At 45.3% G+C, this 72,089-nt stretch overlaps 1 protein-coding gene across 3 annotated transcripts; it reads right to left on the bottom strand.

The window, feature by feature from the left end:
* Positions 1–10,906: 10,906 nt before the first annotated feature.
* On the bottom strand, positions 10,907–60,022 carry LOC138663019 (zinc finger protein OZF-like). Of its 3 annotated transcripts, none has more exons than XM_069749068.1 (5): positions 59,966–60,022; positions 21,205–21,328; positions 21,024–21,121; positions 20,735–20,825; positions 10,907–12,308 (listed from the first exon to the last, which is right to left on the bottom strand). In XM_069749068.1, the coding sequence occupies exons 1-5, from the start codon at positions 59,990–59,992 to the stop codon at positions 11,290–11,292; spliced, it is 1,359 nt and encodes a 452-aa protein (XP_069605169.1). In that variant the 5' UTR covers positions 59,993–60,022; the 3' UTR covers positions 10,907–11,289. The 3 variants fall into 3 exon arrangements, with proteins under 3 accessions (XP_069605169.1, XP_069605170.1, XP_069605172.1); XM_069749069.1 differs by having other exon boundaries at positions 10,907–12,305; positions 59,966–60,003; XM_069749071.1 differs by lacking the exon at positions 59,966–60,022 and having other exon boundaries at positions 21,205–21,631.
* Between the last annotated feature and the right edge of the window lie 12,067 nt (positions 60,023–72,089).

Below are 72,089 nucleotides of genomic sequence, written 5' to 3' on the forward strand. Positions count from 1 at the left end.
ATGTGCTCGGTACAGAATAAAAATAAGAATAATTAATATTTAACACCTGGTTATGCCATTCGGGCTTTCTAATGCTCCATCTGTGTTTCAGTCCTTTATGCATCACATCTTCCGAGAGTACCTGGATAGATTCATGATTGTATATTTGGATGACATTTTGGTCTTTTCGGATGATTGGGAGTCTCATGTGAAGCAGGTCAGAATGGTGTTCCAGGTCCTTCGTGCAAATTCCTTGTTTGTGAAGGGGTCAAAGTGTCTCTTTGGAGTTCAGAAGGTTTCATTTTTGGGTTTCATTTTTTCCCCTTCTACTATCGAGATGGACCCTGTTAAAGTTCAGGCCATTTATGATTGGACTCAGCCGACATCTGTGAAGAGCTTGCAGAAGTTTCTGGGCTTTGCTAATTTTTATCGTCGCTTCATTGCTAATTTTTCCAGTATTGCTAAACCATTGACTGATTTGACTAAGAAAGGTGCTGATGTGGTCAATTGGTCCTCTGCGGCTGTAGAGGCTTTTCAGGAGTTGAAGCGACGTTTTGCTTCTGCCCCTGTGTTGTGCCAGCCAGATGTTTCACTCCCTTTTCAGGTTGAGGTTGATGCTTCTGCAATTGGAGCAGGAGCTGTGTTGTCGCAAAGAAGTTCTGATGGCTCGGTGATGAAACCCTGTGCCTTCTTTTCTAGAAAATTCTCGCCTGCTGAGCGCAATTATGATGTGGGCAATCGGGAGTTGTTGGCCATGACGTGGGCATTCGAGGAGTGGCGACATTGGCTTGAAGGAGCTAAACATCGCGTGGTGGTCTTGACTGATCACAAGAATTTAACTTATCTCGAGTCTGCCAAACGGTTGAATCCTAGACAGGCTCGATGGTCGCTCTTTTTCTCCCGTTTTGATTTTGTGGTTTCATACCTTCCGGGATCTAAGAATGTGAAGGCTGACGCCCTGTCAAGGAGTTTTGTGCCTGACTCTCCGGGTGTTCCGGAGCCGACGGGTATTCTTAAAGAAGGGATAATTTTGTCTGCCATTTCCCCTAATTTGCGGCGTGTGCTGCAAAAGTTTCAGGCTGATGGACCGGACCGTTGTCCTACGGAGAAACTGTTTGTCCCTGACAGATGGACTAGTAGAGTTATCTCTGAGATTCATTGTTCTGTGTTGGCTGGTCATCCTGGAATCTTTGGTACCAGAGATTTGGTGGCTAGATCCTTTTGGTGGCCTTCTTTGTCATGGGATGTGCGTTCTTTTGTGCAGTCCTGTGGGACTTGTGCTTGGGCTAAGCCCTGCTGTTCTCGTGCCAGTGGGTTGCTTTTGCCCTTGCCGATCCCGAAGAGGCCCTGGACGCATATTTCCATGGATTTTATTTCTGATCTCCCTGTTTCTCAAAGGATGTCGGTCATTTGGGTGGTTTGTGATCGCTTCTCTAAGATGGTCCATTTGGTACCCTTGCCTAAATTGCCTTCCTCCTCTGATTTGGTGCCATTGTTTTTCCAGCATGTGGTTCGTTTGCATGGCATTCCAGAGAACATCGTCTCGGACAGGGGTTCCCAGTTTGTTTCGAGGTTTTGGCGGTCCTTTTGCGCTAAGATGGGCATTGATTTGTCTTTTTCTTCGGCTTTCCATCCTCAGACTAATGGCCAAACCGAACGAACTAATCAGACTTTGGAGACATATCTGAGATGCTTTGTCTCTGCTGATCAGGAAGATTGGGTGTCCTTCTTGCCTTTGGCTGAGTTCGCCCTTAATAATCGGGCCAGCTCGGCTACTTTAGTTTCTCCGTTTTTCTGTAATTCTGGTTTCCATCCTCGTTTCTCTTCAGGGCAGGTTGAGCCTTCGGACTGTCCTGGTGTGGATGCGGTGGTGGACAGGTTGCAGCAGATTTGGACTCATGTGGTGGACAATTTGACATTGTCCCAGGAGAAGGCTCAACGTTTCGCTAATCGCCGGCGTTGTGTTGGTCCCCGACTTTGGGTTGGGGATTTGGTTTGGTTGTCATCTCGTCACGTTCCTATGAAGGTTTCCTCTCCTAAGTTTAAGCCTCGGTTCATTGGGCCATATAAGATTTCGGAAGTTCTTAATCCTGTGTCATTTTGTTTGGACCTTCCGACTTCTTTTGCCATCCATAATGTGTTCCATAGGTCGTTGTTGCAGAGATACGTTGCGCCTATGGTTCCCTCCGTTGATCCTCCTGCCCCGGTGTTGGTTGAGGGGGAGTTGGAGTATGTGGTGGAGAAGATTTTGGATTCTCGTGTTTCGAGACGGAAACTCCAGTACCTGGTCAAGTGGAAGGGTTATGGTCAGGAAGATAATTCCTGGGTTTTTGCCTCTGATGTTCATGCTGCCGATCTTGTTCGTGGCTTTCATTTGGTTCATCCTGGTCGGCCTGGGGGCTCTGGTGAGGGTTCGGTGACCCCTCCTCAAGGGGGGGGTACTGTTGTGAATTCTGTTGTCAAGCTCCCTCCTGTGGTCGTGAATGGTACTTCGGCGAGTTCCGTCTATGGGCTCCCTCTGGTGGCTATGAGTGAAGCTGCGGCTTCTGAGGTTCCTTTCACAGGTGACGTGGTTTATCCTTTAATTGGCTGTTCTATTTAACTCCTCTCAGATCGTTACTCTAGGCCAGCTGTCAATGTTTTTGCATTCGTTCAGTTCGCTCCTGGATCTCTCTGGTGACCTGCCTTCTCCTGCAGAAGCTAAGTTCCTTATAGTCTTATTTTGTTCTCTGTTTTCTTGTCCAGCTGGTTTTCATGATTTTGTCTTGCTAGCTGGAAGCTCTGGGATGCAGGGTGGCCCCTCCGCACCGTGAGTCGGTGCGGAGGTCTTTTTTGCACACTCTGCGTGGTCTTTGTTGGTTTTTGTGCTGATCGCAAAGTTACCTTTCCTATCCTCTGTCTATTTAGTTAGTCTGGCCTCCCTTTGCTGAAAACCTGTTTTCATTTCTGCGTTTGTGACTTTCATCTTTACTCACAGTCAATATATGTGGGGGGCTTCCTTTGCCTTTGGGGAATTTCTCTGAGGCAAGGTAGGCTTTATTTTCCTTCTCTAGGGCTAGATAGCCCTTAGGCTGTGACGAGGCGCCTAGGGAGCGTCAGGAGCGCTCCACGGCTATTTCTAGTGTGTGTGATAGGATTAGGGCTTGCGGTCAGCAGAGTTCCCACATCCCAGAGTTCGTCCTGTATGTGGTTTAACTATCAGGTCATTCCGGGTGCTCCTAACCACCAGGTCATAACAGTGTGCACACAGCCTTAGTCCTATCCTGTGCCCCCCACTCATTATAAATCCTGACCGTGTGCACACAGCCTAAAGGTACCGTCACAATGAACGATATCGCTAGCGATCCGTGACGTTGCAGCGTCCTGGCTAGCGATATCATTGAGTTTGACATGCAGCAGCGATCTGGATCCTGCTGTGACAAGGCCGTGCTTAGTAACCCGATGTTTTCCCTGGTTACCAGCGTAAACGTAAAAAAAACAAACACTACATACTTACATTCCGTGTCTGTCCCCCGGCGCTGTGCTTCTCTGCACTGGCTGTGAGCGCCGGCCAGCCGGAAAGCACAGCAGTGACGTCACCGCTGACAGCTCTCCAGCGACCACACAGCGACGCTGCAGCGATCGACATCATTGTCGGTATCGCTGCAGTGTCGCTTAGTGTGACGGTACCCTTAGTCCTGTCCTGTGCCCCCACTCATTATAATTCCTGAACGTGTGCACACAGCCTTAGTCCTGTCCTGTGCCCCCCACTCATTATAAATCCTGAACGTGTGCACACAGCCTTAGTCCTGTCCTGTGTCCCCCCCACTCATAAGTCCTGAATGTGTGCCCTCCCACTCATTACAAGTCCTTGATAGCATCATAATGAATTAGGGGGTAGAATACGTTATCAGGTACTGAGCATCCTCCGCCACCTCCCAGTTCATGACAAGTCCCTGACAGCATCTTCTCCCACCTTTCAGTTCATTATAAGGGGTCCTATGCCCCTTACCACCTTCTCTTCCACTCACCAATAAATTTTAAGTCCCCATTAGCATCACACATCCTTCTTTATTATTCAAAACACTCTTTACCGGTGATTCCTTGGCATCTCCGTTCATACTGCACCCACACACTCAAATGATACACCATTTGAAAGGTAAACTTGCCCCCTTCAGCAAGAAAATAGCCAAACAAACCACACATCCATGATGTGATCACAAAGTACATTTTAAACATTAATTTTCATAAAACTGCAGTAAGGAAAAATGACCTGCAGGTGGCACCACACTACCCCAAAACATAATACCACAAAGCTGAAGCGAACTCCTTGCCCAGCCAATTTCAGGCAGGTACATATGAAATATTTGCTACTTATGTGGAATTAAAATAAAAGTTGAACTTTACCTGTTTAAAACTTCAGCTTTAAAACTGAAGATATAAATGAATGCAGCCTAAAAGGGACCGGACAGGTTCTTAACCATCAGATTTTCTGTATTATTGGACAGTCATTGAAAAGTCTATCTTCCTTCTATGGTTGCAGCTTATTGGTGATCTGGAGTCACCTCCAGTTCCAAGTAAAAAAACTGCATCATTGACATATCTCAGACTGTACATTGTTTCCTGATGGGAGAGATTGGAGGAAACATCTTTGCAAAAATTGAAAAAATTAATCCAACCATAGGGAAAAAGAGGTAAAATAATCTGCAGATATCACTTTTTTTTAAAAGGATATTCTCAATTATTATACAATGGTGTAAATACGCTCAGTTATTGGGTCAATTCTCCTTCATCATTTTTACTGTGAAAGTGGCACTGCAGTACAGGGAGCTGCTCCGTTCACATACATAGGGCTGTGTTGCACTTCCTTATGCTGCAGATAGATGGCAGTGCTGCTGTGGAAGGGAAAAATCCTGCCCTGTAATTTTGCAAGATCCTCACACTCAGACCCCTTCTGATCAGTAAGTAAAATACCATTATGCTTAATGTTGGGAGATCTCCTTTAGGCTGGAGTCACACACAATGTGTATATATATATATATACAGTGGGGCAAAAAAGTATTTAGTCAGTCAGCAATAGTGCAAGTTCCACCACTTAAAAAGATGAGAGGCGTCTGTAATTTACATCATAGGTAGACCTCAACTATGGGAGACAAACTGAGAAAAAAAAATCCAGAAAATCACATTGTCTGTTTTTTTAACATTTTATTTGCATATTATGGTGGAAAATAAGTATTTGGTCAGAAACAAACAATCAAGATTTCTGGCTCTCACAGACCTGTAACTTCTTCTTTAAGAGTCTCCTCTTTCCTCCACTCATTACCTGTAGTAATGGCACCTGTTTAAACTTGTTATCAGTATAAAAAGACACCTGTGCACACCCTCAAACAGTCTGACTCCAAACTCCACTATGGTGAAGACCAAAGAGCTGTCAAAGGACACCAGAAACAAAATTGTAGCCCTGCACCAGGCTGGGAAGACTGAATCTGCAATAGCCAACCAGCTTGGAGTGAAGAAATCAACAGTGGGAGCAATAATTAGAAAATGGAAGACATACAAGACCACTGATAATCTCCCTCGATCTGGGGCTCCACGCAAAATCCCACCCCGTGGGGTCAGAATGATCACAAGAACGGTGAGCAAAAATCCCAGAACCACGCGGGGGGACCTAGTGAATGAACTGCAGAGAGCTGGGACCAATGTAACAAGGCCTACCATAAGTAACACACTACGCCACCATGGACTCAGATCCTGCAGTGCCAGACGTGTCCCACTGCTTAAGCCAGTACATGTCCGGGCCCGTCTGAAGTTTGCTAGAGAGCATTTGGATGATCCAGAGGAGTTTTGGGAGAATGTCCTATGGTCTGATGAAACCAAACTGGAACTGTTTGGTAGAAACACAACTTGTCGTGTTTGGAGGAAAAAGAATACTGAGTTGCATCCATCAAACACCATACCGACTGTAAAGCATGGTGGTGGAAACATCATGCTTTGGGGCTGTTTCTCTGCAAAGGGGCCAGGACGACTGATCCGGGTACATGAAAGAATGAATGGGGCCATGTATCGTGAGATTTTGAGTGCAAACCTCCTTCCATCAGCAAGGGCATTGAAGATGAAACGTGGCTGGGTCTTTCAACATGACAATGATACAAAGCACACCGCCAGGGCAACGAAGGAGTGGCTTCGTAAGAAGCATTTCAAGGTCCTGGAGTGGCCTAGCCAGTCTCCAGATCTCAACCCTATAGAAAACCTTTGGAGGGAGTTGAAAGTCCGTGTTGCCAAGCGAAAAGATAAAAACATCACTGCTCTAGAGGAGATCTGCATGGAGGAATGGGCCAACATACCAACAACAGTGTGTGGCAACCTTGTGAAGACTTACAGAAAACGTTTGACCTCTGTCATTGCCAACAAAGGATATATTACAAAGTATTGAGATGAAATTTTGTTTCTGACCAAATACTTATTTTCCACCATAATATACAAATAAAATGTTAAAAAAACAGACAATGTGATTTTCTGAATTTTTTTTTCTCAGTTTGTCTCCCATAGTTGAGGTCTACCTATGATGTAAATTACAGACGCCTCTCATCTTTTTAAGTGGTGGAACTTGCACTATTGCTGACTGACTAAATACTTTTTTGCCCCACTGTATATATATATATATATATATATATATATATATATACATACATATATATATTAGCTATTGAACCCGTTCTACGCCCGGGTGGCGAGCATTTGTAGTGGTAAAAGGTTCTACATCCTGGTATGTGCTGCTTCCATCCTGTGTCCTAACTTTATGTGCTGCTACCATCTTGCACCTCTATCCTGTCATATGCTGCTATTATCCTGCGCCCATTTCCTGTCACGTGCAACCCCTAGGCTGTGCTCTTGTCCTGTTTTGTGCATCTGCATGTTGTCATTCTGTCATGTGCTGCTGCTATCCTGCGCCATCATCCTGTCATATGCTGCTCCCATCCTGTGCCCCATTCTGTCATGTGCTGCTCCCATCCCGCGCTCCCATCCTGTCATGTGTTGCTCCCATCCTACATCCCCATTCTGTCATGTGCTGCTCCTATCCTGCGCCCCCATCCTGTCATGTGTTGCTCCCATCCTGCACCCCCATTCTGTCATGTGCTGCTCCCATCCTGTCATGTGCTGCTCCCATCCTGCGCCCCATCCTGTCATGTGCTGCTCCCATCCTGCGCTCCCATCCTGCACCACCGTTCTGTCAGGTGCTGCTCCCATGCTGTGCCCCATCCTGTCATGTGTTGCTCCTATCCTGCACCCCCGTTCTGTCATGTGCTGCTCCCATCCTGTCATGTGCTGCTCCGATCCTGCGACCCCATCCTGTCATGTGCTGCTCCAATCCTGCACCCCCGTTCTGTCATGTGCTGCTCCCATCCTGCGCCCCCATTCTGTCATGTGCTGCTCTCATCCTGTCATGTGCTGCTCCCATCCTGTGCCCCCGTTCTGTTATGTGCTGCTCCCATCCTGTGCCCCCCTTCTGTCATGTGCTCCTCCCATCCTATGCCCCTATTCTGTCATGTGCTCCCATCCTGCACCCCCGTTCTGTCATGTGCTGCACCCATCCTGCACCCCCGTTCTGTCATGTGCTGCTCCCATCCTGCGCCCCCCTTCTGTCATGGGCTCCTCCCATCCTACGCCCCCGTTCTGTCATGTGCTGCTCCCATCCTGTGCCCCCATTCTGTCATGTGCTGCTCCCATCCTGCGCCCCCATTCTGTCATGTGCTCCTCCCATCCTACGCCCCCATTCTGTCATGTGCTGCTGCTATCCTGCGCCCCCTTCTGTCATGTGCTCCTCCCATCCTACTCCCCCTTTCTGTCATGTGCTCTCATCCTGCGCCCCCGTTCTGTCATGTGCTCCCATCCTGCGCCCCTATTCTGTCATGTGCTGCTCCCATCCTGCACCCCCGTTCTGTCATGTGCTGCTCCCATCCTGTGCCCCCGTTCTGTCATGTGCTGCTCCCATCCTGCGCCCCCATTCTGTCTTGTGCTGCTCCCATCCTGCGCCTCCGTTCTGTCATGTGCTCCTCCCATCCTACACCCCCGTTCTGTCATGTGCTGCTCCCATCCTGCGCCCCCTTCTGTCATGTGTTCCTCCCATCCTATGCCCCCATTCTGTCATGTGCTCCCATCCTGCACCCCCGTTCTGTCATGTGCTTCTCCCATCCTGCACCCTCGTTCTGTCATGTGCTGCTCCCATCCTGCGCCCCCCTTCTGTCATGTGCTCCTCCCATCCTACGCCCCCGTTCTGACATGTGCTCCCATCCTGCGCCCTCGTTCTGTCATGTGCTGCTCCCATCCTGTGCCCCCATTGTGTCATGTGTTACTCCCATCCTGCGCTCCCAACCTGTCATGTGTTGCTCCCATCCTGCGCCCCTATTCTGTCATGTGCTGCTCCCATCCTGCGCCCCCATTCTGTCATGTGCTCTCATCCTGCGCTCCCATTCTGTCATGTGCTCTCATCCTGCACCCCCGTTCTGTCATGTGCTCCCATCAGGCGCCCCATTCTGTCATGTGCTGCTCCCATCCTGCGCCCCCATTCTGTCATGTACTCTCATCCTGCGCTCCCATTCTGTCATGTGCTCGCATCCTGCACCCCCGTTCTGTCATGTGCTGCTCCCATCCTGTCATGTGCTGCTCCCATCCTGCGCCCCCATCCTGTCATGTGGTGCTCCCTTCCTGCTCCCCCATTCTGTCATGTGCTGCTCCAGTCCTGCGCCCCATTCTGTCATGTGCTGCTCCCATCCTGCACCCCCATCCTGTCATGTGCTGCTCCCATCCTGCGCCCCCATTCTGTCAGGTGCTCCTCCCATCCTGCACCCCCGTTCTGTCATGTGCTCCCATCCTGCGCCCCGCTCTGTCATGTGCTCCCATCCTGCGCCCCTATTCTGTAATGTGCTGCTTGCATCCATATGCCCTGTAGGCTGCTCTATAAAGGTTGATGGCCCCCATAACATGCTCCATAGTGTTATATGCACCGTATGCTGCTGCGATAAAAAAAAAAGACATACTCACCTATCATCTCTGGGCACTGAGTGCCACAGTGTCTCTTCACGAAAATGGCCCCGGAAAGCACGGACTGCGCAGGTGCCGATTGCCGCAACTTCATGAGGGGGCGGGATTGTGACACGGCACTCGGCGCCTGCGCTTTCCGGTGCCATTTTCTTGAAGACACACTGTAACAAAATGGCACCGAAAAGCGCGGACTGCGCAGGCGCTGATTGCCGTAGGGTCTCTTCAAGAAAACGGCGCCGGAAAGCGCAGATTCCAGGAGCAGTAGGACATTCAGCGGAATCAGGGAGCGTGGGGACACTGTGGCGGTGGACTTCATCATTAGGTGAGATCATGATGCCGACATCGGTACCAGTGCGGTCCGTGCTTTCCAGTTTTTCTTTAAGACGGACACTGTGGCTATAATATAACGTGGGTGCAGCTGTGCAGGCACTTGCTCAGTATATAAAGTGGTGGGACAGTGACGCTCCCAGCGTTATATTATAGAGATATAATCAGTGAGACCCATACCTCTTTGTGTTCATCATCTCATTAAATACATTTACATTTGACCAGCTTAATTTTCCTGAAATTGTCTGCACCCCCGACACCCAATGTACGAAAGTTTCGCACGGGCCAACTAAATATATATATACATACATGCATATATACACACACACACACACACACGGTGGAACAAAAGTAGGTGGACAGAAAATAACATTTACCGTATATAATTGAGTATAAGCCGAGATTTTCAACCCATTTTTTTAGGCTGAAAGTTCCCCTCTCGGCTTATACTCGAGTCATTGTCGGCGGGGGGAGTGGAGCGGCGGCTGTCATATACTCACCTGCTCATTAAAGTAATTAATATGAACTCCACTTCCATAGGCGTGGAGTCGCATATTCATTACTGTAATGAGCGGTACCAGTGACCGCTGAACACCGGAAGAGCTGCGGGCGTCCGGAGACCATCGGACATGCAGGGACCGCATTGGGAGCAGATGAGTATAACAGGGGAGGGTGACATTTCATATTCACCTTTCCACCGCCGGGCGCCTCTCCGTCTTCCGCCACTTCTGGCTGTGACTGTTCAGGTCAGAGTGCGTGATGACGTGTTAGTGTGCGCGCTGCCCTCTGCCTGAACAGTCACTGCGGAGAGACGGGACGCTGAAGAGCAGTGGGCAGCGATGAGAGGTGAGTATGTCATTTTTTTTATTGCAGCAGCATTACATGTGGCACATTTTTATATGGAGCATCTTATGGGGCCATAATGAACTTTAATGCAGCATTATATGGGGCATATTTTAATATGGAGCATCTTATGGGGCCCATCATAAACTGTATGGAGCATCATATGGGGCTGCTGACTCAATATGGATATTCAAAAACACTTACCCTACTGATGTCTCAATTAATTTTACTTTTATTGGTATCTATTTTTACTTTTGACATTTACCGGTAGCTGCTGCATTTTCCACCCTAGGCTTATACTCGAGTCATTAAGTTTTCCCAGTTTTTTGTAGCAAAATTAGGGGTCTTGGCTTATACTCTGGTCGGCGTATATACGGTAGTTTGAGGTCTGGGATCTGCCAATATGTGGCTGGTTTTCTGACTGTTTCGGATAACATGATACATGATTTTAGTTTTTTTTTTGTCTAGTCTCGCTTGAATATAGGTCAATATTAAATAGTCTCCTGATGAGTCACCTTTGGTGAGGACGATGAAACCCGTAGAAACGAGAGGCTTGGAGAGTGAGTGTGTATACGTCACCTCACCCTATATACTGAACTGTAGGGTACATGTTTTTTCTATTATTCACCTACTCACTAATCTTCAGGGGCTGAATTATGGGTATAGTTTTACATTTGGAATGAATAAAGTTTATTTTTATCCTTTTGTCAGCAAACATGAGGAATGACAAGAGACAACCCGTTTAAGAAGATTTCATTTTGGTTACAAGTATTCCAATATTATGAACATAAAAAAGTCTACTCCCCTATGTGACATTTCTCATGTTTATTAACAGTTGATTTACAAGTAAAATATTTCCCACATTAAGAAAATGAAAAAGACTTCTCTGTGTGACGGCTCTGATGTCTAACAAGAAGCGCTTTCTGGTTAAAACATTTCCCACATTCTGAACAGGAAAAAGGCTTCTCCCCTGTGTGAGTTCTATGGTGTCTAACAAAGATGCTCTTTATAGGTAAAATATTTCCCACATTGTGAACATGAAAAAGGCTTCTCTCCTGTGTGAGTTATTTGGTGTGTAACAAGATTCCCTTTATGGTTAAAACATTTCCCACATTCTGATCAGGAAAAAGGCTTCTTGCCCATGTGAGTTCTATGATGATTAACCAAATCTGATTTCCTGTTAAAACATTTTCTACATTCTGAACATGAAAAAGGCTTCTCCCCTGTGTGAGTTCTATGGTGACTAACAAGATTCCCTCTATAGTTAAAACATTTCCCACATTCTGAACATGAAAAAGGCTTCTCCCCTGTGTGAGTTCTATGGTGAATAACAAGCATTGATTTATGTGCAAAACATTTCCCACATTCTGAACAGGAAAAAGGCTTCTCCCCTGTGTGAGTTCTCTGGTGACTAACAAGATTCACTCTATAGTTAAAACATTTCCCACATTCTGAACATGAAAAAGGCTTCTCCCCTGTATGAGTTCTAAGGTGTTTAACCACATCTGATTTCAGGTTAAAACATTTCCCACATTCTGAACATGAAAAAGGCTTCTCCCCTGTGTGAGTCCTCTGGTGACTAACAAGACTCCCTTTAAGGCTAAAACATTTCCCACAATCTGAACATGAAAAAGGCTTCTCCCCTGTGTGAGTCGTCTGGTGAGTAACAAGATTCCCTTTAAGGCTAAAACATTTCCCACATTCTGAACATGAAAAAGGCTTCTCCCCTGTGTGAGTCGTCTGGTGCCTAACAAGATTCCGTTTCTGGTTAAAACTTTTCCCACATTCTGAACATGAAAAAGTCTTCTCCCCTGTGTGAGTTATCTGGTGATTAACAAGATGCCATTTTTTTGTAAAACATTTCCCACATTCTGAACATGAAAAGGACTTCTTTGCTTTAGGAGCAGTTTGCTTTTTAATGCCTCTTTTGTGACTTTGATTTTCCTTAGTAGTCAGTAATGAATCAGAAGATGGGACCTGTTTCATAGGATCAGATGATAGATCTTTGCTGTGAATGGATGATGATCTATCTGGAGTAACAGCAATCACTTCAGTTGTATCTTGTAGGATCTCAAGATCATCAGATTTTAAAATTGAAGATGTCAGCTGTCCCTCTGATCTCCTGGTACAGTCATCTGCTAAGATACAAAACATTTTTTTTTAAATAAAATGTCCTCGAGTTTTATATTTTTGAACATTTCTACTTAAACTGTCCATAAAAATGGCAAGCTATGTAAAAAAACTTTAATTATTTACCAAGACAATGACAGTTCACAGTCTAATAGAAAACCTTGTTGGATGAACCAGTAGTGTGTGGTGTTCAACTGTTTGTTCATTCTGCCTCCCAAGTATCGAATAAAAAGAAACCAATCAATGCTATGTAGACAAAAATAATACCAATACTCATCTCACAAAAAACAAGTCCCCACTCAGGTCCATCATCTGTCAATGGAAAAACAGAGGTTCCCACACTATTAGTGGCTCAAAGGCTGATGAAAAGCAACAGAGTTCCTATAAACCAATCCAGCAAAATCCGCTCTCACTTCTGAGTCTTGCAGTGTGCTCAAACAACATTTAGGATCTCTGTATTAAGCAATATTATAGTGAGAAGAATCCACTTAATTTGTGGTGTATGTCTCCTGGAGCACAATCTGGGCACTATGTGCTGGGTAATAAAATGGCAAATGTCTAATTTTCATCCACTGCATGTTAATTTCCAGAAAGTGGCTGTGGAGTCAAAATATTCACACCTCCTACACATGTGGTCAAAATTGTTGGTACCCCTCATTTAATGACAGAAAAACCCACAATGGTGACAGAAATAACTTGAATCTGACAAAACTAATAAATCAAAAATGTATGAAAATGAACAAATGAAAGTCAAACATTGCTTTTCATCCATGCTTCCACAGAATAAAAAAAAACAAAAACTCATGAAATAGGTCTGGAAAGAAATGACCGTACCCTTAACTGCTTTGTGACCGCCAACGGTAGATAAACGTAGGCGTTAGCAGGGCTTTGTGCAGTGCCGACGTTTGTCTACGGTCAGTGGTTTTGTGATCATCAGGACCCCACATACCTTATAACGAGGTGTACAACGCATCCTGTGACCCCCGACCTCATCGAGACCTAATTGGTTCAGGTCCTGATGACGTCAGCATCACACCAGCCAATGAGCCAAATCACTAGGAAAGTGTATGGTAGCAACAAACTTTCTCGGGCGATCTGCCTCATAAAAATGCTATTTCTCCTCAGATCTCCTGTCAGTGAGAGATTAGAGGAGAAACAGTGTTAGAAGTGCTGCTGGCAACAGCTGTGTCAGTCAGTGATCGTTTTAAAAAGAAGAAAAAACAGATAAGGCGGGTTAGGATTAGTGCTATAGTTAGGGTTAGTGTTGGGGCTAAAGTTAGGGTTACTGTTAGGCTAAAGTTAGGGTTAGTATTTATTCTAAAGTTAGGGATAGGCTAAAGAATTAGGCTTTTCTCATTTATCTCGCCAATAATTTGGTCACGTCTGAGTTTTCTATTAGCTTGCTAGAGCATATTTTCCTACAAACAAATTTATATACATCCCAATTCATCAGTCAGAATCCATGATCCTATCATGCTAGGTCAAATTTATGGGCACCAACTAATGTCCTAGAAATGAAAACATTTTTAGGACTTACATTCGCTATGGGGCTTGTTAAAAAAACGAGCATTCGGTCCTATTGGTCCATTCGCCCTGTTCAAGCCTCCCCATTGTTTTCTGCAGTTCTTCCTAGGACCCGTTATGAAATGCTCATGTGATTTTGGCATTTTAACGACAATAGTCAATGCCTAACCAGAAATGACCCAGGACAGGACAGAAAATTCAAAATCAGACCAATCATCGAAGACTTGACAGAAAAGTACTTAAAGCTCTACACCCCAACAGAAAACATTTCCATTGATGAGTCCCTTGTAAAATTCAAAGGAAGACTGTACCTCAAGCAATTTATTCCTTCTAAGAGGGCAAGGTTTGGAATAAAGCTCTCTAAAACGTGCGAGAGTTCAACCGGATACACATTAGCTTTTCACATTTATGAAGGAAAGATAGTCAAGTAAACCCACCAGGATGCCCTACTTATCTGGGGACATCTGGAAAAATCGTTTGGAGCGGATAACTCCATTATTACAATAAGGCTACAACCTGTATGCTGATAACTACTACACCACTATACCCGCATTTAAAAGTCTGGTTGAACGTAACATGGGGGATTGTGGGACCGTTCGCAAAAACTGTCAGGGGTTTCCACAATTATTGGTCAATGCAAAGATCCGAAAGGGGCAGTCAGGGGCTTTACACAATGGAGAGCTGCTTGCCCTTAAGTAGAAGGATAAAAAAGATATTTTTATCCGGAGCTCGATCCACACAGATGCCACAAAGGCTACTGCAGACCAACAGGGATCCACTAATCCAAAACCTGTGTCTGTCATTGACTACAACAAATACATGAGGGGTGCGGACCTTGCAGATCACGTTCTACAGCCATACCAGGTATCAAGAAAATCATATACCTGGTATAAGAAGTTAGTCTTTAATTTGTTTCAGGTAGCCGCATATAATTATTTTGTGTCATACACAAAAGCCAGAAATGCAAACACTTTCCTTGATTATCAGGAAAAGTTCATTGAAAATCTTGTTTTTGGAAATTTTGTCCCCGCCAATCCTTTAGAATCTGAAGATATCAGAAGACTCACTGAGGGACATTTTATTGCACTCATTCCAGCAACTGAAACAAGAAAGAACCCCCAGAGAAGATGTCGTGTATGTTCCAAGAGAGGAATGAGGTATGATATCCGCTAATATTATTGCCCACAATGCCCATCATTGCCGGCCTTATGCCTCCATGACTGATTTAAAATCTTCCACATTCAAGCATTTGGTTTATTTAGCGACAGACACATTTGAGTAGAGCTGACTTAACAATTTCCGGGGGTAGGTGGGGGGATGTCACCAGAGACACAAGCTGGGCACAATATATTGGGCACTACAATGACATTTTTGCTCTAAAACTTCCACTAAGTGTTTCTGGAAATCATCCGTATAGGGAAAATGGTCACTATATCCATAGATGAATTCCCAGAGGTGTGTCATTTCCAAAATGGGGTCACTTCAGGAGGGATTCTGTGCAAAGTGCCATAACAGCAGAATCCCCCCTGAAGTGACCCCATTTTGGAAATGACACCCCTCTGGGAATTCAAAATGACATCCCTCTGCGAATTCATCTATGGGTGTACTGACCATTTACCTATCTACCTATTTTCCAATGTAAAATTTGGGGTTAAACAACATTTTAGTGGTAAAAATGTAATAAATTTTTCTTCACTGCCCAATGGTATAATTTTCTATGGAACAGCTGTGGTGTCAGTATGCTCACTGCACCACTAGAAGAATTCATTCAGGGAAGTATTTTGTAAAATGCAGTCACTTTTGGGGGCTTATGCTGTTCTGGCACCTCAGGGGCTCTGACAATGTGACATGTCACTCACAAACAATTCCAGCAAAATCTGCTTCCCAATATGGCGCTCCTTCCCTTCCGAGCTCTGCCATGCGCCCAAACAGTGGTTTACCCCCGCACATGGGATGTCGGCATAATCAGGGCAAATTGCACAACTTTTGGGATCCAATTTCTGCTATTACCCTTTGAAAAAAAATTAGGGTGAAAAGATCATTTTTTTGTGCAAAAATTATGATTTTTTATTTTCACAGCTCTATGTAATCAACTTCTGTGAAGCCCTTGAGGGTTAAAAGTGCCCACCACACATCTACATAAGTTGCTTGGGGGGGGTCTAGTTTCCAAAATGGGGTCACTTGTTGGGGGTTTCCACTGTTTAGACAAGGGCTAGCCAAACGTGACATGTCAACCGCTAATTATTTCAGCAAAATCTGCTCTCCAATATGGTGCTCCTTCCCTTCCGAGCTTTGTCATTTGCCCAAACAGTGGTTCACCCCCACATACGGGGTATCGGTGTGCTCAGGAGAAATTGGAAAACAAAAGGTATTATCCATTTTCTCCTGTAAAACTTGCGAAAGTAAAAAAATTAGGTCTAAATGACAATTTTTGTGTAAGAAAAGTATATTTCTATTTTTTCCTTCCACATTCCATTCATTCCTGTGAAGCACCTGAAGGGTTAATAAACTTCCTGAATGAGGTTTTGAGCACCTTGAGGGGTGAAAATTTTAGAATGGTGTCACACAATTTATATCAGAGAAATTTTACCACTATCATAAAGAAAAATATGTCAAAAGAAAACATTCTCAGAATCATCAGGATTCGTTGAAGCGTTTTAGAGTTATGACCTCATAAATAAACACTGGTCAGAATTGAAAAAATTGGCCCGGTCACAAAGGCAAAAACAGGTTCTTGCACGAAAGGGTTAATATTTTGCTGCACAACCTTTTGAGGCAATTACTGCAATCAAATGATTCCTGTAACTGTCAATGAGACTTCTGCACCTCTCGACAGGTATTTTGATCCACTCCTCAAGAGCAAACTGCTCCAGTTGTCTCGTGACTGAAGGTTGCCTTTTCAAGACGGCATGTTTCAGCTCTTTCCAAAGATGCTCAATAGGATTTAAGTCAGGGCTCATAGAAGGCCACTTCAGAATAGTCTGTTTCCCTCTTCGCCATTCTTGGGTGTTTTTAGCTGTGTGTTTTGGGTCATTATCCTGTTGCAAGACCCATGACCTGCGACTGAGACCAAGCTTTCTGACACTGGGCAGCACATTTCACCCCAAAATCCCTTCTTAGTCTTGAGATTTCATTGTACCCTGCACAGATTCTAGACACCCTGTGCCAGATGCAGCAAAGCAGCCCCAGAACATAACAGAGCCTCCTCCATGTTTCACAGTAGGGACAGTGTTCTTTACTTGATATGCTTCATTTTTCCGTCTGTGAACATAGAGCTGATGTGCCTTGCTAAAAAGTTCAATTTTTGCCTCATCTGTCCATAGGACATTCTCCCAGAAGCGTTGTGGTTTGTCAACATGTAGTTTGGCAAATTCAAGTCTGGCTTTTTATGACTTTTTTCAACAATGGTGTCCTCCTTGGTCGTCACCCATGAAGTCCACATACAACAACGGATGGTGCGATCTGACATTGATGTTCCTTGAGCTTGAATTTCACCTTTAATCTGTTTAGAAATTTTCCTGGGCTCTTTTGTTACTATTCTTATTATCTATCTCTTTGATTTGTCATCAACTTTCCTCCTGCGGCCACGTCCAGGGAGGTTGTCTACCATCCCATGGATCTTACATTTCTGATTAAATACAGTGGGGCAAAAAGTATTTAGTCAGTCAGCAATAGTGCAAGTTCCACCACTTAAAAAGATGAGAGGCGTCTGTAATTTGCATCATAGGTAGACCTCAACTATGGGAGACAAACTGAGAAAAAAAATCCAGAAAATCACATTGTCTGTTTTTTTAACATTTTATTTGCATATTATGGTGGAAAATAAGTATTTGGTCAGAAACAAACAATCAAGATTTCTGGCTCTCACAGACCTGTAACTTCTTCTTTAAGAGTCTCCTCTTTCCTCCACTCATTACCTGTAGTAATGGCACCTGTTTAAACTTGTTATCAGTATAAAAAGACACCTGTGCACACCCTCAAACAGTCTGACTCCAAACTCCACTATGGTGAAGACCAAAGAGCTGTCACAGGACACCAGAAACAAAATTGTAGCCCTGCACCAGGCTGGGAAGACTGAATCTGCAATAGCCAACCAGCTTGGAGTGAAGAAATCAACAGTGGGAGCAATAATTAGAAAATGGAAGACATACAAGACCACTGATAATCTCCCTCGATCTGGGGCTCCACGCAAAATCCCACCCCGTGGGGTCAGAATGATCACAAGAACGGTGAGCAAAAATCCCAGAACCACGCGGGGGGACCTAGTGAATGAACTGCAGAGAGCTGGGACCAATGTAACAAGGCCTACCATAAGTAACACACTACGCCACCATGGACTCAGATCCTGCAGTGCCAGACGTGTCCCACTGCTTAAGCCAGTACATGTCCGGGCCCGTCTGAAGTTTGCTAGAGAGCATTTGGATGATCCAGAGGAGTTTTGGGAGAATGTCCTATGGTCTGATGAAACCAAACTGGAACTGTTTGGTAGAAACACAACTTGTCGTGTTTGGAGGAAAAAGAATACTGAGTTGCATCCATCAAACACCATACCTACTGTAAAGCATGGTGGTGGAAACATCATGCTTTGGGGCTGTTTCTCTGCAAAGGGGCCAGGACGACTGATCCGGGTACATGAAAGAATGAATGGGGCCATGTATCGTGAGATTTTGAGTGCAAACCTCCTTCCATCAGCAAGGGCATTGAAGATGAAACGTGGCTGGGTCTTTCAACATGACAATGATCCAAAGCACACCGCCAGGGCAACGAAGGAGTGGCTTCGTAAGAAGCATTTCAAGGTCCTGGAGTGGCCTAGCCAGTCTCCAGATCTCAACCCTATAGAAAACCTTTGGAGGGAGTTGAAAGTCCGTGTTGCCAAGCGAAAAGCCAAAAACATCACTGCTCTAGAGGAGATCTGCATGGAGGAATGGGCCAACATACCAACAACAGTGTGTGGCAACCTTGTGAAGACTTACAGAAAACGTTTGACCTCTGTCATTGCCAACAAAGGATATATTACAAAGTATTGAGATGAAATTTTGTTTCTGACCAAATACTTATTTTCCACAATAATATGCAAATAAAATGTTAAAAAAACAGACAATGTGATTTTCTGGATTTTTTTTTCTCAGTTTGTCTCCCATAGTTGAGGTCTACCTATGATGTAAATTACAGACGCCTCTCATCTTTTTAAGTGGTGGAACTTGCACTATTGCTGACTGACTAAATACTTTTTTGCCCCACTGTATATGCAACTGTAGTCACAGGATCAACAAGTTTCTTGGAGATGGTCTTATAACTTTTACCTTTAAACTGTTTGTCTATAATTTTCCTTCTAATCTCCTGAGATAACTCTTTCCTTCGCTTCCTCTGGTCCATGTTGAGTGTGATACACAACACAAAAACAATGTAATTTATGAGGTGGAATGAATCCATGAAACCAGGGCTGGAGCCAACACATCTCCTGCAGGCAGGAATAAATGTATATTACAGCCATCAGTGTTGTGAATTCTGCTTTTGGGCTCCCTCCGGTGGTTGTAGGTGGTAATGCAGTTGTCCCTGGGCTGCAGTCTTGGTCAGGTGTATCTGCTGATTGCAATTCTGACTGGGGTATTTAGGTTTGCAGGATTCATTAGTCCTTGCCAGTTGTCAACGGTTATTGGGAGATGTTGGACCTCTGTCTGGTTTCTCCTGCTTAGCTGCCAATTCAGCAAAGACAAGTGTCTGTTTTTTTTCTATGGCACACATGCAGTGTGCTGGATTTTTGATTGTATTTCTGCTCTGTGTGTAGGATTCTCTGGAGTTGCAGATATACATTCCACGTCTGGAATTTTAGATGAATAGTTAGATGGAGGAATTTTTTGTATAATCTGCTGTGGATATTTTTGGAAGGGTTTTAATACTGATCGCACAGTATTCTGTCCTATCCTTTCCTATTTTAGCTAGAGTGGCCTCTTTTGCTAAATCCTGTTTTCTGCCTGTGTTTGTCTTTCCTCTCCTACTCACAGTCAATATTCGTGGGGGGCTGCCTATCCTTTGGGGTTCTGCTCTGAGGCAAGATAGTATTCCTATTTCCATCTATAGGGGTATTTAGTCCTCCAGCTGTGACGAGGTGTCTAGGGTTTGTTAGGTACACCCCACGGCTACTTCTAGTTGCGGTGTTAGATCAGGATTTGCGGTCAGTACAGTTACCACCTACTCCAGTGAAAGTTATTCATGCGGCTCCAAGGTCACCGGATCATAACACATCAGCCACGCACAGCTCAGAGATATATCATTGCACCGGTGTGATGGGTTTATGTAGATTATCACAATCCTCCTTGAAGTTAGTCGGTTTTAATACAAATTGAAAAGTCAGGATAAAGGGAAACTCTGCTATTGTGCAGAAATTCACACTTGGCCTCACTGCACATTTAATGTTGTCGCTCATAAAAGTGAAGTTTGGCCAGAAAGACTGGACCTGGTCTTGTAGGGACCATATGATCACATTCAGCAGCACAGAAGGGAGAGAAGGGAGATTCATCCGATAAGATCTCAGGGATCTAGGAAGCCAACAGCATCATTACCCTCCGCTTTCTCTTACAGGCCCATCATATTTTTCTTCAGGTGATTTTCTATCTTGTCAGCACATTCTACGTACGCTGTCATTTGGCTTTATAGTTTACAGATCTGGGCAGGTAACAGTGTCTCCTAAACCCAGGGGGTAGGTGGATCTACCAGATTGTAAGTTCTATAGCAAAGGGCTTTCAATGCCCAAAGTCATTAGAACAGTTTTGGGTGGAGGAGAATGTGGTTGTCTAGAGGTAAAATGGTGATCATGGTAATACGGCCGGACTACACTACCGATAAAGCAGCCACAGCCGGTGACTGAAAATAATATGTGACTTCTCTGCATTTAGTGGTTACTACTCACCTGGGTAGCCATATGTGGGAATCTCCTCTTTACACCGCTCATCCCCCCTCACATATGTCTCTGTAGTATTAATATGGGTCAGATCTTCACCCTGAAACAAATATTGTAAAAGTCACCGACAGATGGAGAAGTCACATCTATGATCAGCTCTAATCCTGCCACCTCCACCGTTCTCATTACACAAGTATAAAACATATAATACTGGTGGATAAAACAAGACTGAGCACAAGACCTTTACCGGCGTCTACACATCATAGTGGAGATCTCCTGACACCTTCTCTCCATCTACCTGATGATCCTGAGGAGCATTGGGATCTTCTTGTTTACAGTCCTGTGGAAGAAGAGGACAGGGACATCTCTCTGGTGTTGTCCTCTTACTGGATAGATCTGGAGGAAACACATACAGGGAGTGAATTCATTCTTTACATACAGATAATTATAGGCCGTGTGTATTTAGTCCTGTCTATTACCTGGTGATGTGAGGGGCTGGGGAACCTCCATTATGACGTTCTTGTACAGATCTCTGTGTCCTTCTAAATACTCCCACTCGTCCATGGAGAAATAGACAGTGACATCCTGACACCTTATAGGAACCTGACACATACAATGATACCTGTCATGATCCCAATGGCAGGGGATCACTAAAGGACAAGCACAGATACAAACAAGCTCTAGGGCGATGGAACCTGAGCTGACCGCGACCCTGAACCTAACACACAAATAAAAGTAGCCGGGGAACGTGCCTACGATGATCCTAGACGTCTCGCTCCAGCCGAAGATCTAACTTCCCCTATTAGTAGAAACACAGACCTCTCTTGCCTCCAGAAAAATCCCCCACAGAAATAGCAGCCCCCCACATATAATGACGGTGAAATGAGAGGAAAGCACATACGCAGTATGAAAACAGTTTCAGCAAAATGAGGCCCGCTAAAGCTAGATAGCAGAGGATACAAAAGTGAACTGCGCGGTCAGCGAAAAACCCTTCAAAAAACCATCCTGAAATTACTTGAACTCATGTGCCAACTCATGGTACATGAGGAGCAATTTCAGCCCACTAGAGCAACCAGCAGCAAGAATCACATATCTGCAGGCTGGACTAAAAACCAAATAAAGCAAAACACCAAAACAGGAAAATCCAAACTTAGCTTGACCAGAAGGTTCTAGGAGCAGGGAGCAGAGGTAACAAGACACACTGGATACATTGATAACCGGCGAGGAAATGCCAGCAAGGCCAGGTTAAATAGGAAACTCCCATATGCTGATGGAACAGGTGGAACCCAGAAACCCAGGAAAGACAAGTCACCCAGTACCATCAGTAACCACCAGAGGGAGCCCAAAAACAGAACTCACAACAGTACCCCCCCCTTGAGGAGGGGTCACCGAACCCTCACGAGAACCACCAGGGCGACCAGGATGAGCCCTATGAAAAGCGCGAACCAAATCATCAGCATGAACATCCGAGGCAACCACCCAAGAATTATCCTCCTGACCATAACCCTTCCACTTGACCAAATACTGGAGTTTCCGTCTGGAAACACGAGAATCCAAGATCTTCTCCACAACATACTCCAATTCTCCCTCCACCAGCACTGGAGCAGGAGGCTCAAGCGAAGGAACAACAGGTACCTCATACTTCCGCAACAACGACCGATGGAACACATTATGAATAGCAAACGATGCCGGGAGATCCAAACGAAACGACACAGGGTTAAGAATTTCCAAGATCCTATAGGGACCGATGAACCGAGGCTTGAACTTAGGAGAAGAGACCTTCATAGGAACAAAACGAGAAGACAACCACACCAAGTCACCAACAAGAAGTCGAGGACCCACGCGGCGACGGCGATTAGCAAACTGCTGAGCCTTCTCCTGGGACAACTTCAAATTGTCCACCACATGACTCCAAATCCGGTGCAACCTATCCACCACCATGTCCACTCCAGGACAATCAGAAGGTTCCACCTGACCAGAGGAAAAACGAGGATGAAACCCCGAATTACAAAAGAAAGGAGAAACCAAGGTAGCAGAACTAGCCCGATTATTAAGGGCAAACTCGGCCAGCGGCAAAAAGGTAACCCAGTCATCCTGATCAGCAGAAACAAAACACCTTAAATAAGTTTCCAAGGTCTGATTAGTTCGTTCAGTCTGGCCATTCGTCTGAGGATGGAATGCAGACGAAAAGGACAAATCAATGCCCATCTTAGCACAGAACGTCCGCCAAAATCTAGACACAAACTGGGATCCCCTGTCAGAAACGATGTTCTCAGGAATCCCATGCAAACGAACCACATTCTGAAAAAACAGAGGGACCAACTCAGAGGAGGAAGGCAACTTAGGCAAGGGTACCAGATGAACCATTTTAGAAAAGCGATCACACACAACCCAGATGACGGACATTTTTTGAGAGACAGGGAGATCCGAAATAAAGTCCATGGAAATGTGCGTCCAAGGCCTCTTCGGGATAGGCAAAGGTGACAACAATCCACTGGCCCGAGAACAGCAAGGCTTAGCCCGAGCACAAACCTCACAAGACTGCACAAAAGAACGCACATCCCTCGACAAGGAAGGCCACCAAAAAGACCTGGCCACCAAGTCTCTTGTACCAAATATTCCAGGATGACCTGCCAACGCAGAAGAATGGACCTCGGAGATGACTCTACTGGTCCAATTATCCGGAACAAACAGTCTCTCAGGCGGACAACGATCAGGTTTACCCGCCTGAAACTCCTGCAAAGCACGTCGCAAGTCTGGGGAGACAGCAGACAAAATCACCCCAACCCTAAGGATACCAGAGGGCTCAGAATTTCCAAGGGAGTCAGGCACAAAACTCCTAGAAAGAGCATCCGCCTTCACATTCTTTGAACCTGGCAGGTATGAAACCACAAAATTGAAACGAGAGAAAAACAGTGACCAACGAGCCTGTCTAGGATTCAGACGCCTGGCAGACTCAAGGTAAATCAAATTTTTGTGATCAGTCAAGACCACCACACGATGTCTAGCACCCTCTAGCCAATGACGCCACTCCTCAAATGCCCACTTCATGGCCAAAAGTTCCCGATTACCAACATCATAATTCCGCTCAGCCGGCGAAAACTTTCTAGAAAAAAAACGCGCATGGCTTCATCACTGAGCCATCGGAGCTTCTCTGTGACAAAACCGCCCCCGCTCCAATCTCGGAAGCATCAACCTCAACCTGAAAAGGGAGCGAAACATCTGGCTGATGCAACACAGGAGCAGAAGAAAACCGGCGCTTAAGTTCCTGAAAGGCCTCCACAGCCGCAGGAGACCAATTAGCAACATCAGCACCCTTCTTAGTCAAATCCGTCAAAGGCTTAACAACACTAGAAAAATTAGTTATAAAACTACGATAGAAATTAGCAAAGCCCAAGAACTTCTGTAGACTCTTAAGAGATGTAGGCTGCGTCCAGTCACAAATAGCCTGAACCTTGACGGGATCCATCTCAATAGTAGAAGGGGAAAAAATATACCCCAAGAAAGAAATCTTCTGGACTCCAAAGAGACACTTTGAGCCTTTTACAAACAAGGAATTGGCCCGCAGGACCTGAAACACCTTCCTGACCTGCTGAACATGAGACTCCCAGTCATCAGAAAAAAACAAAATATCATCCAAATACACAATCATAAATTTATCCAGATATTCACGGAAAATATCGTGCATAAAGGACTGGAAGACTGAAGGAGCATTAGAAAGTCCAAAAGGCATTACCAAATACTCAAAATAGCCCTCAGGCGTATTAAATGCGGTTTTCCACTCATCACCTTGCTTTATTCGTATAAGATTATACGCACCCCGAAGATCAATCTTAGAGAACCATTTAGCCCCCTTAATGCGAGCAAACAAATCAGTCAACAATGGCAAAGGATACTGATATTTTACGGTAATCTTATTCAAAAGACGATAATCTATACAAGGCCTCAAGGAACAGATGGACGAATATGTCCCTTTTCCAAGGACTCCTTAACATAATCCCGCATAGCAGTATGCTCTGGCACTGACAGATTGAACAAACGACCTTTAGGAAATTTACTGCCTGGAATTAAATTTATAGCACAATCGCAATCCCTGTGAGGAGGAAGCGAACTGAGCTTAGGCTCCTCAAAAACATCCCGATAGTCAGACAAAAACACAGGAATCTCAGAAGGAGTAGATGAAGCGATAGAAATCGGAGGTGCATCATCATGAACCCCCTGACAACCCCAGCTTAACACTGACATTTTTTTCCAGTCAAGGACTGGATTATGAGTTTGTAACCATGGCAGACCAAGTACTAGAACATCATGCAAATTATACAGTACCAGGAAGCGAATCACCTCCTGATGAACGGGAGTCATACGCATGGTCACTTGTGTCCAGTACTGAGGTTTATTCATAGCCAAAGGTGTAGAGTCAATTCCCTTCAAAGGAATAGGGACTTCCAGAAGCTCCAGACTAAACCCACAGCGATTGGCAAATGACCAATCCATAAGACTCAGGGCAGCGCCTGAATCCACATAGGCATCGACGGAAATGGATGATAATGAACAAATCAGAGTCACAGACAGAATGAACTTAGACTGTAAAGTACTAATGGCAACAGACTTATCAACCTTTTTTGTGCGTTTAGAGCATGCTGATATAACATGAGCTGAATCACCACAATAAAAGCACAACCCTTTTTTCCGCCTATACTTTTGCCGTTCACTTCTGGACTGAATTCTATCACATTGCATTATCTCAGGTGACGGTTCAGACGACACCGCCAAATGATGCACAGGTTTGCGCTCCCGTAAACGCCGATCAATCTGAACAGCCATAGTCATAGACTCATTCAGACCAGCAGGCGCAGGGAACCCCACCATAACATCTTTAATGGCCTCAGAAAGGCCATCTCTGAACTTTGCAGCCAGAGCGCACTCATTCCACTGAGTAAGCACCGACCACTTCCGAAATTTTTGACAATAAATTTCTGCTTCATCTTGCCCCTGAGAGAGGGCCAACAAAGCTTTTTCAGCCTGAATCTCTTGGTTAGGTTCCTCATAGAGCAAACCCAATGCCAGAAAAAACGCATCCGCATTAAGCAACGCAGGGTCCCCTGGTGCCAATGCAAATGCCCAATCCTGAGGGTCACCCCGCAGGAAAGATATAATTATCTTGACTTGCTGAGCAGGGTCTCCAGAGGAGCGAGATTTCAGAGAAAGAAACAACTTGCAATTGTTCCTAAAATTCAGAAAACGAGATCTATCTCCAGAAAAAAACTCTGGGACAGGAATTCTAGGTTCAGACATAGGAGCATGTACAACAAAATCCTGTATATTTTGAACCTTAGTGGCAAGATTATTCAGGCTGGAAGCCAAACTCTGGACGTCCATGATAAACAGCTGGGATCAGAGCCATTCAAAGATTAAGAGGAGGAGGAAGTAGCCAGGCTGCAATAAGGCTAGGCAGCAAACTCTGAGGGAAAGAGAAGGAAAAAAAAAAAAAAAAACTTCCTCAGACTACTTATCCTCCTACTTCAGCCAATACAATTAACACTTTGTGGGTCGGTTATACTGTCATGATCCCAATGGCAGGGGATCACTAAAGGACAAGCACAGATACAAACAAGCTCTAGGGCGATGGAACCTGAGCTGACCGCGACCCTGAACCTAACACACAAATAAAAGTAGCCGGGGAACGTGCCTACGATGATCCTAGACGTCTCGCTCCAGCCGAAGATCTAACTTCCCCTATTAGTAGAAACACAGACCTCTCTTGCCTCCAGAGAAATCCCCCACAGAAATAGCAGCCCCCCACATATAATGACGGTGAAATGAGAGGAAAGCACATACGCAGTATGAAAACAGTTTCAGCAAAATGAGGCCCGCTAAAGCTAGATAGCAGAGGATACAAAAGTGAACTGCGCGGTCAGCGAAAAACCCTTCAAAAAACCATCCTGAAATTACTTGAACTCATGTGCCAACTCATGGTACATGAGGAGCAATTTCAGCCCACTAGAGCAACCAGCAGCAAGAATCACATATCTGCAGGCTGGACTAAAAACCAAATAAAGCAACACACCAAAACAGGAAAATCCAAACTTAGCTTGACCAGAAGGTTCTAGGAGCAGGGAGCAGAGGTAACAAGACACACTGGATACATTGATAACCGGCGAGGAAATGCCAGCAAGGCCAGGTTAAATAGGAAACTCCCATATGCTGATGGAACAGGTGGAACCCAGAAACCCAGGAAAGACAAGTCACCCAGTACCATCAGTAACCACCAGAGGGAGCCCAAAAACAGAACTCACAACAGATACCGTCATCCCCCGATCCCTTCATAGTGTTACTGTATAATGTCCCAGCATTCCCAGCAGTGTCACCTCTCCAGTCAGCAGCTCAATCTGAGGGATGTTATTCTGGATTATCTCAATGAGAATAACTGTTTAACTCCATATCAGCATGGGTTTATGAGAAATCGCTCCTGTCAAACCAATCTAATCAGTTTTTATGAAGAGGTAAGCTATAGACTGGACCACGGTGAGTCATTGGACGTGGTATATCTCGATTTTTCCAAAGCGTTTGATACCGTGCCGCACAAGAGGTTGGTACACAAAATGAGAATGCTTGGTCTGGGGGAAAATGTGTGTAAATGGGTTAGTAACTGGCTTAGTGATAGAAAGCAGAGGGTGGTTATAAATGGTATAGTCTCTAACTGGGTCGCTGTGACCAGTGGGGTACCGCAGGGGTCGGTATTGGGACCTGTTCTCTTCAACATATTCATTAATGATCTGGTAGAAGGTTTACACAGTAAAATATCGATATTTGCAGATGATACAAAACTATGTAAAGCAGTTAATACAAGAGAAGATAGTATTCTGCTACAGATGGATCTGGATAAGTTGGAAACTTGGGCTGAAAGGTGGCAGATGAGGTTTAACAATGATAAATGTAAGGTTATACACATGGGAAGAGGGAATCAATATCACCATTACACACTGAACGGGAAACCACTGGGTAAATCTGACAGGGAGAAGGACTTGGGGATCCTAGTTAATGATAAACTTACCTGGAGCAGCCAGTGCCAGGCAGCAGCTGCCAAGGCAAACAGGATCATGGGGTGCATTAAAAGAGGTCTGGATACACATGATGAGAGCATTATACTGCCTCTGTACAAATCCCTAGTTAGACCGCACATGGAGTACTGTGTCCAGTTTTGGGCACCGGTGCTCAGGAAGGATATAATGGAACTAGAGAGAGTACAAAGGAGGGCAACAAAATTAATAAAGGGGATGGGAGAACTACAATACCCAGATAGATTAGCGAAATTAGGATTATTTAGTCTAGAAAAAAGACGACTGAGGGGCGATCTAATAACCATGTATAAGTATATAAGGGGACAATACAAATATCTCGCTGAGGATCTGTTTATACCAAGGAAGGTGACGGGCACAAGGGGGCATTCTTTGCGTCTGGAGGAGAGAAGGTTTTTCCACCAACATAGAAGAGGATTCTTTACTGTTAGGGCAGTGAGAATCTGGAATTGCTTGCCTGAGGAGGTGGTGATGGCGAACTCAGTCGAGGGGTTCAAGAGAGGCCTGGATGTCTTCCTGGAGCAGAACAATATTGTATCATACAATTATTAGGTTCTGTAGAAGGACGTAGATCTGGGTATTTATTATGATGGAATATAGGCTGAACTGGATGGACAAATGTCTTTTTTCGGCCTTACTAACTATGTTACTATGTAATCATCTTGTAGATGAGTTCTAGGATCTTCTGGTCATTGATGTCCTCATGTACCAGGGGGTGAGGTGGAGGCTCAGTGATTGGGCTCAGGGGTCTTCCCCATCCCTCAGACACAGGGTCCTGACAGTGATCACTAGAGGTCTTCTTCACCACTGTGTAATCCTGGTAATGGAGAGACACATTAATAAATCTCACTACAGACATTTCCAGAGTCCTCACCTCTCCAGTTCTGTCCATCTGTTATTCTCATAGATAAGAATGATGTAATGTGACGTCATCAGAATCTCTCACCTCTCCAGTAAGCCGGAAGAGGATCTCTAAAGTGAGGTGTAATATCCTCTCCGCCATCTTGTCTCTGTCTATATCCATCTTTGATGGGTAAATCAGGAAAATGTTCTTTTGTAGAAGATCTTCACTGAAAGGATCCGATATTGTAGAGACCTGAATGAGAAGATGAGCCGATGTAACATCATAAGAATCCTGTGTAATAATACAATTACTGGAGATAATAAGGGAAACATATGAGGAGATTTATTATTTTACAGGATTTAGTTTCCTTCTTTACATCTACTAATAAATCCTATATATTTAGGCCACAGACAACAAGCAGTTTCCTCCTCGGAGTCGGCAGCTGAATACGTTCCTCATAGACTCATCTTCCATAACGCTAATTCTCATCTCATTTACCGACCCTGGAATCAGCATTAGCTATACTGCAGGAGATATTCATTACACGCGACATGAGAAATAACTACTTCATGATGAGGACGACATGTTCATCTTCTAAAACGGCTCTAGAGACATATTTGGCCAGAGTCGGTCACTGACTCCATCACCACCGGCCTCTATATGAAGGTTTCCCGTCTTCCCCGCACTGTAGTCTTCTATCACGTTAGATCTCAGGTCTGACAGAGTTTGGCTGAATGCCCCCCGCCCCCAAGTACTCGATAGTATGGGCGGCTGTTATGGTCTGGTGATTATGGAGCGACAAGAGACTAGCTCTGAGCAGGTGGTATCTATACTGACCGCAGACCCTAAGCTCAACACACAACTAGAAGCAGCCGTGGATTGCTCCTAACGCTCCCTATGCAACTCGTCACAGCCTAAGAGCTAACTACCCCTAAAGATAGAAGCAGGAAAACTATCTTGCCTCAGAGAAAATCCCCAAAGGAAAGACAGCCCCCCACATGTAATGACTGTGAGAGGAGAAGGAAATGACATACGTAGTATGAAACAAGATTGAGCACAGGAGGCCACTTCTAGCTAGAAAGGAAAGTACAGAAAAGAGCTCTGTGCGGTCAGTAGAAAAAACTAGAAAAAGTCCACCGCAGAGAAATGCAAAAATCTCCACACCTAACTAAAGGTGTGGAGGGCAAACTCTGCTGCCCAGAGCTTCCAGTTTAGCTAAATAGATCCATACTGATAAACTGGACAAATGAGCAAAAACAGGACAGTACAAAACAACAAGTCCACAATAAGTGAACTGCAAAGGACATGGAAGGACTTAGCTTAGCAGAACTTGGTCAGAGTGTCAGGAAAGTCCAAAGAGCAATGACTCCAAGCAGAGACAATTGACAACTGGCATTGAATGAGGGCTAAGGCCAGACTAATATAGCCGAGCCCAAAAGACAATCAAAGGAAACAGCTGAGAAGCTAAATCCAAGAAGCAGCCATACCACTAAAGACCACAGGAGGAGCCCAAGAGCAGAACTCACAAAAATACTACTTACAACCAAGAACGGAATTCACAACAGTACCCCCCCCCCTTGAGGAGGGGTCACCGAACCCTCACCAGAGCCCCCAGGCCGATCAGGACGAGCCAAATGAAAAGCACGAACCAACTCGGCGGCATGAACATCGGAGGCAACAACCCAAGAATTATCCTCCTGGCCATAACCCTTCCACTTGACAAGATACTGAAGCTTCCGCCTTGAAAAACGAGAATCCAAAATTTTCTCAACCACATATTCCAACTCCCCCTCAACCAACACCGGGGCAGGAGGATCAACAGATGGAACAACGGGCTTCACATATCTCCGCAACAAAGATCTATGGAAAACATTGTGGATGGAAAAAGAAGCTGGAAGGGCCAAACGAAAAGACACAGGATTGATAATCTCAGAAATCTTATAAGGACCAATAAACCGAGGCTTGAACTTAGGGGAAGAAACCTTCATAGGGACATGACGAGAGGATAACCAGACCAAATCCCCCACACGAAGCCGAGGACCAACACACCGACGGCGGTTAGCAAAACGCTGAGCCCTTTCCTGGGACAACGTCAAATTGTCCACCACATGAGCCCAAATCCGCTGCAACCTGTCCACCACAGAATCCACACCAGGACAATCAGAAGGCTCAACCTGCCCTGAAGAAAAACGAGGATGGAAACCAAAATTACAAAAGAAAGGCGAAACCAAAATAGCCGAACTGGCCCGATTATTAAGGGCAAACTCGGCCAACGGCAAAAAAAAGTCACCCAATCATCCTGATCAGCAGACACAAAGCATCTCAAATAGGTTTCCAAGGTTTGATTAGCTCGCTCAGTTTGGCCATTTGTCTGAGGATGGAACGCCAAAGAAAAAGACAAATCAATACCCATCCTAGCACAAAAGGCCCGCCAAAACCTGGAAACAAACTGGGAACCTCTATCAGACACAATATTCTCCGGAATGCCATGCAAACGAACCACATGTTGAAAAAACAATGGAACCAAATCAGAGGAGGAAGGCAATTTAGGCAAAGGTACCAAATGGACCATTTTAGAGAACCAGTCACAAACCACCCAGATAACAGACATAGTAACATAGTAACATAGTTAGTAAGGCCGAAAAAAGACATTTGTCCATCCAGTTCAGCCTATATTCCATCATAATAAATACCCAGATCTACGTCCTTCTACAGAACCTAATAATTGTATGATACAATATTGTTCTGCTCCAGGAAGACATCCAGGCCTCTCTTGAACCCCTCGACTGAGTTCGCCATCACCACCTCCTCAGGCAAGCAATTCCAGATTCTCACTGCCCTAACAGTAAAGAATCCTCTTCTATGTTGGTGGAAAAACCTTCTCTCCTCCAGACGCAAAGAATGCCCCCTTGTGCCCGTCACCTTCCTTGGTATAAACAGATCCTCAGCGAGATATTTGTATTGTCCCCTTATATACTTATACATGGTTATTAAATCGCCCCTCAGTCGTCTTTTTTCTAGACTAAATAATCCTAATTTCGCTAATCTATCTGGGTATTGTAGTTCTCCCATCCCCTTTATTAATTTTGTTGCCCTCCTTTGTACTCTCTCTAGTTCCATTATATCCTTCCTGAGCACCGGTGCCCAAAACTGGACACAGTACTCCATGTGCGGTCTAACTAGGGATTTGTACAGAGGCAGTATAATGCTCTCATCATGTGTATCCAGACCTCTTTTAATGCACCCCATGATCCTGTTTGCCTTGGCAGCTGCTGCCTGGCACTGGCTGCTCCAGGTAAGTTTATCATTAACTAGGATCCCCAAGTCCTTCTCCCTGTCAGATTTACCCAGTGGTTTCCCGTTCAGTGTGTAATGGTGATATTGATTCCCTCTTCCCATGTGTATAACCTTACATTTATCATTGTTAAACCTCATCTGCCACCTTTCAGCCCAAGTTTCCAACTTATCCAGATCCATCTGTAGCAGAATACTATCTTCTCTTGTATTAACTGCTTTACATAGTTTTGTATCATCTGCAAATATCGATATTTTACTGTGTAAACCTTCTACCAGATCATTAATGAATATGTTGAAGAGAACAGGTCCCAATACTGACCCCTGCGGTACCCCACTGGTCACAGCGACCCAGTTAGAGACTATACCATTTATAACCACCCTCTGCTTTCTATCACTAAGCCAGTTACTAACCCATTTACACACATTTTCCCCCAGACCAAGCATTCTCATTTTGTGTACCAACCTCTTGTGCGGCACGGTATCAAACGCTTTGGAAAAATCGAGATATACCACGTCCAATGACTCACCGTGGTCCAGTCTATAGCTTACCTCTTCATAAAAACTGATTAGATTGGTTTGACAGGAGCGATTTCTCATAAACCCATGCTGATATGGAGTTAAACAGTTATTCTCATTGAGATAATCCAGAATAACATCCCTCAGAAACCCTTCAAATATTTTACCAACAATAGAGGTTAGACTTACTGGCCTATAATTTCCAGGTTCACTTTTAGAGCCCTTTTTGAATATTGGCACCACATTTGCTATGCGCCAGTCCTGCGGAACAGACCCTGTCGCTATAGAGTCACTAAAAATAAGAAATAATGGTTTATCTATTACATTACTTAGTTCTCTTAGTACTCGTGGGTGTATGCCATCCGGACCCGGAGATTTATCTATTTTAATCTTATTTAGCCGGTTTCGCACCTCTTCTTGGGTTAGATTGGTGACCCTTAATATAGGGTTTTCATTGTTTCTTGGGATTTCACCTAGCATTTCATTTTCCACCGTGAATACCGTGAAGAAGAAGGTGTTTAATATGTTAGCTTTTTCCTCGTCATCTTCTTCCTCGACATCCTCTGGGACACAGGAAGATCTGAAATAAAATCCATGGAAATATGCGTCCAAGGCCTCTCCGGAATGGGCAAAGGTGAAAGCAACCCACTAGCACGGGAACAGCAAGGATTAGCCCGGGCACAGGTCCCACAGGAATGCACAAAAGCACGCACATCCCGCGACAAGGAAGGCCACCAAAAGGACCTAGCAACCAAATCTCTGGTACCAAAAATTCCAGGATGACCGGCCAACACAGAACAATGGACCTCAGATATTACCTTACTTGTCCATCTATCAGGAACAAACAGCTTCCCCACAGGACAGCGGTCAGGCTTATCAGCCTGAAACTCCTGAAGCGCCCGCCGTAAATCAGGGGAGATGGCAGATAAAATCACCCCTTCCCTAAAGGTACCTTCACACATAACGATATTGTTAACGATATCGTTGCTTTTTGTGACGTAGCAACGATATCGTTAATGAAATCGTTATGTGTGACAGCGACCAACGATCAGGCCCCTGCTGGGAGATCGTTGGTCGCTGAATAAAGTCCAGAACTTTATTTCGTCGCTGGATCTCCCGTGGACATCGCTGGATCGGCGTGTGTGACACCGATCCAGCGATGTCTTCACTGGTAACCAGGGTAAACATCGGCTTACTAAGCGCAGGGCCGCGCTTAGTAACCCGATGTTTACCCTGGTTACCATCCTAAAAGTAAAATAAACAAACAGTACATACTTACCTAACGCTGTCTGTCCTCCAGCGCTGTGCTCTGCACTCCTCCTGTACTGGCTGTGAGCGTCGGTCAGCCGGAAAGCAGAGCGGTGACGTCACCGCTCTGCTTTCCGGCCGCTGTGCTCACAGTCAGTGCAGGAGGAGTGCAGAGCACAGCGCTGGAGGACAGACAGCGTTAGGTAAGTATGTGCTGTTTGTTTTTTTTACTTTTAGGATGGTAACCAGGGTAAACATTGGGTTACTAAGCGCGGCCCTGCGCTTAGTTACCCGATGTTTACCCTGGTTACCGGCATCGTTGGTCGCTGGAGAGCGGTCTGTGTGACAGCTCTCCAGCGACGCTGCAGCGATCCGGATCGTTGTCGGTATCGCTGCAGCGTCGCTTAATGTGAAGGGGCCTTAAGAATGCCAACCAGCTCAAGGACTCCAGGGGAATCAGGCAAAAAACTCCTAGAGAGAGCATCCGCCTTAACATTCTTAGATCCCGGAAGATACGAGACCACAAAATCAAAACGGGAGAATAACAGGGACCACCGAGCCTGTCTAGGGTTCAGCCGCTTGGCCGACTCAAGGTAAATCAAATTCTTATGATCGGTCAAGACCACAATGCGGTGCTTGGCTCCCTCAAGCCAATGACGCCACTCCTCAAATGCCCACTTCATAGCCAACAACTCCCGATTGCCGACATCATAATTGCGTTCCGCAGGCGAAAACTTCCGAGAAAAGAAGGCACATGGCTTCATCAAGGAACCATCAGAATTCCTCTGTGACAAAACGGCCCCTGCCCCAATCTCAGAAGCGTCAACCTCAACCTGAAAAGGAAGAGACACATCCAGCTGACGCAAGACAGGGGCAGAAGTAAATCGGCGTTTAAGTTTCTGAAAAGCCTCAACAGCCTCAGAGGACCAGTTAGTCACATCAGCGCCTTTCTTAGTCAAATCGGTCAGGGGTTTAACCACACTAGAGAAGTTAGCAATGAAACGGCGATAAAAATTAGCAAAGCCCAAAAATTTTTGAAGGCTCTTCACAGATGTCGGTTGAATCCAGTCATGAATGGCTTGGACCTTAACAGGATCCATTTCTATAGACGAAGGGGAAAAAATAAACCCCAAAAAAGAAACCTTCTGAACTCCAAATAGGCACTTAGACCCCTTCACAAATAGAGCATTATCACGAAGGATCTGGAACACCATCCTGACCTGCTTCACATGAGACTCCCAATCATTAGAAAAAATCAAAATATCATCCAAATACACAATCAAGAATTTGTCGAGATAATTGCGGAAAATATCATGCATAAAGGACTGAAACACAGAAGGAGCATTAGAAAGCCCGAAAGGCATCACCAGGTATTCGAAATGGCCTTCGGGCGTATTGAATGCAGTTTTTCATTCGTCACCCTTTCTAATATGAACAAGATTATATGCCCCTCGAAGGTCAATCTTGGTAAACCAACTAGCCCCCTTAATCCTAGCAAATAAATCAGAGAGCAAAGGAAAAAGATATTGGAATTTGACTGTGATCTTATTAAGAAGGCGATAATCAATACAGGGTCTTAAGGAGCCATCCTTCTTGGCAACAAAAAAGAATCCCGCTCCCAATGGTGACGAAGACGGCCGAATATGCCCTTTCTCTAAAGACTCCTTAACATAGCTCCGCATGGCGGCATGCTCTGGTACAGACAGATTGAAAAGTCGGCCCTTAGGGAACTTAAAACCAGGAATCAAGTCAATAGCACAATCACAGTCCCTATGTGGAGGAAGGAAACTGGACTTGGGCTCATCAAATACATCCTGGAAATCCGACAAAAATTCAGGAACATCAGAAGAGGGGGAAGAGGAAATTGACATAAGTGGAACGTCACTATGTACCCCTTGACAACCCCAACTAGTCACAGACATTGATTTCCAATCCAGCACTGGATTGTGTACTTGTAACCATGGAAAACCCAGTACAACATCATCATGTAAATTATGCAACACCAGAAAACGGCAATCTTCCTGATGTGCAGGAGCCATACACATAGTCAGCTGAGTCCAATACTGAGGTTTATTCTTGGCCAATGGTGTAGCATCAATACCCCTCAAGGGTATGGGACTCTGCAAAGGCTGCAAAGAAAAACCACAGCGCCTAGCGAATTCTAAGTCCATTAAGTTCAGAGCAGCGCCTCAATCCACAAATGCCATGACAGAAAAAGATGACAATGAGCAAATCAGGGTCACAGACAGGAGAAATTTAGGGTGCACAGTACTAATGGTAACAGATCTGGCGACCCTCTTAATACGCTTAGGGCAATCAGAAATAGCATGAGCCGAATCACCACAGTAAAAACACAACCCATTCTGACGTCTGTATCCCCTCTGTTCCGCTCTAGTCAAAATCCTATCACATTGCATGGGCTCAGGACTCTGCTCTGAGGACACTGCCATATGGTGCACCACCCTGCGTTAACGCAGGCGCCGATCAATCTGAATGGCTAGAGACATAGACTCGCTCAAACCAATAGGCGTGGGAAACCCCACCATAACATCTTTAAGGGCTTCAGAAAGACACTTCCTGAAAATGGCTGCCAGAGCGTCCTCATTCCATCCAGTGAGCACAGACCATTTTCTAAATTTCTGGCAGTATAACTCTGCTGCTTCCTGACCCTGACACAGGGCCAACAGTGTTTTCTCAGCATGCTCTACAGAGTTAGGTTCGTCATACAATAATCCGAGCGATTGAAAAAATGCATCTACATTAAGCAATGCCGGATTTCCTGACTCAAGAGAGAATGCCCAGTCCTGAGGATCGCCACGTAGCAGAGAAATAACAATTTTTACTTGCTGAGTGGGATCACCAGAGGAACGGGGTTTCAGAGCAAAAAACAATTTGCAATAATTTTTAAAGTTCAGAAACTTAGATCTATCCCCGTAAAACAAATCAGGAGTAGGAATTCTAGGCTCTAAGGCCGGAGTCTGAGCAACAAAATCTTGAATATTCTGTACTCTTGCAGCAAGCTGATCCACACGAGAAAATAACCCTTGAACATCCATGCCTGCATCCAAATCCAGAATCACCCAGAGATCAAGAGGAAAAAAAAAAGACAAAACAAACCAGGGAAAAAAAAAAAAAAAAAAACCCTCAAAACTCCTTTTCTTTTCCTTCTTTTGAGAGGCATTCAGTTCAATTTTGGCCAGTTGTACTGTTATGGTCTGGTGATTATGGAGCGACAAGAGACTAGCTCTGAGCAGGTGGTATCTATACTGACCGCAGACCCTAAGCTCAACACACAACTAGAAGCAGCCGTGGATTGCTCCTAACGCTCCCTATGCAACTCGTCACAGCCTAAGAGCTAACTACCCCTAAAGATAGAAGCAGGAAAACTATCTTGCCTCAGAGAAAATCCCCAAAGGAAAGACAGCCCCCCACATGTAATGACTGTGATAGGAGAAGGAAATGACATACGTAGTATGAAACAAGATTGAGCACAGGAGGCCACTTCTAGCTAGAAAGGAAAGTACAGAAAAGAGCTCTGTGCGGTCAGTAGAAAAAACTAGAAAAAGTCCACCGCAGAGAAATGCAAAAATCTCCACACCTAACTAAAGGTGTGGAAGGCAAACTCTGCTGCCCAGAGCTTCCAGTTTAGCTAAATAGATCCATACTGATAAACTGGACAAATGAGCAAAAACAAGACAGTACAAAACAACAAGTCCACAATAAGTGAACTGCAAAGGACATGGAAGGACTTAGCTTAGCAGAACTTGGTCAGAGTGTCAGGAAAGTCCAAAGAGCAATGACTCCAAGCAGAGACAATTGACAACTGGAATTGAATGAGGGCTAAGGCCAGACTAATATAGCCGAGCCCAAAAGACAATCAAAGGAAACAGCTGAGAAGCTAAATCCAAGAAGCAGCCATACCACTAAAGACCACAGGAGGAGCCCAAGAGCAGAACTCACAAAAATACTACTTACAACCAAGAACGGAATTCAAAACAGGCGGCCTAGTTATTACGATACTTACATGCCTAATAATGGTGTCTGGGCTGCAATGTATGAAGGTCTATTAGGCCGGGCCAGAGGCAGCGTCCAATAAGTTACCTTTTACCGCCCCCATTCACATTAGATTAAAGTTCCATGAAATCACTGATTTCGGGGGTTTGGGCGACTATATAATGTATTTGGGGGCCTCCCGACAGATGATGTCAGGGCAGAGAAGGATCTGACATCCTGAATTTCAGAGGATAATCCGTTTGTTCTTCCTGTAGATAATCCTCCGCTAGAGGAGTCTGGAGGCGACTCTCTCATACAGACCCCAGGAAAGCTGGAATATTTGTGTGTATGGAGGAGTCGGGAGAGATGGCTGTCTGCCAAATGACCGTTCAGCCAACTATTATCTCAGGTGTATGAGGCCGTTAGTATTACACTGACAGCAGTGATGATACACGGCACTACAGTAGTACAGGGCAGCACCGGAGCCATCAGAGGCTTGTATGGTGTATGATCCCACTGATCAGAGGGGTTTAACAAAGGGTTAAAGTGAAAACATCATAGTTTCAGCAACAAGAAATATCCATCACTATATGGAAAGCAGAGTCACTGCACAATGTTAGTTAAGTCTCGTCCATAACTACTTTATTATACTCTATTATCCTATACACAGTGGAGGAGATAGAAATCACAGGTCCGACAGCAATAGCTGGAATCGGGCCCTCCAATGTAAATGAGTCACCCGCCAGGGCCGTGGGGTACTGGGTACCGGGTCTGGTCAGCTTAAAGGGGGATGGCACGGTGGCGGCGACCCGGTCCTTGGCGCCCATGTTAAAGGGACGGACTTTAAAGGGGTTTGGTGAATAAAGGTTGTTCATGACACCACCTGTGGTATTCGGTCAATAGGGACCGACTCTCCTTAAGGGGGTTGTCACGATTCACACCGTGATCATCACCACTACGTCACCGTCACGGATCGGGGTGACTTTAGACCAAAAACTCACAGTCATTATATGTGGGGGGCTGCCTTTTCCTTTGGGAAATTTCTCTGAGGCAAGGTAGGCTTTATTTTCCTTTCTTAGGGCTAGCTAGTTCTGAGGCTGTGACGAGTTGCATAGGGAGCGTTAGGAGCAATCCACGGCTATGTCTAGTGTGTGTGATAGGATTAGGGATTGCGGTCAGCAGAGTTTCCACTTCCCAGAGCTTGTCCTGTGTTTTCGTAGCTATCAGGTCTTTCCCGGTGCTCTTGATCATCAGGTCCATTATTGTCCTAACCTCCAGGTCATAACAGGATAGATCCACCGAGGGAGATTAAGAATATGCATTTTCCTGTTCCTATCTTAATTGGTTTGCCTAATATCTTACAAAAAGAGAACAAAGGACTTTCATGGATTCCTGGAAACTTCTCTACCAGTTTAAGCTGGTACAACTGTTTATGCAGTATGCCGGTCGTAAATTCCTTTGCTCTCAGAGCTAGAGGCAATACAATCCTCTTCCCCCATACCTTGGAAAGGAAAGCTCTTGGCTGACTGAAAGGGAAGGGGGGCTTTTTAGCCCGCAGCCTGGCTAACAAGAGAACCTAAACTTATATGATATTTCATACAACATCGTGACAGGGGTCCTCTGAGGTGATGGTATGACAGCTAGATGGTATAACTTCCCACAGATGAAATAGGTCCACAGGGCTCCTGATGTGTAGATGGAGATGGTGAATGTCGCAGTGAAGAACGAGGACACAGGTTTCAGTCTCTTTACCTGGTTTAGGCTGTAGCTTCAGGCAGCCGCAGTCCAGGGAACCAGATCACAGGCAGGGTCCGGTCGGCTTGGAAGCGAATCCAGAGTCCCCGTTACCAGGTGGAGATGAAAGCCTTCCTCAAAGCGCGGTGGTGTTGTAGTCCCTGCCTATGGCTAATGATAAGGTCCTCACAGTTCCTCTCTGTCCTACATGAAGGTGGGACACAAAACCCCCATGACAGGTGGCTCGAGATTTTTTATAGGGTCTCTATCACGACCCAGGCTCTATGTGCCACTGTGCCTCCTGGGTAATAAGGTGGACAGGTAACTTGCAGTTCAGCTGTCCTGCCAGTTTTTGCTGTGCCTCCTAGAGTCCGACCCAACCTCAGTCTTCTGGCTACCGGAATCTGCGCTCTGCCAGGAAGGTAGCTCAGTAACAGCTGTCCTCCCCAGGTGTCTCTCTCCTCACATTCAACAAACTGCTCTTTCCTTCTTAGTTCTTTCTCCAGGAGCTGCAGCAACTCTGGCTACACGCACCTTCAGTCTTTCTGACACTCAATGTCTGATTGCACTCTTCTCTGTCCTCTGACAGACTGCTCCCTCCTCCACTGTTTGCTCCAGACTGCTCAATAACGTCCCCTCCAGCCAGACTATATATCAAGAGCAGCTCCCCGGAAAGCCAGGTTCAGAGTTCCCCCTTCTGGCCTGGAGTATGAACATGTTGTGTGTATGTGATTACCTGATAGAAGAGATCTTTCATAGCTTCCAAGTGTGACATCACTCTCCCCGTGAGGAGAGCAATTCCACTGTGACGACCAGGACCCTGGGGCGTCACATAAAGAAAAAAAATCTATCTATATATATATAAAGCTGAGTGAGTGTATTTATGTATGTATGTATGTATGTATGTATGTATGTATGTATGTGTGTGTGTGTGTGTGTCCAGCCACGCCCACTCCACAGAGCAACCAATCACTAAACATCTTTCATTTCACCAGAGCTGTTTAAAAGAAGCCGAGCTGGGATTGGTTGCTGTGAGCAACAGTTTTCCCACTCCACAACACCTCAGCAGACACTAGGGTCAGTGGGAGAAATCTAGCATCCCTGGGAAAATAAGCTCCAGCCATTGTCTGCCCCCCAGAAAGGAGCAGAGAGCACATGACAGAAATGAATCCCCCTCCTCTATTACTGCCGCGCTCTATTGTTACCGGCGTAGAAAATCGCATCATCAGTGGCCGCACACAGAGCCGCACTGCCAGGTTACATAACAGCACATCTCCAGGAAATCCCTGCTCAGCACCACCCAGCTCGCGACTATGGGATGGAGGATGTGTGATGGGTGTATGGGCACGGGACTATGGGATGGAGGATGTGTGATGGGTATATGGGCACTGGACTATGGGATGGAGGATATGTATGATGGGTATATGGGCAGTGGACTGGACTATGGGATAGAGGATGTGTATGATGGGTATATGGGCACTGGACTATGGGATGGAGGATGTATGATGGTTATATGGGCACTGGACTATGGGATGGAGGATATGTATGATGGGTATATGGGCATGGGACTATGGGATGGAGGATATGTATGATGGGTATATGGGCTCGGGACTATGGGATGGAGGATGTGTGATGGGTATATGGGCACTGGACTATGGGATGGAGGATGTATGAAGGCTATATGGGCACGGGACTATGGGATGGAGGATATGTATGATGGGTATATGGGCTCGGGACTATGGGATGGAGGATATCTATGATGGGTATATTGGCACTGGACTATGGGATGGAGGATGTGTATGATGAGTAAATGGGCACAGGACTATGGGTTGAAGGATATGTATGATGGGTATTTGGGCACTGGAATATGGGATGGAGGATGTATGATGGGTATATGGGCACTGGACTATGGGATGGAGGATATGTATGATGGGTATATGGGCACTGGACTATGGGATGGAGGATATGTATGATGGGTATATGGGCACGGGACTATGGGATGAAGGATGTGTGATGGGTATATGGGCACGGGACTATGGGATGGAGGATGTATGATGGGTATATGGGCACTGGACTATGGGATGGAGGATATGTATGATGGGTATATGGGCACTGGTCTATGGGATGGAGGATATTCATTATAATGTTATAAATAACTACAGTATATATATATATATATATATATATATATATTGTAGCATGGCTAACGGGTGTGTGGTCGACGGGAGGTATGTGTCACATAGGTACCTTGTCGCTGTAATGTAGCCCCGAATATTTCTTTGTTTTACATAACCATATATTTGTGTTTCAGGACCTGTGGTGATGTCAGACCACATGGCTAATCATGTGATAGATTACTGGGTGTGGTTAGTCCTGTATAAGACAGGCTAATGCTTAACACAGTAGATATGTGAGGAGGTGAATCCCTTCTGAGTGTGTCAAGGCTCCAGGACTGAGCCGGAAGGACTGGACATTTGTTTTTCTTTCCTGAGCCAAAGGCTATTTGTTTTCTGTTATTTCGCCACGTGGTTTATGATGCAATAAACCCTATGAACTTTTCAAGAAACCTGCCTCCTGAGTCTCAGACGTTGCACCCGAGTGAGTGAAATCCCTACAATTGGTGATAGACGTGCGGGCAGCGTTCCCAGCGGAGACGAAGAGTCTGTTATTGGATGTCCTGGGTCAAGTCTGTGGTAAGCCAGCAAGCATTGCCGGAGAAAATGGAGGACCTGCTGAAACACTTGCTCCAGTCGCAGCAAGAGAGCAACAGGCTGTTGATGCAGCAGATTCAACAGAACCAGCAGCAGATACAACAGAGCCAGCAGGAGCAACGGCAGCAGATGCAACAGAACCAGCAGGAGCAACGGCAGCAGATGCAGCTTCTGGCAACCGCCATCCAGGGCAAGACGAGCGCCCCAACCCCAGGTCTGGCTGATGACACCCACGTTCGGAAGACGGTAAGATGCGCGTTGCAAAAAATGACTCCCGGGGATGATGTTGAGGCCTTCCTGACGGTGTTTGAGAGGGTCGCTGAGCTGGAAAAACTTCCGCCAGAGCAGTGGGCAGAGGTACTGGCGCCATACCTGACGGGAGAACCCCAGAAGGCGTACTATGATTTGACCTTGCAGGATGCCAAAGAGTATCACAAATTGAAAGCCGAGATTCTCGCACGTTTGGGGGTGACACTGACTGTCAGGGCACAGCGAGTTCACTGCTGGGCCTATCACCGGGACAAACCACCTCGTTCCCAAATGTTTGATCTGTTGCACCTGGTCCAGAAATGGCTGCAGCCAGAGTCATCTACACCTGCACAGATGGTAGAACGGGTGATGATGGATCGGTTTGTCCATTCCCTCCCAAGGCCTATACAGTCTTGGGTTGCCCAGGGTGATCCCCAGAATGCCGACGAGCTGATCGGACTGGTTGAGAGATACCAAGGGTTGGAAGGCTCCTTCGGGAGGCAGCCCATGCCGTACTGGGGGTCCCAGAAGGGAGCTGAGTCCCAAAAAAGGGGTGGTGCGTCCAAGGTTACAAAGGGCGGGGAGGTGGTGCCCAAGGTCCCTACGGGTGATATTATTTGTTGGAGGTGCCACGGGCCAGGACATATAGCTGCCCGTTGTTCCCAGACCACTGAGCAGATGGACTGCAGCATGGGACGCCGTTGTTCATACTATGCGTATCCAGCCTGTAGTGTGAATTCTCCATCCAACGAGGGACCTCAAGCGTGTCCCGTAAAGGTGAACGGTCGAGCAGTAACGGCACTGTTAGACTCGGGGAGCCTAGTGACCCTGGTGAGGGCCACTTTTCCTCTCCACCTGCTCCCAGGAAAGAAGGTCGGAGTGCGGTGCATACATGGTGATGCAAAGGACCACCCTATGGCCAGGGTGGACATTGAAACGGCATGTGGCACTGAGTCCCACATAGTCGGCGTCGTTCAGGACTTGTTGCACCCTATAATTATTGGCCGGGATTTCTGTTTGTTTTGGGATTTGTGGGGGAAAGGTTCTGAGCTCCCTAGCAAGAGTAGGGAACCAATGAACCCTGGAAGGGTGTCGCCACACCCAGAGTCAGACAGGTTTCCTTTTTGTGTTCTGGTTGGGGATGAGGAGGAAGTGTCCCCTGCATCTGACATTCTGGAGATAGAGGTAACTGGTGAAAATTTTGGGGCTGCCCAACATAGGGACCCCACTCTGAGGGAAGCCTTTAATAATGTCACAGTTATTGACGGGGTGGTACAGGAGCCGGGGGCAGACACAAGATTTCCCCATTTTCTGATGAGTGGGGAGTTGTTGTACCGGGTCATGAAAATAAGGGAGGAGTTGGTAGAGCAGTTGGTAGTGCCAGGTCCGTATAGACGGAAGGTGTTGGACATGGCCCATTCACACATCTTGGGTGGACACCTAGGGGTGGAAAAAATGCAGGAACGGGTTGTGCAGAGGTTCTATTGGCCTGGGTGTCACCGGGAAATAGTGAACTATTGCAGGTCCTGCCCTACATGTCAGCTAACTGCTCCCACTCCTCATTTCCGGAACCCCCTTGTGCCACTGCCCATTATTGAGGTACCGTTCGAGAGAATTGCCATGGACTTGGTCGGTCCCTTAGTTAAATCAGCTCGGGCCATCAGTATATATTAGTCATCCTGGACTATGCCACACGCTATCCTGAGGCAATTCCCTTGAGAAATTCTTCCTCAAAGAGCATAGCCCGCGAGTTGGTCCATGTCTTTTCCCGGACGGGTCTGCCGAAGGAGATCCTGACTGACCAGGGTACACCTTTCATGAGCAAGGTGATGAGGGAGTTATGCAAAGCCCTGAAAATCTCCCAGTTGAGGACCTCGGTGTACCATCCCCAGTCAGATGGCCTTGTTGAGAGATTTAACAAGACTCTGAAGAGCATGCTGAGAAAAGCTATTGAGAAAGACGGTAGAGACTGGGATTGTCTCTTACCCTATCTGATGTTTTCCATTCGTGAAGTTCCACAGGCCTCCACAGGGTTCTCACCATTTGAGCTTCTATATGGCCGACATCCGCGAGGACTCCTGGATATAGCCAAGGAAACCTGGGAAGCCGAAGTCACGCCCCACAGAAGCGTCATTGAGCATGTGGCCCTGATGCAGCAGAGGATTGCAAAGGTGATGCCTATCGTGAAAGAGCACCTCCTCCAGGCACAAGAAGCTCAGGCCAGGGTCTGTTATGAAAGGTAATTCAGTACCACAATGGACATAGAGGTCAGCGCACATACAGTGACCTGGCAATAACCCAAAAAACAAGAACGAGCTCTTAGACGTGGGAACTCTGTTGACCGCAATCCCTAATCCTCTCCAACCACACTAAAGGCAGCCGTGGATTGCGCCTAACACTCCCTATGCAACTCGGCACGGCCTGAGAAACTAGCTAGCCTGAAGATAGAAAATAAGCCTACCTTGCCTCAGAGAAATACCACAAAAATACCCACATATTATGACTGTGAGTTAAGATGAAAAGACAAACGTAGAGATGAAATAGATTTAGCAAAGTGAGGCCCAACTTTCTGAACAGAGCGAGGACAGGAAAGGTAACTTTGCGGTCAACACAAAACCCTACAAAACCCACACAAAGGGGGCAAAAAGACCCTCCGTACCGAACTAACGGCACGGAGGTACACCCTCTGCGTCCCAGAGCTTCCAGCAAGCAGAAAAAAACAAATTGACAAGCTGGACAGAAAAAAACAGCAAACAAATAGCAAAGAGTAACTCAGCTATGCAGAGCAGCAGGCCACAGGAACGATCCAGGAGGAAACAGGTCCAATACTAGAACATTGACTGGAGGCCAGGATCAAAGCACTAGGTGGAGTTAAATAGAGCAGCACCTAACGACTTCACCACATCACCTGAGGAAGGAAACTCAGAAGCCGCAGTACCACTTTCCTCCACCAACGGAAGCTCACAGAGAGAACCAGCCGAAGTACACTTGTGACCACAGGAGGGAGCTCTGCCACAGAATTCACAACAGTACCCCCCCCTTGAGGAGGGGTCACCGAACCCTCACCAGAGCTCCCAGGACGACCAGGATGAGCCATATGAAAGGCACGAACAAGATCGGGAGAATGGACATCAGAGGCAAAGACCCAGGAATTATCTTCCTGAGCATAACCCTTCCACTTAACCAGATACTGGAGTTTCAGCCTTGAAACACGAGAATTCAAAATCTTCTCCACAATATACTCCAACTCCCCCTCCACCAAAACCGGGGCAGGAGGATCAACAGATGGAACCATATGTGCCACGTATCTCCGCAACAATGACCTATGTAACACGTTATGTATGGAAAAAGAATCTGGAAGGGTCAGACGAAAAGACACAGGATTAAGAACCTCAGAAATCCTATACGGACCAATAAAACGAGGTTTAAACTTAGGAGAGGAAACCTTCATAGGAGTATGACGAGAAGATAACCAAACCAAGTCCCCAACCCGAAGTCGGGGACCCACACAGCGTCTGCGATTAGCGAAACGTTGAGCCTTCTCCTGGGACAAAGTCAAATTCTCCACTACATGAGTCCAAATCTGCTGCAACCTGTCCACCACAGTATCCACACCAGGACAGTCCGAAGACTCAACCTGCCCTGAAGAGAAACGAGGATGGAACCCAGAGTTGCAAAAAAACGGTGAAACCAAGGTAGCCGAGCTGGCCCGATTATTAAGGGCGAACTCAGCCAAAGGCAAAAAGGACACCCAGTCATCCTGATCAGCAGAAACAAAGCATCTCAGATATGTTTCCAAGGTCTGATTGGTTCGTTCGGTCTGGCCATTAGTCTGAGGATGGAAAGCCGAGGAAAAAGACAAGTCAATGCCCATCCTACCACAAAAGGCTCACCAAAACCTCGAAACAAACTGGGAACCTCTGTCAGAAACGATATTCTCTGGAATGCCATGTAAACGAATCACATGCTGGAAAAACAATGGCACCAAATCAGAGGAGGAAGGCAATTTAGACAAGGGTACCAAATGGACCATCTTAGAGAAGCAATCATAGACCACCCAAATGACTGACATCTTTTGAGAGTAGAGGAGCTGCGGAGACACCATCACGTGTTTCTCAACGCAGGCAGTGAATAGCCAGGCCTTTCACCGGGAAAGAACAACCAAGGGAAGGGCAGCATCCAATAAAGGAAAACATCCAATAAAGGAAAACCACCTATGCCAAGCATGGTATCCATCCACAGACAGCTGTTTCGGGGTTTTTGCCCCTCATCAGTGTGGAGTAGGAAACTGGCTATCAGGAGCAGTGCCTAGTAGAAAGTCTATAAAGGCACGGATGATTGACCTCGTGGAGACCAAAACATCCAACACCGCGGAGACACCATCACGTGTTTCTCAACGCAGTGATCCAGAACACTGCCCCCAAATATGCAAATGCAAGTAGAGGAGCTGCGGAGACACCATCACGTGTTTCTCAACGCAGGCAGTGAATAGCCAGGCCTTTCACCGGGAAGGAACAACCAAGGGAAGGGCAGCATCCAATAAAGGAAAACATCCAATAAAGGAAAACCACCTATGCCAAGCATGGTATCCATCCACATCACCGAGCAATCAGAACTTCTCTGCGACAAAACAGCCCCTGCTCCAATCTCAGAAGCATCAACCTCGACCTGGAACGGAAGCGAAACATCTGGTTGACACAACACAGGGGCAGAAGAAAAACGACGCTTCAACTCTTGAAAAGCTTCCACCGCAGCAGAAGACCAATTGACCACATCAGCACCTTTCTTGGTCAAATCGGTCAATGGTTTAGCAATACTAGAAAAATTGCAGATGAAGCGACGATAAAAATTAGCAAAGCCCAGGAACTTTTGCAGACTTTTCAGAGATGTCGGCTGAGTCCAATTATGGATGGCTTGGACCTTAACAGGGTCCATCTCGATAGTAGAAGGGGAAAAGATGAACCCCAAAAATGAAACCTTCTGAACACCAAAGAGACACTTTGATCCCTTCACAAACAAAGAATTAGCACGCAGGACCTGAAACACCGTTCTGACCTGCTTCACATGAGACTCCCAATCATTCGAGAAGATCAAAATGTCATCTAAGTACACAATCAGAAATTTATCCAGGTACTCTCGGAAGATGTCATGCATAAAGGACTGAAACACTGATGGAGCATTGGCAAGTCCGAACGGCATCACTAGATACTCAAAATGGCCCTCGGGCGTATTAAATGCAGTTTTCCACTCATCGCCTCGCTTAATACGCACAAGATTATACGCACCACGAAGATCTATCTTGGTGAACCAACTAGCCCCCTTAATCCGAGCAAACAAATCAGATAACAATGGCAAGGGGTACTGAAATTTAACCGTGATCTTATTTAGAAGGCGGTAATCTATACAAGGTCTCAGTGAACCATCCTTCTTGGCTACAAAAAAGAACCCTGCTCCTAATGGCGACGATGACGGGCGAATATGCCCCTTCTCTAAAGACTCCTTCACATAACTCCGCATAGCGGCGTGCTCAGGCACAGATAAATTAAACAGTCGACCTTTTGGGAATTTACTACCAGGAATCAAATCGATAGCACAATCACAATCCCTATGCGGATGTAGGGTATCGGACTTGGGCTCATCAAATACATCCCGGTAATCAGACAAGAACTCTGGAACCTCAGAAGGGGTGGATGACGAAATAGACAGAAATGGAACATCACCATGTACCCCCTGACAACCCCAGCTGGACACAGACATGGATTTCCAATCAAATACTGGATTATGGACCTGTAGCCATGGCAACCCCAACACGACCACATCATGCAGATTATGCAACACCAGAAAGCGAATAACCTCCTGATGTGCAGGAGCCATGCACATGGTCAGCTGGGTCCAGTACTGAGGCTTATTCTTGGCCAAAGGCGTAGCATCAATTCCTCTCAATGGAATAGGACACTGCAAGGGCTCCAAGAAAAACCCACAATGCCTAGCATACTCCAAGTCCATCAAATTCAGAGCAGCGCCTGAGTCCACAAATTCCATGACAGAATATGATGACAAAGAGCAGATCAAGGTAACAGACAGAAGAAATTTTGACTGTACCGTACCAATGGTGGCAGACCTAGTGAACCGCTTAGTGCGCTTAGGACAATCAGAGATAGCATGAGTGGAATCACCACAGTAGAAACACAGCCCATTCAGACGTCTGTGTTCCTGCCGTTCAACTCTGGTCAAAGTCCTATCGCACTGCATAGGCTCAGGTTTAAGCTCAGGTAATACCGCCAAATGGTGCACAGATTTACGCTCGCGCAAGCGTCGACCGATCTGAATGGCCAAAGACATAGACTTATTCAGACCAGCAGGCATAGGAAATCCCACCATGACATCCTTAAGGGCTTCAGAGAGACCTTTTCTGAAAATAGCTGCGAGCGCACCTTCATTCCAGTGAGTGAGTACGGACCACTTTCTAAATTTCTGACAATATACCTCTATTTCATCCGGACCCTGACACAGAGCCAGCAAATTCTTCTCTGCCAGATCCACAGAATTAGGCTCATCGTACAGCAATCCGAGCGCCAGGAAAAATGCATCGATATTACTTAATGCAGGATCTCCTGACGCAAGAGAAAATGCCCAGTCCTGAGGGTCGCCACGCAAAAAAGAAATAACGATCCTAACTTGTTGAACTGGGTCACCAGAGGAGCGAGGTTTCAAAGCCAGAAATAGTTTACAATTATTTTTGAAACTCAGAAATTTAGTTCTATCTCCAAAAAACAAATCAGGAATAGGAATTCTCGGTTCTAACATAGAATTCTGAACCACAAAGTCTTGAATACTTTGTACTCTTGCCGTGAGCTGATCCACACATGAAGACAGACCTTTAATGTCCATTGCTACACCTGTGTCCTGAAACACCCAAATGTCTAGGGGAAAAAAAAGGCAAAACACAGTGCAAAGAAAAAAAAATGGTCTCAGAACTTCTTTTTTCCCTCTATTGAGAATCATTAGTACTTTTGGCCTCCAGTACTGTTATGAAAGGTAATTCAGTACCACAATGGACATAGAGGTCAGCGCACATACAGTGACCTGGCAATAACCCAAAAAACAAGAACGAGCTCTGAGCTGTGGGAACTCTGTTGACCGCAATCCCTAATCCTCTCCAACCACACTAAAGGCAGCCGTGGATTGCGCCTAACGCTCCCTATGCAACTCGGCACGGCCTGAGAAACTAGCTAGCCTGAAGATAGAAAATAAGCCTACCTTGCCTCAGAGAAATACCCCAAAGGAAAAGGCAGCCCCCACATATAATGACTGTGAGTTAAGATGAAAAGACAAACGTAGAGATGAAATAGATTTAGCAAAGTGAGGCCCAACTTTCTGAACAGAGCGAGGACAGGAAAGGTAACTTTGCGGTCAACACAAAACCCTACAAAACCCACGCAAAGGGGGCAAAAAGACCCTCTGTACCGAACTAACGGCACGGAGGTACACCCTCTGCGTCCCAGAGCTTCCAGCAAGCAGAAAAAAACAAATTGACAAGCTGGACAGAAAAAAACAGCAAATAGCAAAGAGTAACTCAGCTATGCAGAGCAGCAGGCCACAGGAACGATCCAGGAGGAAACAGGTCCAATACTAGAACATTGACTGGAGGCCAGGATCAAAGCACTAGGTGGAGTTAAATAGAGCAGCACCTAACGACTTCACCACATCACCTGAGGAAGGAAACTCAGAAGCCGCAGTACCACTTTCCTCCACCAACGGAAGCTCACATAGAGAACCAGCCGAAGTACCACTTGTGACCACAGGAGGGAGCTCTGCCACAGAATTCACAACAAGGGTCTACAACCGGTCTGCAAGAGTGAGGCAGTTCAATCCGGGAGACCGAGTTCTTGTGTTAGTTCCGACGGTGGAAAGTAAGTTCTTGGCCAAATGGCAAGGGCCATATGAGGTCATCGAGAAACTTGGTGAGGTAAATTATAAAATTCACCAACCGGGAAGACGGAAACCATTCCGTTTACCATGTCAACCTCATCAAGCCATGGCAGGATAGAGAGCCAACAGTAACTCCATCTTTGCTAAGCAACCCAGAAGATGAGGTTGGAGCGGTTACTATAGAGGAGACGCTATCAAAGACCCAGAAACAGCAGTGCCGGGAGTTACTCCAGAAAAACAGGGACCTGTTTTCAGAGTTGCCGGGATACACGAAGGTCATAGAGCACGAGGTCCTAACAGAGCCACATGTGCGGGTGAATGTGAAACCCTATCGTATTCCTGAGGCTCGTCGAGAAGTTATCTCCAAGGAAGTGGAGCGTATGTTGAAGCTTGGAGTCATTGAGGAGTCCAAGAGCGGTTCATAGATCGTGGGAAATTACCTAGAAAGCTCCCAGGCTTTCTAGGAAAGTTCCCACGATCTATGAACATCCAGCAGAGGGCGCCTCACCGCAAATGAAGCTAAATATAGATCAATGATCTATATTTAGCCTCATTCCCCGGGGTTTTGCAGCAAGGAGCAGCCTGCTTTAGCGGAACTCCTTGCTGCAAAATGTTTTAACCCCTTTAGAAGGATTTACATCGTTGGACGTTACAGATCTGCGGAGGGTAAGGATATTGTTGGTTTATTATGTTTTTTTACTTACAGAACGAGGGTCTTCAGTGACTGGATTGGGCGTAGAATAAAATACTCCAACAACCATTGTTTTTATTTCATTAAAATAATTTTAAATAATGTGTTTGTGTTTTATTTAACCCTTTACTACAATTGGATTAATAATGGATAGGTGTCATAATTGACGCCTCTCCATTATTAATTAGGCTTAATGTCACCTTACAATAGCAAGGTGGCATTAACCCTTCATTACCCCATATCCCACCGCTACACGGGAATGGGAAGAGAGTGGCCAAGTGCCAGAATAGGCGCATCTTCCAGATGTGCCTTTTCTGGGGTGGCTCGGGGCAGGTGTTTTTAGCCAGGGGGGGGGGGCCAATAACCGTGGACCCTCTCCAGGCTATTAATATCTGCCCTCAGTCACTGGCTTTACTACTCTGGCGGAGAAAATTGTGCGGGAGCCCACGCCAATTTTTTCCGCCATTTAACCCTTTAATTTACTAGCTAGAACGGCCAAATTTTGAAGATACACACTACTAACATTAGTAGTGTGGAATCTGCAAAAAAAAAAGGAGAGAAGACATGGTTTACTGTATGTAAACCATGTCTCAAATCATGTCGGGTTTTAGGAAGGAGAAAGAAAAAGCCGGTAATTGAATTACCGGCTTTCAAGCTGTATAGCGCTGGAATAAATATTAATATATATACATATATGTGTCTACTGACATATATATATATATATATACCTATTCTATGTGTACACATTTATTCTACCTATTGGACTGTAAGCTGTCAGTGTGATTTTACTGTACACCGCACTGAATTACCGGCTTTTCTCTCTAACAGCGCTGCGTATTTCTCGCAAGTCACACTGCTTGTCCGTGTGTAATCCGTATTTTTCACGCTTCCATAGACTTTCATTGGCGTATTTCTTGCGCAGTACGGTGACAAACGCAGCATGCTGCGATTTTGTACGGCCGTAGAAAGCCGTATAATACTGATCAGTAAAATACGGCAGATAGGAGCAGGGGCATAGAGAATAATTGTGCCGTATTTTTTGCGAGTTTTACGGACGTAGTTTCTGCGCTCTTACGTCCGTAAAACTCGCAAGTGTGAAGCCGGCCTAAGAGAGGCGGGGTTTACAATAAACCCGAAGAAGTGTGCCTTGGGTAAGGAAGAAGCTAAATACCTAGGCTATATAGTGGGTCGTGGAGAAATAAAGCCCCAAATCAGAAAAGTGGAGGCAATCCAAACGTGGCCGAAACCACTTTCAAAAAAGCAAGTTAAAGCCTTTCTGGGAATCGTGGGATATTACAGGAGGTTCATCCCGAACTTTGCCACAGTGGCTGCGCCTCTGACTGATCTGCTGAAGGGGACAAAGTCAGTGATGGTTAAATGGTCCGAAGAGACAGAGTCAGCCTTCCAAGAGTTGAAAGGGGCTCTATGTAAGCAGCCCGTTCTGATGGCCCCAGACTTCAAGAAAGAATTTATTCTTCAGACAGATGCCTCAGATGTTGGGGTAGGAGCAGTCCTTTCCCAAGAGCTACATGGGGAGGAGCATCCTGTTCTCTATCTGAGTAGAAAGCTGTCCTCATCTGAGAAGAACTACTCAGTCGTGGAAAAAGAGTGTTTGGCCATAAAGTGGGCGGTGGACAAGTTACGGTACTATCTGCTGGGTCGTAAATTCAGACTAATATCTGACCATGCCCCACTTAGATGGATGAGGGAAACAAAGGGTAGAAATGCTAGGGTCACCCGTTGGTTCTTAGCCCTGCAGGACTTTAGTTTCCATGTGGAACATAGGGCCGGAAAGCTACACGGTAATGCGGATGCCCTATCAAGAATCCCTTGTTTAGTTGGGGAAAGTGCCAAGCCCCACGGCTTTAGGCAGAGGGTGGAGGTATGTAGCATGGCTAACGGGTGTGTGGTCGACGGGAGGTATGTGTCACATAGGTACCTTGTCGCTGTAATGTAGCCCAGAATATTTCTTTGTTTTACATAACCATATATTTGTGTTTCAGGACCTGTGGTGATGTCAGACCACATGGCTAATCATGTGATAGATTACTGGGTGTGGTTAGTCCTATATAAGACAGGCTAATGCTTAACACAGTAGATATGTGAGGAGGTGAAACCCTCCTGAGTGTGTCAAGGCTCCAGGACTGAGCCGGAAGGACTGGACATTTGTTTTTCTTTCCTGAGCCAAAGGCTATTTGTTTTCTGTTATTTCGCCACGTGGTTTATGATGCAATAAACCCTATGAACTTTTCAAGAAACGTGCCTCCTGAGTCTCAGACGTTGCACCCGAGTGAGTGAAATCCCTACAATATATACACACACCCAGTAAAGACCAAAAGATTGGACACCTTCTTATTCAAAGATTTTTCTGTATTTTCATGACTATGTGGAATTATATACTTAACAAAAAATTGTGAAACAATTGAAAATATGTCTTATATTCTACTTATATTCTAGGTTCTTCAAGGTAGCCACCTTTTGCTTTGATGACTGCTTTGCACACTCTTGGCATTCTCTTGGTGAGCTTCAAGAGGTATTCACCGGGAATTGTTTTCACTTCACAGGTGTGCCCTGTCAGGTTTAACCCCTTTCTGCCAATGGACGTACTATTCCGTCCATGTGGGGTGGGCCCTACTTCCCAAGGATGGAAAAGTACATCCAGGGCGATCGGCCGCGCTCACGGGGGGAGTGCGGCCGATCGTGGCCGGGTGTCAGCTGCTTATCGCAGCTGACATCCGGCACTATGTGCCAGGAGCGGTCACGGACCACCCCCGGCACATTAACCCCCAGCACACCGCGATCAAACATGATCGCGATGTGCCGGCGGTGCAGGGAAGAATCGCGCAGGGAGGGGGCTCCCTGCGGGCTTCCGTGAGACCCCTGCAGCAACGCGATGTGATCGTGTTGCTGCGAGGGTCTCCTACCTTCCTCCCTGCAGCAAGGCCCGGATCCAATATGGCCGCGGCATCCGCGTCCTGCAGGGAGGGAGGTGGCTTACCAAGTGCCTGCTCAGAGCAGGCTCTTGGTAAGCCTGCAGCGCTCTGAGACAGATCGGTGATCTGACAGAGTGCTGTGCAAACTGTCAGATCACCGATCTGTGATGTCCCCCCCTGGGACAAAGTAAAAAAGTTAAAAAAAAAAATTTCCAAGTGTGTAAAAAAAAAAAAAACCTAAATAATGAAAAAAAAAAAAAAAATTCCCATAAATACATTTCTTTATCTAAATAAAAAAAACAATAAAAGTACACATATTTAGTATTGCCGCGTCCGTAACGACCCGACCTATAAAACTGTCTCACTAGTTAACCCCTTCAGTAAACACCGTAAGAAAAAAAAAACAACGCTTTATTATCATACCGCCGAACAAAAAGTGGCATAACACGCGATCAAAAAGACGGATATAAATAACCATGGTACATCTGAAAGCGTCATCTTGTCCCGCAAAAAACGAGCCGCCAAACAGCAACATCAGCAAAAAAATAAAAAAGTTATAGTCCTCAGAATAAAGCGATGCAAAAATAATTATTTTTTCTATAAAATAGTTTTTATCGTATAAAAGCGCCAAAACATAAAAAAAGATATAAATGAGGTATCGCTGTAATCGTACTGACCCGAAGAATAAAACTGCTTTATCAATTTTACCAAGCGCAGAACTGTATAAACGCCTCCCCCAAAAGAATTTCATGACTAGCTGGTTTTTGGTCATTCTGCCTCACAAAAATCAGAATAAAAAGCGATCAAAAAATGTCACGTGCCCGAAAATGTTACCAATAAAAACGACAACTCGTCCCGCAAAAAACAAGACCTTACATGACTCTGTGGACTCAAATATGGAAAAATTATAGCTCTCAAAATGTCGTAACATTAAATAAAAAGCGTCTTTCAGTGTGTGACGGCTGTCAATCATAAAAATCCGCTAAAAAACCCGCTATAAAAGTAAATCGAATCCACCTTCATCACCCCCTTAATTAGGGAAAAATTAAAAAATTAAAAAAATGTATTTATTTCCATTTTCCCATTAGGGCTAGGGTTAGACCTAGGGTTAGGGTTAGGGCTAGGGTTAGGGCTAGGGTTGGGGCTAGGGTTAGGGCTAGGGTTAGGGCTAGGGTTAAGGCTACAGTTAGGGTTAAGGCTGCAGTTAGGGTTAGGGTTTGGATTACATTTGCGGTTGGGAATAGGGTTGGGATTAGGGGTGTGTCTGGGTTAGAGGTGTGGTTAGGGTTACCGCTGGAGTTAGGGTTAGGGGTGTGTTTGGATTAGGGTTTCAGTTATAATTGGGGGTTTCCCTCGAGAAAATACAAAACTGGGGGCTAAAAAATAATTTTGGGGGGAAATTTTTATTTTCACGGCTCTGCATTATAAACTGTAGTGAAATACTTGGGGGCTCAAAGTTCTCACAACACATCTAGATAAGTTCTTTGGGGGGTCTAGTTTCCAATATGGGGTCAATTGTGGGGGGTTTCTACTGTTTAGGTACATTAGGGGCTCTGCAAACACAATGTGACGCCTGCAGACCATTCCATCTAAGTCTGTATTCCAAATGGCGCTCCTTCCCTTCCGAGCCCTCCCATGTGCCCAAACGCTGGTTCCCCCCCACATATAGGGTATCAGCGCACTCAGGACAAATTGCACAACAACTTTAGGGGTCCAATTTCTCCTGTTACCCTCAGGAAAATACAAAACTGGGGGCTAAAAAATAATTTTTGTGGGAAAAAATGTTTGTTTTATTTTTACGGCTCTGCATTATAAACTTCGGTGAAGCTCTTGGTGGGTCAAAGTGCTCACCACACATCTAGATAAGTTCCCCCACATATGGGGTATCAGCGTACTCAGGACAAATTGTACAACAACTTTTTTGTTCCAATTTCTTCTCTTATCATTGAGAAAATAAAAAATTGGGGGCGAAAAGATAATTTTTGTGGAAAAAAAATGATTTTTTATTTTTACGGTTCTGCATTATAAACTTCTGTGAAGCACTTGGTGGGTCAAAGTGCTCACCACACCTCTAGATAAGTTCCTTAGGGGGTCTACTTTCCAAAATGGTGTCACTTGTGGGGGTTTCAATGTTTAGGCACATCAGTGGCTCTCCAAACGCAACATGGCGTCCCATCTCAATTCCTGTCAATTTTGCATTGAAAAGTCAAACGGCGCTCCTTCCCTTCCGAGCTCTGCCATACGCCCAAACTGTGGTTAACCCCCACATATGGGGTATCGGCGTACTCAGGACAAATTGTACAACAAAGTTTGGGGTCCATTTTCTCCTGTAACCCTTGGTAAAATAAAACAGATTGGAGGTGAAGTAAATTTTTTGTGAAAAAAAGTTAAATGTTCACTTATTTAAAAATTCCAAAAATTCCTGTGAAACACCTGAAGGGTTAATAAACTTCTTGAATGTGGTTTTGAGAACCTTGAGGGGTGCAGTTTGTATATTGGTGTCACACTTGGGTATTTTCTATCATATAGACCCCTCAAAATGACTTCAAATGAGATGTGGTCCCTAAAATAAAATGGTGTTGTAAAAATGAGAAATTGCTGGTCAAATTTTAACCCTTATAACTCCCTAACAAAAAAAAAATTGGTTCCAAAATTGTGCTGATGTAAAGTAGACATGTGGGAAATGTTACTTATTAAGTATTTTGTGTGACATATCTCTGTGATTTAATTGCATAAAAATTCCAAGTTGGAAAATTGAGAAATTTTCAAAATTTTCGCCAAATTTCCATTTTTTTCACAAATAATCGCAGGTAATATCAAAGAAATTTTACCACTATCATGAAGTACAATATGACACGAGAAAACATTGTCAGAATCACCAGGATCCGTTGAAGCGTTCCAGAGTTATAACCTCATAAAGGGACAGTGGTCAGAATTGTAAAAATTGGCCCGGTCCATAACGTGCAAACCACCCTTGGGGGTAAAGGAGTTAATAAGTGGGATTTTTAAATGGTGTTGGGACCATGCTGATAGTCCTACTGAATAGACTGTTATCATTTGTATTATGGCAAAAAAAAGGCAGCTAAGCAAAGAAAAACGAGTGGCCATTATTACTTTAAGAAATGAAGGTCAGTCAGTCAGTCCGAAAAATTGGGAAAACTTTGAAAGCGTCCCCAAGTGCAGTGGCAAAAACCATCAATCGCTACAAAGAAACTGGCTCACATGAGGACCGCCCCAGGAAAGGAAGACCAAGAGTCACCTCTGCTTCTGAGGATAAGTTTATCCGAGTCACCAGCCTCAGAAATCACAGGTTAACAGCAGCTCAGATTAGAGACCACACAGAGTTCTAGCAGCAGACACATCTCTACAACAACTGTTAAGAGGAGACTTTGTGCAGCAGGCCTTCATGGTAAAATAGCTGCTAGGAAACCACTGCTAAGGACAGGCAACAAGCAGAAGAGACTTGTTTGGGCTAAAGAACACAAGGAATGGGCATTAGACCTGTGGAAATCTGTGCTTTGGTCTGATGAGTCCAAATTTGAGATCTTTGGTTATAACCACCATGTCTTTGTGCGATGCAGAAAAGGTGAACGGATGGACACTACATGCCTGGTTCCCACTGTAAAGTATGGAGGAGGAGGTGTCATGGTGTGGGGGTGCTTTGCTGGTGACACTGTTGGGGATTTATTCAAAATTGAAGGCATACTGAACCAGCATGGCTACCACAGCATCTTGCAGCGGCATGCTATTCCATCCGGTTTGCGTTTAGTTGGACCATCATTTATTTTTCAAAAGGACAATGACCCCAATGGGATAGAGGTACTGTGAGAACATTATACTGTGTGTGGGGGTATGGCGGTACTATGAGAACATTATTCTGTGTGCGGTGGGATGGAGGTACTATGAGAACATTATACTGTGTGTGGGGGTATGGCGGGACTATGAGAACATTATTCTGTGTGTGGTGGGATGGAGGTACTATGAGAACATTATACTGTGTGTGGGGGTATGGCGGTACTATGAGAACATTATACTGTGTGTGGGGGTATGGTGGTACTGTAGGAACATTATACTGTGTGTGGGGGATGGAGGTCCTGTGAGAACATTATACTGTGTGTGGTGGGATGTAGGTACTGTAGGAACATTATACTGTGTGTGGGGGTATGGCGGTACTATGAGAACATTATTCTGTGTGTGGTGGGATGGAGGTACTATGAGAACATTATACTGTGTGTGGGGGTATGGCGGTACTATGAGACCATTATTCTGTGTGTGGTGGGATGGAGGTACTATGAGAACATTATACTGAGTGTGGGGGTATGGCGGTACTATGAGAACATTATACTCTGTGTGGGGGTATGGCGGTACTGTAGGAACATTATACTGTGTGTGGGGGATGGCGGTACTATGAGAACATTATACTGTGTGGGAGGTATGGCGGTACTGTAGGAACATTATACTGTGTGTGCGGGTATGGCGGTACTGTAAGAACATTATACTGTGTGTGAAGGTATGGCGGTACTATGAGAACATTATACTGTGTGTGGTGGTATGGCGGTACTGTAGGAACATTATACTGTGTGTGGGGGTATGGTGGTACTGTAGGAACATTATACTGTGTGTGGTGGTATGGCGGTACTGTAGGAACATTATACTGTGTGTGGGGGTATGGCGGTACTATGAGAACCTTATACTGTGTGGGGGGTATGGCGGTGCTATGAGAACATTATACTGTGTGTGGTGGGATGGAGGTACTGTAGGAACACTATACTGTGTGTGGGGGTATGGCGGTACTATGAGAACATTATACTGTATGTGGGGGTATGGCGGTACTATGAGAACATTATACTGTGTGGGGGTATGGCGGTACTATGAGAACATTATACTGTGTGTGGGGGTATGGCGGTACTATGAGAACATTATACTGTGTGGGGGTATGGCGGTACTATGAGAACATTATACTGTGTGTGGGGGTATGGCGGTACTATGAGAACATTATACTGTGTGTGGGGGTATGGTGGTACTATGAGAACGTTATACTGTGTGGAGGGTATGGCGGTACTGTAGGAACATTACACTGTGTATGGGGGTATGGCGGTACTATGAGAACATTATACTGTGTGTGGGGGTATGGCGGTACTATGAGAACATTATACTGTGTGTGGGGGTATGGTGGTACTATGAGAACATTATACTGTGTGTGGGGGTATGGCGGTACTGTAGGAACATTATACTGTGTGGGGGTATGGCGGTACTATGAGAACATTATACTGTGTGTGGTGGTATGGCGGTACTGTAGTAACATTATACTGTGTGTGGGGGTATGGTGGTAGTATGAGAACATTATATTGTGTGTGGGGGTATGGCGGTACTATGAGAACATTATACTGTGTGGGGGGGTATGGCCATAGTGTGAAAATACCTTTTTTACGAGAGATGCCAGTACTGTGGAAACATTATACTGTGTGAGCGCCATCATATATATTACATAAGGGGTGTAAAAAGGAGAGTCATAAAAAAGACTCCTCAGGGCTGTGCTGCATTTGTACAGACTGCTATCTGCCGTCCAGACGGGACCATGTGACATCAATGGGAAGAGGGAGGGTTTCCGGAGGGAAGAGTCTAGAGGGTGCACCTGGTCAGGAGACCTTGATGACGCAGTTACTGATGTTATAAAGGCCGGAGCCCCAAAGGCAGAACAGATTTGGCGCCAAGCAAAGGAAAGGGGTGCGGGGAAGAATCTGAGGTACCAGCTGTTGGTAAAGTGCCCGAGGCAGCTGGGTGTGGGGCAGAACCCTGCTTACAGGGCATAATGGGGGCATTACACTGTGTGGGGCCAAGAAAGGGGCCCTGTACTAGGAGAACAATCCGCTCCCTCACTTCCTGTCCTCCATAGTTGGCTCGTATGTATCTATTACAGGAAACAGAACAACAACGTTATGATTCTTATAAAGAGTCTCCGTGCAGAAGGGGTTAATGTCCCCGCGCTCAGTAATGGGGAATCTCAACATACCTCCACCTGCAGAGCCGCACTCCACATATATGGCTGCTCTGTGCGCACAGGACCTGTGATGAGGTCACAGGAGGGAGGAGTCAGGGGTCACGTGATCTGCAGTGAAGACGATACATGGAGACTTCTCCTCAGTCAGTGACATTTCCGCCATTATTCGCCCTCACTACTGGCACAATTACCTCGCGCCGCCTTTTCTACACAATGTTCTGTGTGGAATGTAACGTGCGATTTCTCTGGAGACAAATAGACCCCACACATGAGGGAATTATTACCGGTTACCGGACGTCTAGTATATGGCGGCATATGATTGTGCTAGCGCCTCCACACCAGGAGCTAAAATGCCGAAATCTCGCTTATTTACCCCCTTCCAGTGTCCGGCAGAGGGTCATATACGGCCATGCCCCTCTCCAGTCGCTGTGGGGTTTTGTTAATAGGATGGAGGGCGGCGTCCATGCTTGGACTTCAGAGAGAGTAATAATATCACAGCTCACCTTCCATATCCTTTACCCCTTACACCTGACCTGTTTAGCCAATTACCTGGAGATAAATGGTTTTACAGACTCAGGCTACTTTCACAATAGCATCGGCCCGTCGCAGTGCGTCGGGCCGACATACCGACGCATACTGTGAAATACTGTGCGCGGTGGGAAATGGCGGACACGTCGCACAAAAAAAGTTACATGTAACTTTTTGTGCCGACGGTCCGCCAAAACACGACGCATCTGTCGCACAACGGATGCGACGTGCAGCGCCCCAGAGATCTGGTCGTTGCAGTAACGTCGCTCTGCCACTAAGGGGAGTGATGGTACGTCTGATGGCACTGAAGGAGTTCTTTGACCAGGTATCACCAGCACACATTACACTTCACACTCCGGCCACTAGGGGGAGAAAAAGGCTTTATTTATTGGGCCACTCTTCACACTGGTAAAACTAGGGGTTGGATAGGAAGTTAGATCAGAAGCTGACTGGGTTGGCTTCAGGCAGCATCCCATGGTAGGGGGTTCTGCAGGGAGAAGATTCAGGGGGGTGCCTGTCAGGCGTGGGAACCTGGCAGGTACGTAGCGAACAGAACGTTACGGAACCGCGCCTGCAGTTCCTTGCGGTGGTATCCTAAGAAAGAGACATGAAGCGAAGGATATTGTGGAACAGTGAGAAACGAGATCAGCACAAAGGAGATCCAGTAGGAGTCGTGCCCTGAGAACGGCAACATCCTACTGAGGCGCGTAGCCGGTGGCCGGAACACCGAGGAAGTAACTGACTCTATGCCTTTCTTCAAACTCCGCAGGACAGTTAGTTATAGGTTGGCTGTCTACCTTAAATTTCCTACGAAGACATAGGGGGCAACGCATGGAGAGGGGTGTTTCTAGGGTACCGGAAGAGCTCCGAGCCTTCCCGTCATACGGGTGCGTCCTAGCCATAACATAACTGGGGGACGAGAAACTAGTAACATCTGGAACGAAATAGAAAGAACTAGAAAGAACGAACGAACTAGAACAGAAGTTGTGAGGACTATACCGTATGCTCAGCAGGGTAGCACTACAACGCACAGGCGCTATTGGTAGGCAACGATTTCCACCTGCAAGGGGAACTCTGGATGTGCCATCGGACCGGCCGGTCTCTGACAGCCTGGTTAATCGTGCTCTGGATTGAGGATCCTGAAGTCTTCAGTAAAGAGGTACTTACCTGTACTTACCTACCCGCAACCTCCGATCCTCACAAGATCTCCTACTCTACTCCCCTCTTATCTCCTCTTCCCACAATCGTATACAAGATTTCTCTCGCGTATCACCCCTACTCTGGAACCCTCTACCACAACACATTAGACTCTCGCCTACCATGGAAACCTTCAAAAAGAACCTGAAGACCCACCTCTTCAGACAAGCCTACAACCTGCAGTAACCACCGATCGACCAAACCGCTGCATGACCATCTCTACCCTCACCTACTGTATTCTCACCCATCCCTTGTAGATTGTGAGCCTTCGCGGGCAGGGTCCTCATTCCTCCTGTACCAGTTATGACTTGTATTGTTTAAGATTATTGTACTTGTTTTTATTATGTATACCCCTCCTCACATGTAAAGCGCCATGGAATAAATGGCGCTATAACAATAAATAATAATAATAAGAGGTAAAGAGACTGCAACCCTGTGTCCTCGTTATTGCCTGCACCTCACACCATCACCATCCACCTTACTGGGAAGCCCTGGGGAAACACTTCACCTGTGGGAAGGTATACCATCTAGCTGCCATCACATCACTCCAGTGGACCCCAAGCAGCGTCGGTCACCCTGACCGAATACCACAGGTGGCGTCCGAAACCTTGACAGACTCCTATCACCTTTTATTGGGCGCCCCTTAGCAGGGTCACGGACCGGATCCAGCCACCGTGACATCCCCAGAACTGAGACAAAGAGGACCGGTACCGAGTAACCCGCGGCCCTGCGTCTGGGGGCGATCCACGACGTGTGGCATTGCGTCGCTAATACAAGTATATGATTTTTTCTCCAAAACGACGCATTGTGACGTGCCTCATACGACGCTAGTGTGAAAGTAGCCTTAACGTGAGAGGGGCATATAACCTTATACATATACACCATGGTGATGGCTGGAAGACCGCATTCACTACACCTGAGGGGCAGATTGAACATTTGATGCTGCCATTTGGGGTAACCAATGCTTCGGCAGTCTTTGAAAATGTCATTAAAGGGAACCTGTCACCTGAATTTGGCGGACCGGTTTTCGATCATATGGGCAGGGTTTTTGAGTGTTTGATTCACCCTTTCCTTACCCGCTGGCTGCATGCTGGCCGCAATATTGGATTGAAGTTCATTCGCTTTCCTCCGTAGTACACGCCTGCGCAATCTTGCCTTGTGCACGCGCAGTATGCTTTGCCCAACTGCGGGCAAAGCCGAAAAGCATTAGTGCGCATGCGCCGGCGCACTATGTCCCAGAAGTATTTTGCTGTGTTCCGGGACATAGTGCGCCGGCGCATGTGTACTATTGCTTTTCGGCTTTGCCCGCAGTTGGGCATACAGGCGTGTACTACGGAGGACAGAGAATGAACTTCAATCCAATATTGCGGCCAGAATGCAGCCAGCCGGTAAGGAAAGGGTGAATCAAACTCCCGAAAACCCCGCCCATATGACCAAAAACCGGTCCCGCCAAATTCAGGTGACAGGTTCCCTTTAATTATACTTTTTCTCACTGATTGGTAGATTTGTTTTGATTTTCCTGGATGATATATTGAGTTTCTCACATACTCTGGAGGAGCATGGTGAGCATGTCAGACAGCTGGAGTGGGAATAACATTACCTAGCAATCCGTTTTTGACATTTCGACTCCATCATTAAAAAATGTCCTAGCACCAAGAAAGATAAAAAAGAAGATGGAAGATTCACTAAAAGTGGCGTCTTCTGAATAAAGTCATTACATGCGATCTGACAAATTGTCTTTGTTGTCTTGTGATCTGCCATGGTCTCTCTGAATTCACCCTTATTTCTACAGGTGACATTTTCCCTATGAAAAGTCCCATGTCATGTTCCACCAGTTCTGTCATCTATGTGATTATATGCTAATGTCAGAATGTATATGTGGGAAGGACGACCCAACCCCCCACAAAAGGCTGAACTCACACCGTCCCAAGATCCAATAGGGTTTTCTCAAACATGGGCTTTCACGCCACTGCACCATCAAACACAATAAAGATGACAAACAACGGAAAATATTCCCCACAGAGGAGATTCCCCCACAGGCTCAGAATCGCATTGGACAACTACATCGGAAAGAAATCTTGTGGATTTATAAACTAAACACCTTACTTACCTTAGGTGTCGCTGTAATCGTACTGACCCGAAGAATAAAACTGCTTTATCAATTTTACCAAACACGGAACGGTATAAACGCCTCCCCCAAAAGAAATTAATGAATAGCTGGTTTTTGGTAATTCTTCCTCACAAAAATCGGAATAAAAAGCGAACAAAAAATGTCACGTGCCCAAAAATGTTACCAATAAAAATGTCAACTCGTCCCGCAAAAAAACAAGACCTCACATGACTCTGTGGACTCAAATATGGAAAAATTATAGCTCTAAAAATGTGGTAACGCAAAAAATATTTTTTGCAATAAAAAGCGTCTTGCAGTGTGTGACAGCTGCCAATCATAAAAATCCGCTAAAAAACTTGCTATAAAAGTAAATCAAACCCCCCTTCATCCCACTCTTAGTTAGGGAAAAATTAAAAAAATGTATTTATTTCCATTTTCCCATTAGGGTTAGGGCTAGGGTTAGGGCTAGGGTTAGGGCTAGGGTTAGGGTTGGGGCTACAGTTAGGGTTGGAGCTAAAGTTAGGGTTAGGGTTTAGATTACATTTACAGTTGGGAATAGGGTTGGGATTAGGGTTAGGGGTGTGTCAGGGTTAGAGGTGTGGTTAGGTTTACCGTTGGAATTAGGGTGAGGGGTGTGTTTGGATTAGGGTTTCAGTTATAATTGGGGGGTTTCCACTGTTTAGGCACATCAGGGGCTCTCCAAACACGACATGGCGTCCGATCTCAATTCCAGCCAATTCTGCATTGAAAAAGTAAAACAGTGCTCCTTCCTTTCCGAGCTCTCCCGTGTGCCCAAACAGGGGTTTACCCCAACATATGGGGTATCAGCGTACTCAGGACAAATAGGACAACAACTTTTGGGGTCGAATTTCTCCTCTTACCCTCGGGAAAATACAAAACTGGGGGCTAAAACATAATTTTTGTGGGAAAAAATTTTTGTTTTATTTTTACGGCTCTGCATTATAAACTTCTGTGAAGCCCTTGGTGGGTCAAAGCGCTCACCACACATCTAGATAAGTTCCTTAGGGGGTCTACTTTCCAAAATGGTGTCACTTGTGGGGGGATTCTACAGTTTAGGTACATTAGGGGCTCTGCAAACGCAATGTGACACCTGCAGACCATTCCATCTAACTCTGCATTCCAAATGGCGCTCCTTCCCTTCCGAGCCCTCCCATGCGCCCAAATAGTGGTCCCCCCACATATTGTGTATAATCGTACTCAGGACAAATTGGGCAACAAATTTTGGGGTCCAATTTCTCCTGTTACCCTCGGGAAAATACAAAACTGGGGTCTAAAAAAATAATTTTTGTGGGAAAAAATTTTTGTTTTATTTTTACGGCTCTGCATTATAAACTTCTGTGAAGCGCTTGGTGGGTCAAAGCGCTCAAAACACATCTAGATAAGTTCCTTAGGGGGTCTACTTTCCAAAATGGTGTCACTTGTGGGGGGTTTCAATGTTTAGGCACATCAGTGGCTCTCCAAACGCAACATGGCGTCCTATCTCAATTCCTGTCAATTTTGCATTGAAAAGTCAAACGGCGCTCCTTCCCTTCCAAGCTCTCCCATGTGCCCAAACAGTGGTTTACCCCCACATATGGGTTATCAGCGTACTGAGGACAAATTGTACAACAACTTTTGGGGTCCAATTTCTCCTGTTACCCTTGGTAAAATAAAACAAATTGGAGCTGAAGTAAATTTTTTGTGAAAAAAAGTTAAATGTTTATTTTTATTTAAACATTCCAAAAATTCCTGTGAAGCACCAGAAGGGTTAATAAACTTCTTGAATGTGGTTTTGAGCACCTTGAGGGGTGCAGTTTTTAGAATGGTGTCACACTTGGGTATTTTCTATCATATAGACCCCTCAAAATGACTTCAAATGAGATGTGGTCCCTAAAAAAAATGGTGTTGTAAAAATGAGAAATTGCTGGTCAACTTTTAACCCTTATAACTCCCTAACAAAAATTTTTTTCCAAAATTGTGCTGATGTGAAGTAGACATGTGAGAAATGTTACTTATTAAGTATTTTGTGTGACATATCTCTGTGATTTAATTGCATAAAAATTCAAAGTTGGAAAATTGCGAAATTTTCATAATTTTCGCCAAATTTCCGTTTTTTTCACAAATAAACGCAGGTACTATCAAAGAATTTTTACCACTATCATGAAGTACAATATGTCACGAGAAAACAATGTCAGAATCACTGGGATCCGTTGAAGTGTTCCAGAGTTATAACCACATAAAAGGACAGTGGTCAGAATTGTAAAAATTGGCCCGGTCATTAACGTGCAAACCACCCTTGGGGGTAAAGGGGTTAACATTGCTTTGAACCACTACAAATGCATTCACTGGGAAATGTCATTGTAACCTGTAACCCCCCTAGCTGGCCATGTGGTGTGTGACACATAAGGAGACATCTTGTTTCATTTATGGAGGAGGGACTCTTAAAGTCACAGAGCCTTTTGTTATAGGGGCATCAGGCGGCATTAATATTCTTTTTTTTTTTTTTTTTTTTAACTCTTTTTATTGAAAGATTCCACAAAATAATATAGCAGACATAAGACATTGCAATGCAAAATCAAAATAATCCAGCAAATCATCGTCCACAATGTCAGGGATAAAGTCATACTTTCAATGACAAAACCAACAGGTAAAATGAAAACAATCAAACATTGAACATATTGTATTCTCAGCAGCATTGCACCATCAAGCAGAAAGTTCTGTATCAAGGTCTAGGGCATGTGACGGTTCAGGGAATAATCAGCAAATATTCCTGAGTCCACAGAGGGCATCACGTTCATGCACTGAAGAAGGAAAAATCTTCGGGATTAGATCTCGTGGTTGAGGAATTCACAGCACCAGGGGCCGGGTGTGTCAGGGTCGCACCATCTTTCCCAAGTTTTATGACATTTTTGGGGACGACCTCTGTTCCTATATAGTATGTTCTCATATTGAATTTATAATTCATTTACTAATTTATTCCACTGATTGAGCGAAGGAGACTTTCCCCCATCCACCTCAGTGCAATCGCTTTCCTAGCTATGAATAGAGCCTCTCTGATGAATATTCTGTCATAAGGAGTCCACATTTCTTCATCCACGACACCCAACACACACAGCTCCGGACTACATTCAACCGGTAACCCAAGAATCCTTTCCAGTGTAAAAATCACATCCTTCCAATATCTTCTAGTCTACAATCCCAAATGAGAGGCCAAAAATCCGCTCCCTCCTCCCCGCATCTATGACATTCATCATTTACTCTTCTGCCGAATTTATGTAACCTACTCGGGGTCAAATAAGATTGGTGGAATATATAGAACTGAATTAATTTATTATTTGCTGCTGGAGACCCCATCGTATGCGCCTCCAGTGCTTCATTCCACTGGTCATCAGTGATAGAGGGGATTAGGTGCCTCCATGTCTCAGCTGCAGGTATCTATAAAAATCTCTATGACGGATTCCAAATTTTATGTGGAATTGTTCGAATGATAATAAAATTTGATTTTCAAAGATCTGATTGAGCGTTGCTATATAATATTGTTTCCAGAAGCCTGGGTCTTGCAAATTCTGGAGATGTCAAAATTCAGGATTATCCCATATCCAAGTTTCCCCGACCTGGTCAGAAAACTTTAAGATACGCTTACTTTCCCGCAAGACCTGTGTGCCCCCCAGAAAATGATTGAGATGGGCCTCTGGGTTATTGAGTTTATCATGGACCAACCAATGTGTTAAGTATCGTAGCTGGCCAGCTAAGTAATATAGGAAAAGGTCAGGCACCGCATATCCGCCTTCTCTCTTGGGCCTTTGTAAGGAACCAATATTTACTTTAGGCCTGGAGGAGCCCCATATAAACGCTGCCATTAAGCTATGCATTTTCTTAAAGAAACCTTTAGGGGCTCTAATTGATGTGTGTTCCAACATATATAAACACTTTGGGAGGATTATCATTTTGATTAGTCCAATTCTGCCCGCTACAGATGGGGGAAGTCGAGACCATAACCCAAACTTTTGCTTTCATCATATCCTCGAGGGGGTATATATTGTCTCCAAGATCTTTAATTGGATTCTGATTTATTATGATGCCCAAATATTTAAAATTTGCAACTACTTTTAAACCAAACAACACGGGTTCTGTTATATTATCGACTATCGACATCACTACCGATTTACTCCAATTAATTCTAAGACCCAACAACTCTCCAAAACAATTAATAAGATGAATCGCCCTAGGAAGGGAGTGTATCAGGGAGAGCCCCAGGTCATCCACATATAATCCTACCTTGTCCACCCTAGAGGTTATGTCGATTCTCTCCACCAAATGATCTTGTCTAATTTTAAGTGCAATCGGTTCAATTGCCAGTGCAAAGAGCATTGGGGACAGTGGACAGCCCTGTTTGGTCCCCGTGCTCAGACTGAAATACTCCGATAGCACGCCATTTACCATTATATTAGCTCTCGGCATGTGATAGAGCAATTCAATCCATTGGCAAAATTTAACAGAGAAACCAAATTTCAGAAGCACCCGGTGCAGGAATTTCCATTCCAATGAATCAAAGGCCTTTGCGCTATCTAAAGAGGCTATTGCCCAAGGTCTTTTATATTCATGGCCAATCTGCGTCAGCACCTGCACCCTTCTTATATTAGACGAGGTAGATCTTCCTGGCATAAAACCAGTTTGGTCCTCATGTATAATGCCCAGTATTACTGCCTTCAGCCTATTAGCAATACGTTTGGTAAGAATGTTATAGTCGGTATTGAGCAAGGATATGGGACGGTAAGAACCACACTCCTCAGCAGGCTGGTCAGGCTTTGGGATCACCACAATAGTGGCATCATAACAGGATTGGGGGAGTGAATGTCCTGCTAGTTCTTCAGATAGGGTCTGCAACAGAATAGGCCCTAATTACATAGTTACATAGTTATTAAGGTTGAAGGAAGACTATAAGTCCATCTAGTTCAACCCATAACCTAACATAACATGCCCTAACATGTTGATCCAGAGGAAGGCAAAAAAAAAACCATGTGGCAAAGAGTAAGCTCCACATTGGGGAAAAAAATTCCTTCCCGACTCCACATACGGCAATCAGACTAGTTCCCTGGATCAACGCCCTATCAAGGAATCTGGTATATATAACCTGTAACATTATACTTTTCCAGAAAGGTATCCAGTCCCCTCCTAAATTTAAGTAATGAATCACTCATTACAACATCATACGGCAGAGAGTTCCATAGTCTCACTGCTCTTACAGTAAAGAACCCGCGTCTGTTATTATACTTAAACCTTTTTTCCTTCAGACGTAGAGGATGCCCCCTTGTCCCTGTCTCAGGTCTATGATTAAAAAGATCATCAGAAAGGTCTTTGTACTGTCCCCTCATATATTTATACATTAACATAAGATCACCCCTTAGTCTTCGTTTTTCGAAACTAAATAGCCCCAAGTGTAATAACCTATTTTGGTATTGCAGACCCCCCAGTCCTCTAATAACCTTGGTCGCTCTTCTCTGCACCCGCTCTAGTTCAGCTATGTCTTTCTTATACACCGGAGACCAGAATTGTGCACAGTATTCTAAGTGTGGTCAAACTAGTGACTTGTATAGAGGTAAAATTATGTTCTCCTCATGAGCATCTATGCCTCTTTTAATGCATCCCATTATTTTATTTGCCTTTGTAGCAGCTGCCTGACACTGGCCACTAAATATGAGTTTGTCATCCACCCAGGTCTTTTTCATTGACGGTTTTGCCCAGAGTTTTAGAATTAAGCACATAATTATACATCTTATTACTTCTACCCAAGTGCATGACCTTACATTTATCCCCATTAAAGCTCATTTGCCATTTATCAGCCCAAACTTCTAGTTTACATAAATCATCCTGTAATATAAAATTGTCCTCCTCTGTATTGATTTCCCTGCAGAGTTTAGTGTCATCTGTAAATATTGAAATTCTACTCTGAATGCCCCCTACAAGGTCATTAATAAATATGTTAAAAACAAGAGGGCCCAATACTGACCCCTGTGGTACCCCACTGCTAACCGCGACCCAGTCCGAGTGTGCTCCATTAATAACCACCCTTTGTTTCCTATCCCTGAGCCAGCTCTCAACACACTTACACATATTTTCCCCTATCCCCATTATTCTCATTTTATGTATCAACCTTTTGTGTGGCACCGTATCAAAAGCTTTTGAAAAGTCCATATACACTACATCCACTGGGTTCCCTTGGTCCAGTCCAGAACTTACCTCTTCATAGAAATTGATCAGATTAGTCTGACATGAACGGTCCCTAGTAAACCCGTGCTGATACTGGGTCATGAGGTTATTCCTCTTCAGATACTCCAGTATAGCATCCCTTAGAATGCCCTCCAGGATTTTACCCACAGTAGGGGTTAAGCTTACTGGCCTATAATTACCGAGTTCAGCTTTTGTCCCCTTTTTGAATATTGGCACCACATTTGCTATACGCCAGTCCTGTGGTACAGACCCTGTTATTATGGAGTCTTTAAAGATTAAAAATAATGGTCTATCAATGACTGTACTTAATTCCTGCAGTACTCGGGGGTGGATCCCATCCGGGCTCGGAGATTTGTCAATTTTAGTGATTTTTAGACGCCGCCGTACTTCCTGCTGGGTTAAGCAGGTGACATTTAATGGGGAATTTTTGTTATCACTGATCATATTGTCGCCATGGGATTTTCTTGTGTAAATACTGATGAAAAAAAGTCATTTAGCATATTGGCTTTTTCCTCATCCTCATCCACATCCACCATTTCACCCAAACTATTTTTAGGGGGTCCAACTCTTTCATTTTTTAGTTTCTTACTATTTATGTAGTTAAAGAATATTTTGGGATTATTTTTATTCTCTCTGACAATGAGTCTCTCTGTCTCAATCTTTGCTGCCTTGATTTGCTTTTTACAGGACTGATGTAATTTTCTGTATTTATTTAATGCCTCATCACCACCTACTTCCTTTAATTCTCTATATTCTTTCTTTTTATTATTATTATTATTATTATTATTATTGTTATAGCGCCATTTATTCCATGGCGCTTTACATGTAAGGAGGGGTATACATAATAAAAACAAGTACAATAATCTTAAACAATACAAGTCATAACTGGTACAGGAGGAGTGAGGACCCTGCCCGCAAAGGCTCACAATCTAAAAGGGATGGGTGAGGATACAGTAGGTGAGGATAGAGCTGGTCATGCAGCAGTTTGGTCGATCGGTGGTTACTGCAGGTTGTAGGCTTGTCGGAAGAGGTGGGTCTTCAGGTTCTTTTTGTAGGTTTCGATGGTAGGCGAGAGTCTGATATGTTACGGTAGAGGGTTTCAGAGTAGGGGTGATACGCGAGAGAAATCTTGTATACGATTGTGGGAAGAGGAGATAAGAGGGGAGTAGAGAAGGAGATCTTGTGAGGATCGGAGGTTGCGTGTAGGTAAGTACCGGGAGACGAGGTCACAGATGTATGGAGGAGACAGGTTGTGGATGGCTTTGTATATCATGGTTAGGGTTTTGTAGTGGAGTCTCTGGGCAATGGGGAGCCAGTGAAGGGATTGACAGAGGGGAGAGGCCGGGGAATAGCGGGGGGACAGGTGGATTAGTCGGGCAGCAGAGTTTAGAATAGATTTGAGGGGTGTGAGAGTGTTCGAGGGGAGGCCACAAAGCAGGAGGTTGCAGTAGTCAAGGCGAGAGATGATGATGGCATGGACTAGGGTTTTTGCAGATTCTAGGTTGAGGAATGAACGGATTCGTGAAATATTTTTGAGTTGAAGTCGGCAGGAAGTGGAAAGGGTTTGGATATGTGGTTTGAAGGAGAGATCAGCGTCAAGGATTACCCCGAGGCAGCGAGCTTGTGGGACTGGGGAGAGTGGGCAGCCATTTACTGTAATGGTTAGGTTCGTTGGGGGGGTCGCATGAGATGGGGGAAAGATGATGAATTCTGTTTTGTCCATGTTAAGTTTCAGAAATCTAGCGGAGAAGAAGGATGAAATAGTGGACAGACATTGAGGGCTTCTGGTTAGAAGGGAGGTGATATCTGGTCCAGAGATGTAGATCTGTGTGTCATCAGCATAGAGGTGATACTGAAAGCCATGAGATTCTATGAGCTGTCCCGGGCCAAAGGTGTAAATGGAGAAGAGCAGGGGCCCAAGGACTGAACCTTGTGGGACTCCGACAGATAGGGGGCGAGGTGAGGAGGTGGAGTGTGAGTGGGAGACGCTGAATGTCCGGTCTGTTAGGTATGATGAGATAAAGGATAGGGCCAAGTCTGTGATGCCAAGTGATGAGAGGGTCTGTAATA

The sequence above is a fragment of the Ranitomeya imitator genome, chromosome 2, assembly GCF_032444005.1.
Source record: "Ranitomeya imitator isolate aRanImi1 chromosome 2, aRanImi1.pri, whole genome shotgun sequence".
Lineage (NCBI taxonomy): Eukaryota > Metazoa > Chordata > Amphibia > Anura > Dendrobatidae > Ranitomeya > Ranitomeya imitator.

What these genes read in the sequence shown, in the direction of transcription:
- LOC138663019 (XM_069749068.1), bottom strand. Translation starts at nt 59,992, where the DNA reads ATGTGGAGTGCGGCTCTGCAGGTGGAG. An exon ending in ATGCTCCTCAGGATCATCAG is followed by an intron (nt 20,826 to 21,023) that starts GTAGATGGAGAG and finishes TATTTGTTTCAG; the next exon opens with GGTGAAGATCTGACCCATAT. An exon ending in TCCCACATATGGCTACCCAG is followed by an intron (nt 12,309 to 20,734) that starts GTGAGTAGTAAC and finishes TTTGTATCTTAG; the next exon opens with CAGATGACTGTACCAGGAGA.